This window comes from Gracilinanus agilis, chromosome 3 (genome assembly GCF_016433145.1).
Source record: "Gracilinanus agilis isolate LMUSP501 chromosome 3, AgileGrace, whole genome shotgun sequence".
NCBI lineage: Eukaryota > Metazoa > Chordata > Mammalia > Didelphimorphia > Didelphidae > Gracilinanus > Gracilinanus agilis.
This window is the reverse complement of record NC_058132.1, coordinates 8,926,627-8,992,591: the sequence shown is the minus strand read 5'-3', so window position 1 is coordinate 8,992,591 and position 65,965 is coordinate 8,926,627. Positions and strand designations below refer to the sequence as shown.

General features: G+C 43.1%; 2 protein-coding genes across 2 annotated transcripts in view; both read right to left on the bottom strand.

Moving 5' to 3' along the window:
• Positions 1-14,806: 14,806 nt before the first annotated feature.
• Positions 14,807-37,887, bottom strand: LOC123242898 (cytosolic phospholipase A2 gamma-like). Its single transcript, XM_044671015.1, has 15 exons — positions 37,802-37,887; positions 37,349-37,406; positions 37,006-37,064; positions 36,616-36,727; positions 31,401-31,537; positions 30,177-30,378; positions 24,205-24,325; positions 23,273-23,413; positions 22,758-22,811; positions 22,518-22,655; positions 17,638-17,778; positions 17,111-17,203; positions 16,350-16,513; positions 15,892-16,069; positions 14,807-15,331 (listed from the first exon to the last, which is right to left on the bottom strand). Exons 2-15 carry the CDS (start codon positions 37,361-37,363, stop codon positions 15,159-15,161), a joined length of 1,728 nt encoding a protein of 575 aa, XP_044526950.1. The 5' UTR covers positions 37,364-37,406; positions 37,802-37,887; the 3' UTR covers positions 14,807-15,158.
• Positions 37,888-52,885: 14,998 nt separating this feature from the next.
• The window catches only part of LOC123240716 (cytosolic phospholipase A2 gamma-like), a 14,252-nt gene continuing 1,172 nt past the window's right edge, over positions 52,886-65,965 (bottom strand). Inside the window, exons 4-12 of the mRNA XM_044668435.1 lie at positions 64,013-64,168; positions 63,747-63,800; positions 63,528-63,626; positions 59,997-60,104; positions 58,820-58,957; positions 56,923-57,018; positions 55,551-55,705; positions 55,104-55,281; positions 52,886-53,293 (exon numbers count right to left, since the gene is read on the bottom strand). Coding sequence (XP_044524370.1) covers positions 53,133-53,293; positions 55,104-55,281; positions 55,551-55,705; positions 56,923-57,018; positions 58,820-58,957; positions 59,997-60,104; positions 63,528-63,626; positions 63,747-63,800; positions 64,013-64,168 — 1,145 coding nt within the window. The 3' untranslated portion in view covers positions 52,886-53,132. The remainder of the gene's footprint in view (positions 53,294-55,103; positions 55,282-55,550; positions 55,706-56,922; positions 57,019-58,819; positions 58,958-59,996; positions 60,105-63,527; positions 63,627-63,746; positions 63,801-64,012; positions 64,169-65,965) is intronic.

Sequence of the window (65,965 nt, the reverse complement as noted above, 5' to 3'; positions counted from 1 at the left end):
TGTGTGTGTGTGTGTGTGTGTGTGTGTGTGTGTATGTGTCTCCTCTCTATAAGCAATGGCTGGATTTTTCCCGTCCACATTTCATTTTATATCCTCTTTTCCTTATCTCTCTCTGAATCTTGCTGTCTTCTCTAGTTTTCTGCAGCTGTCTCTCTCCTGGGACTCTGAGTTTGGTAGGCATCAACTTGAAGTTGGGATGGTGCTTGAAGGCCAGGTGTGGAGGTGTGTATGACCTTATGGCTGAACTGCTCCCAAGCATATTTGAAGTGTTTGCTGCAGGATCCACTTTGGAATCTCTTGTCCTCTAGGAGGCCCTCTTGGGAGCCAGGCAGTGCTGCTGCTGCCCCTTCCTCCCCTTCCAACAGGGCCACCTCCTTCTCCTCTGCCCTGGCCTCCTCAGAAGCCTCAGCCACAACCATAGGAACAGATGCCACCATTTTGTCTCCCAGTAGAGGAGCTATTGAGTGGATGGCCTCGTCATTAGCAAGATGCATGAGGCCTTTGAGGGAACCTTGCATGGGCTGCTTGTGGTCAGCCTCCTCTTCCAGCTCCTTCTCTTCCTCTGTGAACACTTTAGGTTTCTGGAAAAGAAAGAAATTGGGGGTTAAAGAAAGGGTCGGGGGGCATCTGGGTAGCTCAGTGGATTGAGAGTCAGGCCTAAAGACAAGAGGGTCCTAGGTTCAAATCCAGCCTCAGACACTTCCCAGCTGTGTGACCCTGGGCAAGTCATTTGACCCCCATTGCCCACTCTTACCACTCTTCCACCTAGGAGCCAATGCACAGAAGTTAAGGGTTTAAAAAAAAGAAAGAAAAAAAAAAGAAAGGGTCAGTCAGGAAAGCCAAGGACAGACCTAAAAGTTATTATGTCTAGTAGGGGCACTCCAGGATCCCAGGGTCTCATCTTGGGCCTCACCTTTGGGATGTGGCCATGGCCACTGAGTTCATCTCTCAAATCCAACACCTTCCCTCCCTGGCACTGCTGCCACCAGCCTCAGGGAAGCCCTCAACCTTCCCACCCACACTGAAATGACTACAGGAGGGTCTGCCTGCCTCAGCCTCCCCTCCTGCCAGGCCTTCCTCCATTCTATGATTTTCCTAAAGTACAAGTCCCGTCACATCACCCCCTACCTAATCAACTCCCCATCCCCTCCAGGATCTAGAACTAAATGCTTATCTGGCATTCAAAGCCCTTCACAAGCTCACCTGCTCCTACTTATCCAGGCTTCTTACATCTTACTCCCCCACATGTACTCTTCCATCCAGTGACATTGGTCTCCTGGCTGCCCCCAAAACAAGACCCTCCATCTCTCCCCAACACTACAGAGATCATTCTCCTTGGATGAGAGAACAGACACCAAACCAGAACTGAGCAGCTCTGCCTTTCTTCTGTTACTGGTTAATATTCTCCTATCCAGTCTGGAGCTATTGTCCCCCCTTCACGCCGATTCTTCTTTTCCCCAACAGACCCAAAACCAAATGTACAACACTGTGCCCATTTCTAAGCCCATACCATAAAATCTCCTGCTCCTTTGTCCTATCAACAATCATTTCACCAATGAACAGAGCAGGAAAAAATCATGGTGGGAGAATCTGAGGGCTCCTTCTTTCTCAATGTTGCTGCTAGACTCACTGTGGACCACCATCACCCAACAACATCTCTTCCTCTGAAGTTCATTCCATGCTTCTGTTCACAGACTCAAGATTCAGTGGACTTCCTTCATTCTGGATGAGTTGTATGTGGGTCAGTCTCTCTCCTCCCCAGCTCCTCTTCTCACACTAGGAGAGTTCAACACATTGATAACCTCCCTGGTCCTCAGTTTACTCCTTGCCCCTCACCACCTCCACCTCACCTCATTCACACAGGGGACGGGTCTTGCCTACAAGGTTCCATTTCCATGCTCATGAGCTCTGAAATACCTTTGACTTGACCAGAATATTTTACAAGTCCATCTTTTGCTTTGCCTTATAACTGCTCATCCGATTCTTTGTTTTACCTTGACCTCCAGTTCCTGGGCCCCTTAATTCTATCCCAGGTCATCAGCCTCTGCACTGGCCACACTCCTCTGGTCTTGAGTCCCTTGTTCCCTTTTCCTGTTGCTGATCTTCCCCTGCTAAGCCTCAGACTCCTCTCTTCAGGTGTTGCCTTCAAAGCTTCTTCAGATGCAGCTGCACAAAGCTGGAGAAAATCGTGCAAATATCCTGCCAGGGTCCCCCTAAGCATATGCCATAATCCCATCAGCATCCTCACTGCCACAAGTTTCCAATTTTCCAAATTCTCATTTCACACGGCTCAGATGCTTTCCTGCACTTTTTCCTTTTCTTCTAGTCTCCCCCACTGGTGTGGCCTATTCTTGCCTAAGTGGTCCCACTACAGGCCATCTCCTTGGGCAGACTGCCCCACCAACCCATGGCCCCCATTTTCTCACCTATCTTCAATCTTCCTGCCTCAGAAAACCCTCCCACAGGCCAGACATCCTCAGACATCCTCACCACTTCTCTGCTAAACTCCAAGACAGCTGCCAGGGGTCAGTGCCTCCACTGCCACTCCTCTCTCCTAAACGCTCCACAGTCTGCCTTCTGACCTCAGCATTCAGTGAAGCTCTTCTCTTCATCTCCATCCTTGGTGCCCCCTTTGACACAACAGATTGTCGTCGTCATCTTCTCTTGAGGTTTCATGGTCCTTTTTTCTCCTATCTGAGCTCTCCTTCTCAGCCTTCTTGGCTGGACAGAGTGCTCCAGGTCAAGGCCACAAGCCATGAGTGCCCCCAAGGCTCTGCCTTTGTGCTCCTTTGTGTCTGTATCTGCTCCCCTGGGTACAATCGTCATCCCCAGCTCCTGCTCCAGCCCTCATGTCTGCACCTGCCCACTGGACATCTTGAAATGGATCTCCTACCAGGGTTTTAACCAAACTCATTCTCTTTCCCCCCAATCCCTCCCCTGTGCCTGTCACTGGTACCATGGTCTCCCAGGCGCTCAGGTCACCATCAGCTCTTCATTCCCCCTCACCTCTGGCCATTACATCTTTGGTACCTACCCCCTTCTCTCCTCTGACTGCAATTGCCCCAGTGCCACCTCCAGCCCAGCCTCCCCGTCCCTCCCATCCTCCCTTGGCCTCCTGGAGGGTCCCAAGTGCTCCAGTCCCATCATGCTGCTCGAGCATCCTCCAGGGCTCCCTCTCTGATGCTTCTAGGATCAAATACAAACCCCTCCGAGTCCCATTCAGGGCCCTTCACCGCCTGGCCCCTTCCTGCCTCTCCAGCCTCACACTTGGCTGACCTTCAGAAATTCTGTTCCAGACCACTGGTCTTCCACTAACTGGGGAATCCATTTGTCTCGCTCTGTCTCCCATGCCTAAAATGCTCTCCCGGATCCCTGTCGCTTCCTAGAATTCCCAGGCTCACCCTCCACCCCCTCCAGGAAGCTGCTGCTCCTGCTTTCTCCCCTCTGCTAGGCCTGGTGGGTGCCAGCGCCCCAAATCTTCACAGCTTGACCTCACTGCTTCATCCACTAGAGGGCAGCACAGCCCTCAACCAGAAACATTGGAGTTCTAATTCTACCTCACTTAGCTAGCCCTCATTTGCCTCAGTTTCCTCACCTGTAAAATGGGGACGATAGAACCCCTCCCCCTCTCCTTGTGCCTGGGGACATTCCTCCCATCCCCCACTCCTCTGCCCAACAGCCCCATGCAATCGCTTCCTCCTTCCCCTGGGGTGAAGTGAGGGTGCAGGTCAAGTCCTGGTCTCTAAAGGGTTCGCCATCACCGTTCTAGTGCCCGGTACCTAGTAGGCATCCAGAAATGTTGGCCAGTGTTTGTTACTGTAGCAGAAGCCCCACCTGTCTGTGCCCTATGTCACTCCCTACTTCCTATTCCCAGCAGGTGCTTCATTCCAAGGGGCCTGGGTGCTGAATTCTAATCCTGACAGAGCCTCCTTTTCCCATCTCGGGGCTCCAGGCACTTGTGAGCCCCATCCAGGCTGCTCCACAGCAGGAATGGAGGACTCCAAGGATGGAGCTGGGACAGGACTGAAGGTGGAGTCTCCAGCACCTCTCCGGAGAGTCTTTCTTCAGCTCGGGAATGGGGGGTGCTGAGTCCTCAGGCCCTCCCCACCCCCCTCGCCTCCCTGTGCTATCAGGCGAGGCCTCTGAGGAGCTGAGCGGCAGGGCCAGGGGCCTCACATCTTCCCTGAGTGACTGAGCCCTAGAATCACGCTCCATATCTTCTAGAGAAGAGAGGCTCATGGAAGCAGGCAGTGCCAGGCAGAATAAAGCCCAGGAGGCTGCCTGGAGGAAGGGGCCCAAGGAAAGCAGGGTTTGGCAGGAAAGGGCCTGATGCCCTCACAGGGGCTGGCTGGGGGTCCTGAAGGCAGGAATGAGGAGTATGGGGAGGTGGGAGAGGAAGGAAGCGCCTTTGGGGGGGGGGGCTTTGGCATGGGGCTTCCCCGGTGGGAGCCTCTGACCAGAGGCTGAATGGTGCATCTCAACTCTAGGCTGATCCAGTGGGCCAGCACCACAGCAGCGTTCTAGCTCTGAAGGGGACTCTCTGGGGCTGTGCAGAACCTTCGGCAGGGAGGCTCTTCAACTACAGCCGCCAAGTTCCCCTCGGACGCCAGCGGGAGGCAGGACCTCTGCAGGGGGAGGGGGCCGGCCCAGGCCACGTGGGGGCCTCCACTTTCACAGGCCTGGGGCTTCTCAAAGGGTCTTCTTGGGGTTCAGGACGCAGGAGCAGCATCCGCCCAGAGGACGGGCAAGGCCAGCTTTATGGGCATCGTGCTCCCAGGCCCCTCCGCTCAAGCCTAAAGGGAGGCCAGAGAGGCCCCTGGAGGTTCTGTCTGTGAGCCTGGGCCTGCTCAGGGCTCGGCCCGCACCCCGGCCTACAGGGGCGCTCCCTCAGGCCCACAGAAGGACAGAGGATCATCCCTTGGCTGATTCTTCAGGTCCTGCCCTCCTCCTCCAGAGCCCACCGCCTCTCCAGGATTGGGCTGGGCCATCTCGGACCCTGACCGCACATCCAGCTCCTTCTCCCCTCCCACCTGGCCCAGACCTGACACAAAAGCCCAACCTCCCAGCAGGCCAGCCGTTCCTGGAACAAGGGTCAGCGGGCCACCAGTCGGGCAGCCCTCAGTCCGCCCCATCTACACCTCCTGTTCCCAATGCTGCCGGCGCTGTTCTCTGGGTCAAACAGAACCAATCCCGGGTGACCCCCAACTCTGCCACCTGGGACCTGCCCCTGCTACCCTTGTTCCGGGGAGTTGGGAGTGATTCCATCCCTTCATTGTTGGCAGCAGCCCCACCGGCCGACATGAGCCCACTCGGCAGAGGAGGAGACTGAGGCCAGAGCGTTCAAGGATCTATCTACACGGCAGCTAAGCGGCAGGACAGGCAGAGGTCTGACTGGGGCCTCTGTGAGCCCAGGGTCCTGCCGCTGCCTCAGCGCTGCCGGGGAGCTCAGCCCCTGCCGAGCCATGGCCACTGGGCACCGGGCTCTGCCCCCTCACCCTCTCCTAGTCCGGCCTCTCCAGCTGGGTGATGCGGATCAAGCCACGGAGCCTCAGTTTCTCCATCCATAAAATGGGGGTGACGATAGAGGCCTGCAGACCCGGCAGTTAACATGGGATTAGATCTAGGTAAGGACGTTCTGGTCTGGCTCCTCCCTACCCCCTACTAGACACAGGGAGGGCTGCTCGGGCCTCCTTCCCTCCAAGGGAAGGTGGACCTGGGAGTCTGGGGTCCTGGGTTCAAATTCCTCCCTGCTATTTGCCGCCATTAGATGATCCACTCCCCAAGGGCAGGTTCAGTCTTCTGCCTCTCTGTGTATCGCCTGCGCCAAGCACACAGTGGGCGCTTAATCAATGCGCGCTACTCCCTGCTTGATCTGTAGCCAATCAAGGTCTCTTAATAAAAACTGAGGGAGGCTGGACTCAACCTTTAAAGTATCCACAGACTGTACCGCTAGGATCCCAAGAGATCTAGATTCGAATCCTGCCACTGCGGCCTAAGAGAGCTGAGAGCTCACCCCCCTCCAGCCTACAGCCATCAGTGGTCTCTCAAACCCTTCTGATGCAGCTGTGACCCCGCCCACCGACTTCTATATTTGGGCATGCCCTGCCTGGCGCTCCTCCCACCTCAGGACCTGCTCCTCCACTACCACGCATGTGCACTTAGGCTGGGGTTAACGATGTGTGTGGGGGGGACCTTCCACCTGCACAAATGTTTTTTTTTATTTTATTTTTTTTTAAACCCTTAACTTCTGTGTATTGGTTCCAAGGCAGGAGAGTGGTAACGGTGGACAATGGGGGTCAAATGACTTGCCCAGGGTCACACAGCTGGGAAGCGTCTGAGGCCGGATTTGAACCCAGGACCTCCCCTCTCTGGCTCTCCATCCACTGAGCAACCCAGTTGCCCCCCTGCGCAAATGTTTCGCCTTCACTCCCCCATTCATTTACACAATGGTTTCTTCCTTATTATCCACTCAACCAAGAAGCGCCTGCCCCTTCTGATCACTCATTGGTTCAGCCCTAGGCTCGGCGCCGCATCGAAGTTTTCCTCGAGAGCAGCGCACGCACCCCGTCCCCCGCGGAAAAGATGGTCCCGCCCACCGCTAGGGGGACCTCGACTCTGGAGAAACCGTCCCGTCCGTGAGGGGTGGCGCGCACGGAGAAAGGCCAAGGCTCCGAGCGGGGGAATTCGCCGGGGCCGCGGCCGCCAGCTCGCTCCTCACCCCCTTTTTCTGCCCTCCACATCTGTCTGACGGCCCCCTCAAAACCCTTCCAAGCCAATACGGCGCACTTCCGCTTTTCCTGAATTCGCCCCAGCCACATCACGTGAGTAGGGCTGCGGTTCAGCGGCAGGATAGCAATGCGCGTGCGCGCAATATCTTGGGCGGGTGGGAGACTGAGGCCCCTGAGCTGGACCTAAAGCGCAAGCGCGTCCGCTGACTTCCCAGACTCCACTGCCTATGGTTTTGGGATCTTTAAGCCAGTGGAACTTCGACATCCTTGAGAACAGCCCAACAGCCTTATAGACGGGGAAACCGAGGCCTAGGCGGGGAAGGGATTTCAGAGTTGTGGAATGCAGAACCAGAAGGCGCTTAGAGATCATCGAAGGCCGCTCCGTCCCATTTCAGATGGGAAAACTGAGGCACAGAGATGCCAGTGTGCCTAGGATAGAGCTGAAAGACACGTCGAGTGCTTTAAACAAGCCTCTGCTTGGTTTTCTATGTAATTTGAGGTCCGAAAGTGCCATTTCCCTTTCATTCCTTTTTTTTTTTTTAAACTTTCTCTTCTTTGAGAGTCCAGATGCTTATTCCTGCAATTCTGTTTCTAAAAAGTAGCCCCGTAGCCGCTTCTCTGGAGTAACGCCCTGTCTACAAATGATGAGTGACTCCACTCTCCTTCCTCATCTCCACCTTCTGGCTTCCCTGACTGACTTCATATCCCCACTAAAACCCCATCCTCTGCATGAACGCTCACTGTCACTGCCTCCTCTTTATTCTGTTTCTAGCTTGTCTGTGCACAGGTGCCGGCTTGCTGTCTCCCCCATTCCATGTCTCTTTTTGCATCCCCAGCCCTTAGCACAGTGCCTGGTACACGATAGGAACTTAATACGTGCTTATTGCCTGACAGGTTATTCTTTAAAAAATCAGTAAACAACCCAACACACAAATAAGTAGCCAAAAGAAGGAATAAATGAAAGGAATGAGCTTTCGTAGCTATTATTACAGAGGGAGTCCTATGCGAAACAAGCACAAAAATAAAATGGAAATCTCATTCAAGTTGGAAAGCTTTTGCATGAAAAAAATCAAATTCACCTGGGGGCAGCTGGGTAGCTCAGTGGATGGAGAGCCAGGCCTAGAGATGGGAGGTCCTGGGTTCAAATGTGGCCTCAGACACTTCCCAGCTGGGTGACCCTGGGCAAGTCACTTGACTCCCATTGCCTACCCTTACCACTCTTCCACCTAGGAGCCAATACACAGTATTGACTCCAAGTCGGAAGGTAAAGGTTTAAAAAAAAAAAATCAAATTCACCTGTTATTCCTACACGAAACAACCTAACCCACCACTAGCAACCAAACTCAATCCCCCATGAACAGGAGAACACAAACCCAGAAATTAATAGCAAAGAAATAAAAAAAATTATTATTTTTATTATTATTTTAGCATGGACTCTAACCATAACCGATGATGTGAAAAAACCATGGTGTTTCAACTACAAAAATATAATGAGTAACCTATGAAAAACGCACCCACTTAAAAAAGTAATTAGCCACTCTTTTACTGCTCTACCAGCACCATTCAATATTTCAGCTCCATGAGACTTTGGCTCTCTACTAGGGAGGTCATGCTTCATCATTCAGATCCCAACAGGACTTTTCCTAGCTATTCATTATACATTAGATACATTTACTGCCTTCTCACCAGGAGCACGTATCTGCCGAGACCAAGACTACGGATGACTTATTCGAAACCTCCACGCTAATGGAGCATCTATAGTCTTTATATGCTTATTCCTTCACATAGGCCGAGGCATTTATTACGCATCCTATCTATTTAAAGGAACTTGAAACATTGGAATAATCCTTTTACTTACCCTGATAGCAACCGCATTCTTTGGATACGTACTCCCATGAGGACAAATGTCATTTCGAGGGGCTACAGTAATTACCCATCTTTTATCAGCTATCCCATACGTTGGTACTACGTTAGTCTAATGAATTCGAGGCGGTTCCTCAGTAGACAAAGCTACACTAACACGATTCTTCGTCTTCCACTTCATCTTACCATTCATTATCTTGGCCCTTGTCATTATTCACCTATTATCAACAAAAATAAAATAGGATAATAAAGGAAATCATCAACTGGGGAAAAAAAGCCACTTTTAAATCAAGTATCTCTGATACAGAGATATAATTTTTATATAATTATGTATACACATACCTATGTATGTATGAATATACACACACATATATGGAATTAGCCCATATATATGACAAAGAACCATTCCTTGAAGAATAATTGCTCAAAGGATATGAGCAAAAGGATATCTCAAAAGATCAATTGTAGCCTATTGGCAGCCTTGTGAAAAATTATTCCAAATCTCTAGTAACAAAAGAGAAATTAAAACTTCATACCTAGCAAAGATGACAAAAGATAGGAAAAGTGTTGAAGGGGCTGCAAAAAGACAGATACTAATATACTGTTAGTAGAGCTATGAGTTGGTCTAACTTCTGGATAGCAATTTAGAACTATGTTTGGGTTATTTTTTAATCCTTCCCCTCTGACTTAGAATCAATACTGTGTGTTGGTTCCAAGGCAGAAGCGCAGTAAGGTCTAAGCAACGAGGGTTAAGTGACTTGCCCAGGGTCACAGAGCTAAGAAGTGTCTGAGACCAAATCTGAACCCAGGAATACCCACCATCAGGCTTGGTGCTCTATCCACTGAGTCACCTAACTGCCCCCCGGAATTCTTTTTTTTTTTTAAGTGACTAAAAGTTCATATCTTTGACCCAAAAATATCAATACTTGTCATATGCCCCAGGGAGATGAAAGACCATGAGGTCCCATATTCACCATAATACAAATAACAGTGCTTTCGTGGTTGCAAAAAACTCAGGGAAGGCAGGGAAGTAGGTGCCAATCAGTTGAGAGATCCTAAATGAGTTGGGATATGTGAATGTAATATAATACTGTTGTGCTAGAATAAATGATCCCTGGAAGGATTAAGAGAATCATTGGAAAACATGAACTGAGAAGAAGTAAAGTAAGCAGTGAGAAAAAGAAAATAAAAATAAAATAAAATTGATCTGTCGTGAAGGTAAAAATTTAATGGGAACACATGAAGAAAATGTGAGATGCTGGCAACTATTTTTTAATGATGAACAGAAAAGTCTCAAGAGCTTTTCATTCATTTGTTTTATTTTTTCTTGACCCAGCTTATTTTTATATCACATTCATCTCTGAATGTATATTTGTCCTAACTATCAGTGAGCCATTCCTTGCAACAAAGATTAAAAAAGAAGAAGAAAAACGCCAACAAAACTGAACAGGCCTGCCTACCTTTTTAAACAACTAAGTAAACAATACACAAAAAAGCAAATGAACAAATAAATGAAAACGAAGGGAGTAACCTTTCATAACCCAACAACTAATTGACGGTCCGACAGCATATTCAATACTTCCGCACCAGGACCACCTTAGTCCTCCCTTCTGCCAAGAATGAAAAGCTCTTGAGACTTTTCTGTTCATCATTAAAAAATAGTTGCCAGCATCTCACCTTTTCTTCATGTGTTCCCATTAAATTTTTACCTTCACGACAGATCAATTTTATTTTATTTTTATTTTCTTTTTCTCATTGCTGACTGTTGTCTGTCTCTACTGGACCTCTAGTCATCCTTCACTTCTCTGGTTATTCTCCAGCTGTCTCCAAAGCAACTCCTACCCCACCTGACCCCAGTTCTGCAGTCATGTATCAAGACTGGTCACTGTTCCTTAATGGAGGGGATGGCTCTACTCCCCGATGGCCTCGTTCACTGTCTCCTGGACTTAGCTGACCAAAGGAAGCTTCGGCTCCCTAGCCACCGCTGCCAGTGGATGAGGAGATCCAGCTAAAGTGGGAGTCCGAAGTCTCCTTCCTCCGCTGGTAGACCACTCCATCAAAGACAGGCTCAGCCCTTGGGTCTGCCTTTGGAGAAGTCACATCTTCTGGAAAAGTACTGCCAAGGGGAGAGGGGACTGACAAATGGCTCAAGAATGAAAGACATTCTCCCCTCTAACACGTGAGCATGCAGGTATGCCAGCACATGTGCAGGCACACACACAATCCATATCTCCTCTATCATGCCATCTCTGCTAAGCAGTAGGAGACATGTCGTAGCATTAGTCTTTTGAAGTCACTGTGGTTCACTTTATTTTTTGAATCAGAGAGAGCTGGGCGAGGAGCCAGACTTGGATTGGAGTCCAGATCTGCCATAGGTTCATCATGTGACTTTGGGCAAGTCTTTTCCCCTCCGCTCTGGGATCCTTAGTTTTCCTCCTCAGTGCAATGAGAGGGAAGATGGACTCAAATATATCTATTTATGCATCCCTTCCACCATGCCTGCACTGACCATCCAGGATACATCCTGTGAGAAACTAGGAAGAGTCCAGAACACCACTTCCTACTTGTCTATCTGACTCCAGACAAAAGAGGGACAGACAGGAAAAAAAAAGACTACTTCTCGTGACCTAGAGATAAAAGAGCCAAGTAAGCCCCATCACTTAAAACCTCTCAGCTCACAAGCATATAGAAAGCCAGGCCTAGAAACAGAAGGTCCTGGGCTCAAATCTGGCCTCCACTGCTTTCTAGCTGTGTGACCCTGGGCAAGTCACTTAACTCCAACTGCCTAGCCCTTACACCTCTTCTACCTTGGAACCAATACTTAGCATTGATTCAAAGATAGAGGGTAAAGATTAAAGAATATATATATATATCTCAGCTCTCTTTGCATTGGCCCTGGGTGCTGCTTTGGGCAGGTCTCCAAACCATTCTGGGAAGGTTTGTTGACATATTTCTAACAGACAACTAACTTGCCAAACAATTGTAAGACGGCTGCTTTTTTGTACCCTTTTAGCTTTGAAGCCTAGGAATGGAATCCTCTACATTCCCCCAGCCCTAAACTGTGAGTACATGGCTGCTATTTCTTTGGGGTTTATTCTTTCCTGATTTAGGCGAATGGGAATCCTTAGATAGAGTTGTTCAGGTGGCGATCCTTTCATCTGTGACATATCAGAGGGAGCCAGCAAGACAGCCACTAAGGCACTGGACAAATGCTTGTTTATTGCCTGATTTATTGCTGATGTCACCACTAAGCAACAGGCTTAGACTCATGATCTAATGGTCCCAAATTGGTTACCGCTCTGCCCTTGGAATGGTGGTCATGAAACATCAATGGCTTGTGATGATGGCCCTAGGGAGAGAGTAATAACTCTCTAACAACAGCCAAAAAAAGTCTCTAACAAGACCAACCCCCCTCCTTATACTAGTGATTCCATTCCATCCCATCTTCTCTAGGAGATTGCCCCCTCTACCATCCTCACTCCTTCACTGATCTTCAATAGCTCCCTGTCTACTGGATCATTTCCTATAATCTATAAACATACCATGTCTCTCCCATCCTCAAAAAACCCCTCACTTGGCCCATCCATCTTTCCTGGCTATCATCTTGTTATCTCATCTCCCATTTGTGGGTAAACTTCTAAGGAAAGCTGTCTATAATTGATGCCTCTGTGTCCTGAGCTATCATTCATTCCCTTCTTAATTATCTGCATTCTGGCTTCTGACTTCATCACTCAGCTAAAGCTGCTCTCTCCAAAGCTACAAATGACTGCTTGTTTGCTAGATCTGACGCCTTTTTCTCAATTCTCATCCTTCTTGACCTTCCTGCCATTCACGATCTCCTCTTTGCTACTCACTTCTTTCTAGAGTTTTGCAACATTGCTCTGTCTTCCTATCTATCTGACCATTCCTTCTCGGTTTCCTCTGCTGGACTTTCATCCAGGACATTCCTGTTTCCATCAGGTGTCCCCAAGGACCTACTTGTACAAAAATATTTCTAACTACTCTTTTTGTAGTGGCAAAGAAGTGGAAATTGAGAGGATGTCTGTCAATAGGGAATGTCTAAACAAATTGTGGTACATGCTAGTGATAGAATACTATTGTGCTATAAGAAATGATAAGCAAGATAATTTCAGAAGAAGCTAGAAAGATCTTCTTGAACTGATGCAGAGCAAATCAAACAGAACCAGGAGAACATTATATATAGTAACTGAAACACTGGGATGATCAAATATAGTAGACTCTGCTACTAATAGTAATGCAATGATCAAGAACAATCCCATGGAATTTAGGAAAAAAGAATGCTATCTACATCAAGAGAAAGAGCTGTGGGAGTAGAAATGCAGAAAAAAACATGATTTATCACTTGTTTATATGGGCATATGATTTGGGGTTGTGGTTTTTAAAAGATTGCTCTATTATAAATCTGCACAATGTGGGAGTAGTTATTGCATGATAACATATGTATAACCCAGTGGAATTGCTTGTCAGCTCTGGGAGGGGGGAGGGAAGAGGAAAAAGAGAGAACATGAATCATGTAACCATAATTCTTAAAAAAAAATTAATTAAATAATGTGAAAAAATGACCAATATGGAAGTGGGTTTTGCATGATAATTAAATTTAAAAATAGTGGGTGTCCCTCAAGACGCTCTACTCTTCCCTTCACCCTCTGTATTATTTCAGTTGCTGATCTGATCCATTCCTATTGTTTCAAGTATCATCACTATGCAGATGATTCTCAGATTTGTCCAAATCTGACCTCTCTCTTGACTTCCAGGCTCCCATCTCCAACTTCCTACTGAACATTTCAAATTGAATGTCTTAGTGTAGGGAATGACTCTATTTCTAATCGATATTATTCAGTTTAGTGTTATTTCCTAGGGGAAGTGATTATTTCTTTTATACTTACCATCAGCGTTTAGTTAGACAGTTAGTCAGGTAGACTAATATTCATTCCATCTAGAATTATGAATTATATTAAAGGCCTTCTTTTTTATATTAGACTTTTAGGCTACTTAGAGCAGATTATCATCTTACACACACACACACACACAAACTGTCTAGAAGACCTCTACCCCTATGGCTGTATGAGTAAGATCTCAGGACCTCCACCCTGGACTGGAGCTAAAGGTCTCCACCTGAGGCCTAACCATCTAAGTCTTATATGATAGCAATGTCATAATCCCCTGAGCAAAGTCCTGGTTATGTTAGGAGTACCTAGGCCCTTTGCCATTTACCTCTGTTGCCCAATACTGCATGGTGATCTGGCTGCCCAAATACCCCATTTTGGGTGACATTTGCCTGCCTTCCAGCCCCTTACTCAAAACTGGGAGTTCTGTCAACCATTACACTGCAGCCATGGACAAGTGGGATACAATTCTCCAGCCTGTGACCCCTGGGGAGACCATGGAACCACCAATGAGATTTTATATCTTGTTCTGTATCTTCCAGATCATCTGTGAAATATGGGCGTCACCCTGGGGAAGGATTGGCTGGGAGGGTGGTGATGGAGTGGCCCTGGACCCTGAGGGGATTTCAGGAATGCTTTTTCTCTTGCTTGGTTGTCAGGGAAGGAGTTTATTGATTGGGCAGTTATGGCAAGGAACCAAAGTCACTTTACCCATGGTTCGCCATGTTTGGGGAAGGTTTTCCTCAGTGTTGAGCAAGTTGTGATAAAACACAGTCAGACTGAACTTTACTGCTTGTCCCTCTTGGCTTTCTCTTCTCATGTTCATCCTTGGAGACCTAAGCTTTAAGGAAGGGAACCACAAGTGTTGGTGCTAAGGAAGCTCCATGGGCTGGGGAAAAGCCCCGCCATCTCTCTCCTAATGTTCTCCCTCTTCTCAAGAGATCCTTCAAACTCCCATTGTGTGAGGAAACCTCCTTCCTGAAGGCCTCATCTCACATTAGCTTCTCTCTTACCATGAGGGAAGAACCAGAACTCCTGTAGTCTTTTGCCTCTTTCGAGGCAGCCAATGCAAAATTTACCTAAAAGTCCCTTATCTAGTGCAGTCAATGAAAAATCACTCGATTCATTCTCTCTCTTTGTCTCTGTCTCTCTGTCTCTCTCTTCTCAATCCAGACTACGGTTCCTTAGCCATCATTCTCCTATGGGGGTCATTTCCCCTCTTAGAAATGAGAATTCCTTGAGGGCACGGACTGTCTCTTTTGGTGTTTCTGTCTCCAGAGCTTTGCGCAGTGACTGGCACACAGTAAGTATGTAACAAATGCTTTTTAATTCCTTTCTTCTAAGAATTCTTGCAATAGAGCTGAGTGAAGCAGGAGGATGAAAGAATACCATTCTGGGGAACAAAATGCATATTTTCTTGGGGCTGGAGCTGGGGCCAGTGCAGGTAAAATAGGTGGCCCAGAGCCTGTACTGCTGAGCAGAAGAAGAGTATAATTAGGACACAGATATGGTTCCTGAGCCTGAGAAGACAACAACTAAGAATTGCACACCTTGAAGAGTCAAATGAGTGACAGATCAAAAAGGCAGAGAAACTAGCATTTGCCCTGGAGATATACTCCATGGGTGTGACTCTTAACTTGGCAGAAGCCACCAGACAAGCCTATTTGTCTGACTGCAGGGCTTCCTTGGCCAGGGCATAGATCTTTTCCATGATCTTCTCCTTGTTGTTCTTGACATTTGCCTTCGAGAGCTCCAATAGCTGATGAACATCTTCTTGGGAATATTGTCCAAGTTGGAATGTCCGATAGGTATTGGCCATTTTACTGATGTCTTCTAAAATGAAAAGAGTCAGGTAGAGGAACTGTGATGTTTCCAAGCATCAGGTTCTAGACTGTGCCCTTTTGGTGAAGGGAGAAATACTCAGAAAAGAGTCCCAAGACCTGGCTCTGGGATTCTGTCTTCGTGGTAGCCCAAAGAATTAAGAGTCCCAGGATATTGGACCAAAGCTATACTCCTCCTTCTAGAAAGGAAGCTCTCCTTTAACTTCTCTTAGCCATGACCATTCCATTTTAATTTAAAGACTTAATTAATGGGGAATACCCTGCATTCCAGGATAGCCCATCACACCTGAGCACAGTCCTCATTATTGGCAAGAACTTCCTTCTATCTTAAATCCTTCCTCTATGACTTCAACTCATTGTTCCTTACTCTCCCCTCTGTGATCAAGCAGAATAAGTATATTCTCTCTTCCCTATTAAGCCCCCATTTCTTCTAAACAGTCCTCCCAGAGGGTGGTCTCCTTTGTTTTCTACATCCCGGTTGCCTCTCCTCTGGCCCCACCTCCACCATCCCAATGGAAGGCATTTCAGTGGCCTTGTAGCCAAACCCCATACCTCTGCTGCCACAGTTCACTTTGTTGAAAAGTGGGAAGTGCATGACCACAGGACCCTTCTTTCCTTCAAAGATGTAGAAGTCAGAGGGAGCCTCAGCTTCTCGATTGAGCTTAGCCACATCCACCTCAGGGAAGGGGATGTCGTGAGCATTGCAGTATTCTGCTGTGGCCTTAATGGTCTGCAAAGAGGGGCCACAGACCCATTTTAGTTCCCACTTTAAGGCTTCAGAGTCTTAAGGGTCCCTAGAAACCCTCAAGCCTTCTTCCACCCCTTAATTTTCCAGAGAGGGAAACTGAAATCAATCAGAGAGGAGAAAGAATTGGCCCAAAGACACACATCATGCTTTAGGGACTAGAACATGGGTCTCTTGTATCCCAAGATAGGCCTATTTCTTGGATAGCTTGCTTGCTTTTAATTGAGGTCTTTGGGAGATGGGGATAGAATGCCTGTTCCATTACCTCAAATGGATCCCCTTCACTGAAGTCAAAGGACAGGATTAGCTGGGTGTCCCTCACTGGGGGGAGAACCAAGGGATAGGGAGAGTTGATGGCCAAGCCAGCATCCATCAAATGGAGTTTTTCCTTGCTTTCCATACCTTCTAGAGGCTTATCCTTGAGATCTTCTGGGGGAAAAAAAAACAACAAAAAACAAACCAGAGATCCTCTCATGAGTTCTTCCCCATAGAGCCCAGAGACTTTGAGGCATAGGTCAGTTAGTCTCTAAGGTCTTCCCTAGTTCTATCCACAATCACTCAGAGATATTCTCTCTTTTATCGACTCATAAGAAACTATTGGATGGCTGTTCCCAATGTCCCCTCAGAAAGCCCATCAATTATACTTTCTGGCCTTCCACAACCTTAAGGAAGACTTGGAAGAGGATAGGAGAATATGGCCATTATTCTTGAATACATAAAAAGATATCATGAGAAAAGGCAATTCGACTTTTTGTTCTTGGACCCAAAAGGCAGAACCAGGAACAGGGGATGATAATAGAAGAGGATGGGAAATGGAAAGAGGCAGATTTTGATTGAATGTAAAGAAAAATTCCTGACAAGGAGATCCATCCAACAGTAAACTTTCTACATTGGGCATAGGGAGTACCTCCTCAATGGAGGTCTTTGAGCAAAAGCTCAATAATTTGTTCTGATAGGGTTTAGATGAGGAGATCTCTCAGGTCCCTTCTAGCTCTAAGATTCAAAGTTTCAAAGGAGATCCATTACCATGCTGGTACAGAAAGTTGTTGGTACTTCCCCAAGTCCATGTCCAAAAAGGCTTTAAGATTGTCCACGTTTTAAATGGAAAGAATAAGCTTCCTAAGAGGAAGGAAAGTTGAGGTCAGATTTGAAATGAGTGTCAAGGAACAAGGGAGAACAAGTCAAGGTGCTATGTTGGAAAGGGCATATGAATTGGACTCAAGGTCCATGTTCAAATCCCATGTGTGCTCATGACTATCTGTTTGAGCAAGTCATAGTTTCTCATCTTTAATATGAGAGGATCGAACTAGATGGTCAAGGCCCCCCGAACCTCCAAACTGATGATCCTAGGACATTTTAGACCATCTGTGATTTCATTTGGGTCAATTCCTAGCCTTCTCTGGGTCTTAGCCTCCCCCATCTCCATGGCCCTTCCAGCTCTCTGTCTGGGGAAGGATATCTTCACCTGCCCCAAATGCCTAACTTTCAGGGGATACTTTAACCTGTTAACATTGGATAAAGGGTAGTATTGATGCTGCCACCCCTCTCCTCACCTACAGAATAGAGCTGATCCCCCATTGAGATTTGGGTGAAGGTGTTCTCACTGTCACTGGTGAGAATGGTGGACTTTTCTCCAGGTGGAAAACTCTGGTCCAAGTGATCCTCATGCAAGACTTCCAAGATGTTGAGTTTCTCTGTGGAATAATAATGATGAATCAACCCATAGGCCCTTTAAGAACTCCAAACCTATTGGTCAGAGTGAATGGGACCAGACCAAGGGAAATCCTATTCCTCAGGATTCAACTGCCTCTCAGTATGGCAGGGGAGTGAGCTCAAGTACCCATGTAGCAGCCTTCAAACATTCCCTCATAGATCCTGGCCCAGTTCATAGAGAGGAATGCTGAGAGCAAAGAATCAGGACCTGCCCTCTGGAGAACTCTCTAAATGTTTAGAAATGAAAGATCTGAAGTCATTTGGGCTGATCTTACATAAAAACTCTGCTATCCTCCCTCTACCACGCCATCCATGCTATCAGAATTTCGTTTCCGTGGACCTAAATTTTCCTGTTTCTATTTAATCTCTTTTCATACCCTCTCTTTTTCCTATGCCAGGCTGAGATGATGTCAGAGTTCACAAGAGCAGAGGCTTTCTCCTCCAAACTAGGGGCTGCTTGAAGACAGAGTATGCACCCCTTAGATCAAGAGATCCCCAAAATACAGATCTGTACTTCTGCCTCTCCTATCCAAGTCTCTCTGAGGAGAGCAGCAGATGACCAGAAAAAGAACCGAGTCAGAGAAATGCCCCAAGCCCTGGTGAGACTTTGCAATGTACTGGGAAGAACCCTGGATTTAAAGTCAGCAAACCGTAGAGTTATAATCCAAATTCTGTCCTTGACTCCATACTTGGGTAAATGTAAATTACCCAGTGCTTTCCAGGGCACAGTTACCCACTTTATAAAATGAGAATTTCAGGTCCTTCCAGTAGAGATCTAAAAGAATGTGCCCAGGAGCAGTGTCTCTCTCTGAATGTCCACCACAGCACTAAGCCACTGACTTCACTCCTGATCTTGAATCTGTTTCCCTACTAATCACTTTATGTCTGTCAAGATGTCCAGGACTTCCATTTCACTGATCAAGAAGGCATGGGCCTAAAATCCAGTGGAATTGCATGTTGGCTATGGGAGGGAGGTGGGAGGAGGGGAGGGAAAGGACATGAATCATGGGACCATGGAAAATTTTTCTTGATTAATCAATTAAAAAAAAAGAAGGCATAGGCCAAGCTTATCAGATCCTACAAAATCTATTTCAAAATGCTTCCTGCTCAGAGAAGACAACCTTGCTGCCTGTAAGCCCCTGGAACCAACTGATTCTTTGGGTGAGGAGCTTCTAAGAAGTTCAGATGCAAAGAACTCTGCCCATCATCTGCATCCCTTTGTATGAGTGGACCCTAAGACTCAGTCCTGGGCCCTCCTCTTCCCTCCCTATCGTCTCTGTGACTCTATCACATACTCTGCATGCACATACACATACTCTTGTATGTGTTTAACATTTCCTATCCATCCTCTTCTCTCCCCTCATATAGCCAGCACTGCTGTTCAGCCTCATCACCTCTCTCTTGGACTAGTGTGATAGCCTTCTGATCAGTAGAGCTGACTCCTCCTGCCCCCTCTCGAATCCATTCTCCACACATCTATCAAAGCAATAATCCTAACGTACAAGTATGCTCATATCACTCCCCTGCTTTGGCAGCTTCAGTGGGTCTATTAATTCCGATGTGGTCTTCTCTGGCATTTATAGCCCTTCAAAACCTGACTCCTACCTACATTTCCAGATTGATTTCCAGTTACCCTCCTTCATGCTTTCTGGGTCCCAATTAGTAGTTCAACTGGTTTGAATCACTCAAGTAGTTGGGAAGTTTTTTCACACATCAGATTTAAGTTGGTCTCTATCCAGCTCTCCCACCTATTGCTCCTAGGACCAAACAAAACAAGTCTCTTCCTTCTTCCACATCACAGGCTTTCAAAAGCTTGAAAATAGAATCCTCTCACCCTCTTACGTCTCCTTCAGACTTGGCATGCCCATTTCCTTCAATCAGTTCTCCTATGATATGATGGCATAAACCGAGGCCCTTCCCCATCTTGGTTGCCCTTCTCTGGACGCTCCAGCTTCTCAATATCCTTCTTAAGCCATGATGCCCATCTTCCCAAAAGGAGCTGACTTCAGCGACATAAGTATCAGCAGCTGATTCCAGAAAGTCATGCATCTCTTGATAGTGCCCAAAATGAAATTAGATTTCTTGGATGCAATACCACATTGTTGACTTATATTCAATTATATTCACTTTTTAATTTTATATTTATTTAATTAAAATTAATTTCATAATTAATGATAATTAGTTTCACTTTTTAATCCCCTGGAACTGCCAGATCTTTTCCAGATAAACTGATAGGCAGACTTAGCACCCTCCATTTGTTCTTACACAGTTGACTTTTTTATCTTTAATGGAAGGTTTCCCATTTAGCCCTTGTCCATGTCTTAGATTCAGCTCTACCCTAATGATAACCTTTTCAGGCACGAGTTTGTCATCCAATATGTTCGCCCTATTCTCTGCTCTCTCCAGAGAAGGAGACCCCTCGGCTCCCTTTGGTACTCTGAATCACTTATCTTGTGAGGAAGTTCTTCCCTGTGGCTAGCCTCAATCTTGCTGACTAGGATAGCAGAAAAAACCCTGACCTAAGAGTTATTGCCTCACTTGTTAGTTTTGTGGTCTTGGCCAAGTCTGTTCCTTTCTATAAGCCTCGATTCATCCAATGAGGCATTGAACTCAATACGCCCTAAGATCCCTTTGCTTTCCATTCCCAGCTCTGACATCCACTCCTGTTTTGATCTCAAAAAAGTCACATCCTAGAAGCAGCTAGATGGCACAATGAATAGAACATTTGAACTGGTGTTAAGAAAACCTGAATCAAATCTAGCCTCACACTCTGCGTGTGACCCTGAACAAGTCACTTAATCTTTTTGGCTTTGGTTATTTCATCTGTAAAATAGAGATGATAATAATAATAATAAGGGTTGTTGTAAGGATAAAAACGAGATGATATTATAAAGCACTTTGCAAACCTTTTTTTGACTTTCAAAAAAGCGAAGGGATGTAATACTCCAATATGTTGCCATAAATTTAATTCTATAGATATTTGTTAAGTGCCTTCTATGGGGTTGGCACTGTGCTAGCCACAGGGCATACAAAGTAGAAAAAGTTTGAATAGCTTACATCCTTCTGAAGGATACAGGACATGCACAAGTAAATGAATACAAGGTGATTTAGGGAGGGAGGGATGCTCACATAGAACTGGGGGGTGGAAAAGGTTCAAAGAGAAAGATGCACTTGAGCTTCAGAGATACTTAAGGAAGAGAAATTTTCTGTAAGACATACAAGGGGAAGGCTGGGGACTGGAGATTGCATGTCTTCAGAATCTGAGCAAAGGCAGAAATACAAAAAGGAATACTAACTTCCGAGTACACGCTGTGGGTCACTTTGGCTGGAACAGACAGTGTGCAAAGTGAGTCACAGAAAACAAGGGGGCGAAAGGAGATCGAAGCCTGACTAGGGAGGCTGAGAAGTTTGTGTCTTATCCTAAAGCCAATATGGAGTCCCTAAAGATTTTGATCAGCTCTTGCATCACATGAAGTAGAGCATCCTACCAATTGGGATGGGTAGAAATTGGGAGGAATTTTTTCCTGAACTTGCCTCTCTCTAACTTTCCCCACTAGGTCAGCTTTCTACAGCTGATCAGAACAAACTTCATTCTCTTTCTATGTAACCGCCCTGTGAATTCTTGAAACTGCCCTCATGTGTCCATTAAATCTTCTCTTCACCACACAAAACAGCTCTGGTTCCTGCAATCAGCCTTCATGTGGCATAACCTCAAGCCATCCTAGTTGAAGTTAATAATTGCCCAAGTATTTTATATATCATATTCATGGTTCTCTCACCCCATTCCCATTTTTAACAATATGTACACCCTATAGAGTAGAGATACAATGCTTAGCCCATAGTGAGGGTTTAATAGATGATAGATGCTTTTTTCATGCTTTTTCACAGTTAGATAAAGCAGCATGGCATAGTGGTTGGAAGGATAGCCTGAGAGCCAGGAAAAATTGGATTCAATTCCTTTCTCTGACATACTGGTTGTGCAGCAATCCACTTAATGGCTCAATGGCCTAGGCAACTATCTAAGATTATAAGTTACAGGCACGTTACTGCAGTTGAGGAAAGTTTCCATCCCAGGAGTTCCTCACACAGACAATATTACTGATTCAAATGGGGGGATTGTGTGTGTAGATGGATGGATAGATAGATAGATAGATAGATAGATAGATAGATAGATAGATAGATAGATAGATAGATAGATAAGAGTATGGCCCAGTTATGCCAAGGTGTTGAAGAAAAAAGAAAATTTGGGTCATCAGAAAAAGGAAAAATAAAGAGCTCTTAAAGGTTGGAGAGCTGACTATGAAGAGACAACAGATGGTGGACAGGAGCAGAAGGAAGCTTGGGAAGAGCTGTACTGAAGCAAGAAGGCTGGTGGCATGAATGGATCGATTGGCATCTAAGAGAGAAGATAAAGCAGGATAGATTCAGACAAAGCCTTGGCTAGAGTCCCAAGTCCAAACTCAGAACCCAGATGTCCCAAACTGTGTACTACCTTTAAAATCATAGTAGCTTTTAAGAGAAGAGTAGTTTCTGCAACATTTATTATTATGCATGATGCGCCAAGAACTAGGGAGGATAGAGAAATGGAGAAGATGTGGCCCTGAACCATACCTTCTCTAACAAATAATAACCTAGTCAAAGAATGTAATCAGAATGTTAAAAAGAGATCATAGTTGCAATAGCAAAAAAGAAGAAACACAAAAAGTTAGGTCTAGCTAACCTTTCTCATCCAGGGATAACATTGTCAGGAACTTGTCACTTTCTGGATCAGGTTCGTCTCTGCTTTCGTATTGAGCAAACAAAATCCTGGTCAGATAATTCCTGATGCCATACTTTTCAAATATTGTCAAGAAGAAGTCTGTAAAGAGAAGGACACTTCTCTCAAATCACAACCCAGAGGAAGCCCCAATCCTTCCTGCAAGCCACCATCCCTGATGTAGTCCCTCTATCTTCCACTTACGTAGAATGGTTTTTTGAGTAGTCTCTTTATCAGCCAATGCACTACCCCATAATGCTGTAAACAGATGAAAAAGGAGAATGCCATAAGAGAGAACAGGCTGGTTTCCCATAATTTACACTGGAGATCTCCAAGCCCCAAAGGGATAGTCATGGCATTCATTTATACCACTTCTTACCCATAGTAGAGGTATAGAGACTGGAGTCCCATATCTTTGGTAGAAACCCATACCACAATATATGTGAAAATGGAGGCAAACCTTGAGTCTTATACTAAAATTTACAGCAGGAATTCTCTCTAAGATAGGGGTTTTTGTGAGTAAAGTTAACAACAAACAGAGTTTGAACTCAATTCTACAGAGCCCCTTTCAGGTAACCCTATGTTGGATATTCTCCATTGAGCAGTATTCTCGATTCTCTACCTCCAACTAGAAGCTAGGGTTGGCAAGCAGCAGTGACCACCTACAGGATGTACTCCATCATCAGGTCACCCTTTGGGCAGAGGTCTTCATGACTTACCTCTGAGGTAGGCAAAATCTTTCTCTTTTTCCTTTTTGATGAGCTTCCCTCCATTGAATTTGCTCCCAAAATGGGTTGTTCTGACATAGGCACCAGGAAGTGGGTAGCCAGCCACATGGGGAGTGAATTCAAACCAAGTCTCTGGAGTGGTCATTAAGATATAGACATAATGATCAGGCATTCAGACGAGGATGGGGCTCACACTCATAATTCAAAGTGGGAGGAGGGGGAACCAAAGCTGACAGTCATCACACTAGGCAGTTTTCTCACCAGGAAAAGGTCATAATAAGAAGGAGTTCAAAGCAGAATATACATGGTGGCAGGAGGAGTTCACATTTTGGCCTTTGGACTTTGTCTATGGCCACCCAGAGCTGGGCTAAAACCTAGTTCTGCGGGTTCCCCATTTAGGGCGTTCTCTCCAACACAGGACAGCACAATAGGATGGCATGGAACCTCATGGGGAGAGGTTGCCGCCAGGGATGAAAACGGGGATTCTTCTAACCTAGGGGCTATCAATAAGGATAGAGAAAAGATTCTCTGACCGCCAAGACTGGGGTTCTAACTGGAGGTAGTCATACCAAGGTGAGGTTCACAAACATGAATGAGATTCATCACCAAAGTGATTTAGCACTCAGTGGGGCCCACCCTGTAGCCCTCAACTATTTCCTAGATGATGATGCTTCACCACAGATGTCCTTTTTCCCTTCTACCTGAACTTCCTACCAGCATCCCTCTAAACTCTCATCTCCAAGGATTATGGCAAACTCTCCAAGAATGGGATTCAAACACCACCTACTGTTCCATAACAGAGACCCTGCTTGAGACTTTACCACCCATTATGAGGCTAGCTCCCATTCCTTTGGATGATTTTTTAAAAACATACACACCCCACCTTTGGTCCTTTTCCAGAAGTACATCTGAGCCCCACTCACCCAAAGACTTCTTCTCCTTCCACTCAGACAAAAGACTATTATCAATCGCAGCAAATATGGGGTACGGCACCACTCCTTTCTCTGACTGGGCTCTCACCTGAGATAGACTGGAACCAAGTAGCTAACAAGGTAAAAAGGATTGGGATTCAGAAGCGCAAGACTGAGCTTGGATATCTCATAGGATATAGAACTAGAAAGGTTCACTCCACCCTGTTGGCCTCAGTTTCCTCATCTATGAAATGAGCTAGAGAAGAAAATGGCAAGCCACTCCAGGATCTTTGCCAAGAAAACCTCAAATGGGGTCATGAAGAATCAGACATAACTATAAATGACTGATCAGCAATAAACTAAGTCCATGATTTCATTGACATAGGGAAGTCTGGATGAAGAAAACTCCTTTTACCAATGCAGAGCAATACCTTCTCTGGAGCTTCTAGTTTTAAAGATTTGTCTAAAGGCTCAGAGTCATGTCACCAGTGTGTGTCACAGGCAGAACTTTGACACAGGTCTTCTTAGCTTCAAGGCCAACTTTCTACCTACTATCCCACACAACTTCAATGGCGTATGTGTGTAACAATTCTTTGGATAAAGTGTGGATTAGATGCCTTGTGGGAAAAACAGTCTTTATTTCTTCCTACTCCAGAGGAAATGGTGCAATCCTCTCTTCCACGGACATGTTATTGGAGAGACAAGATCAGTAGAAGATAACACAAATAACCACTAGACTGACCAATATACACAAATACTAACAAAAACATAAAGAAATATAGTCACCCAAGAGGGGAGACGATTTCAGGGAATGCAATTCCCTCTCCCCCTTACACCAGGGAAGAATTATATCACTGAACCCATGATAAGTGTTCATATGACCAAGAAGTTGTGAGCTTAAGCCCTGACCACATGTACTTCCTACTCATTTTCCTCAATATCATTATATCTTCAATTCAAGCCTATTGTCTTCTTATAGAGTCTGCATATACTAGTGGAAGAGTGTGCTGCAGATTTGGGGCAGGGGAAGTTTTCATCCAACTATTCTTATACCTTAGTAAATACCTTTGCTAGGCAGAACCAAGATGGCAGGGGAAGGGAAGCCTTGGAGTTTACTTTACCTACCACACCTCTTCATGACAAAGATCTAGAGAGTAGAGGAAACTTAGTGACTCAGTGGATAGAGAGCCAGGCCTGGAGACAGGAGAACCTCGGTTCAAATCTAGACTCTGTGACCATGGACAAGTGACTTAACCCCAACTGCCTTGCCCTTACTGCTCTTCTGCCTTGGAAATGGTACTTAGAATCAATTCTAAGACAGAATCTAAAGGTTTTTTTAGAGATTTAGAGAGTGTATCAGACTAAATCCTAATAGTTTATGCCATGGTGGTGGGAGGGAGCATTCTAGCACCCAGGAATGGAAAGAGGGATAAGACAAGACATCAGGGTAGAGAGCAACAGGTAAAAAGAAATCTCAGGCAATCTCTGAGCAAGCACAGAGTACAGGAATAGGTCCCATCTGGCAGCTCTGTTACTCAATACTCAGGATTGAAAACAACAAATGTGATTATTGGCTCAAGCTGTGTGCTGAGTAAGGAACAATTTCTGGGAAGTAAATGGTAGCTATGTGGCTCTGGTCCCAGAGCTGAGAACAGTGTCTCAAATCAAAAGGGAGTCAGTAGTTTAGTTCCTGTGAACCTGCCAAGTTTCCCAACTGGCCGAAAGTGGCTGGCAAGCAATAGCCTACTGCAGTAGTTCCCAAACTTTTTTGGCCTAACACCCCCTTTCCAGAAAAAATTTTACTTAGCCCCCTGGAAATTAATTTTTTAAATTTTAATAGCAATTAATTGGAAAGATAAATGCACCTGTGGCCATCACCGCTCTCCTGGATTGCTGCAGCACCCACCAGGGGCGGTAGTGCCTGCTTTGGGAATCCCTGGTGTACTGAAACCACTAATCATAAACAAGCAGAATTCACAGGAATTTCAAAGTTCCCACCAGTACGGCAGTGAATAGACCTCTTTTAGGATCATACCATTTGGAGAGCAATGAAACCCTTTAGAACTGTAGCCAGAGCTGTGAAAGCAGCAGCAAGACACATATTAGAGGACAGAAGCTCATGCCAGATAGCTCTTCCAGAACTGTGCTAAATATAACACTAACATAAAGCCAAGAAGTAGGCTAAAAGAATGAGCAAACAAAAAAATCCCACTTAAATAAAGACTATTATGGCAACAGAGGAGTTCAAGACATAAAAACAGAAAAGTAGAATGACTTCAAAACCTCTGCACACAAAGCTCCAAAGGGAAAAAAACACTTGATACACAAGTCTGAAAAATAGAATTAAATGAATAAATTGAGAAAAGATCTTTAAAATTATTTTTAAAACCAACTGAGACTAGTAGAGGAAAGAGTAGAATAGGAAGTAAGAGGTAAGAAAGATATGAAAAGAAAATTGAGAGTTTGGGGAAGTAGATACAAAGTCTTGCTGAAAAAAATAATTCCTTGAAAGTTAGAATTGATCAAATAGAAGCAAATGACTCGATAAGACATCAAGAAATAATATAAGGTCAAAAGAAAAAAATTTAGAAGAAAATGTGAAGGATTCAATGGAAAAATAACTGATCTAGGAAGCATATTGAAAAGACATTATTTAAAAATACCTGGACTACCTGAAAGTCATGAACAACAACAAAAAAAAGAGCCTAGACATCTTATTTCAAGAAATTACAAAATAAAACTGTCCAAATATCTTAGAAAAAGCCAAAAGAATCCACCAGTCACTTCCAGAAAGAAACCACCAAAATAAAAACTCCTAGGTACATTATAGTGAAAATCCAGAGATCCCATATCAAGGGGGGAAATACCCCAAGCAGCCAGAAAGAATTCAAGCACTAAGGAAACAGAATCAGGATCGTGCAAGATTTAGCAGCCATCCTTTTAAAGAATTAGAGATTACAATAGAACATTCCAGAAGGTAAAGGATAAACCTGGATCCTATGGGGGAGGGGGGAATGGACTTTAATGAAATAAAGGATTTCCAAATATTCCTGATGAGAAGACCAGAGCTGAGTAATCTGACAGTTTAGTTAAGAGAAGCATAAAAAGGTGAGAAATCATAAGGAAACTACAAGATTAAACTGTTTTCTTTCTTGGATCTCCTCATAGTTTATCATCCACTCTCAGAACTTAATCATCACAGGGAGTCCTGGAAGGAATATAATTTGACAGGGGGCCTGGGTGTGCTTCTGTTGTGTTTCGATGATCTCAAAAGAAGAATGGAATACATAGTGATGGGGAATCCATTGGGAGAAGAAAGAAGGAAGAATAGAAATAGGGACAATTCTCATATAAATTGGATGGACAAAAAGGAGTTTATACAACAAGGAGGGGAAGTGAGAAGAGAGGGAAAACATTACTTCTCTGAAATGGCTAAAGGAGGGAAGACTATACATACACACATAGTTGGGCAAAGAAATATATCCCACCCAACAGATAAATGAGAAGGATAGGTGTTAAGGGGAAAGGGAAAAATAAGGCCAGGGGAAGGGAGGTGGGGAAGGAGTATAAGGGAGATTAGTCAAAAGCAAAAGGCACATTAAAGAGAATTTTAAAAAAAACCCTTACCTTCTGTCTTGTAATCAATACTCTGTATTGGTTCCAAGGCAGAAGAGTGGTAAGGGCTAGGCAATGGGGGTCAAGTGACTTGCCCAGGGTTACACAGCTAGGAAGTGTCTTGAGACCAGATTTGAACCTAGGACCTCCCATCTCTAGGCTGGGTTCTCAATCCACTGAGCCACCCAGCTGCCCCCTTAAAGAGAGTTTTAAAAAGAGTGGTATAGAGGGATAGCTAAGTGGCTCAATGGATTGATAACTAGGCCTAGAGACAGGAAGACCTGGATTCAAATCTGGCCTCAGATATTTCTTAGCTATGTGACCCTGGGCAAGTCACTTAACTCCTGTTGCCTAACCCTTACCTCTGTTCTGACTTGGAACCAATATACAGCATTGATTCTAAGATAGAAGGTAAGAGTTTTTTTAAAAGAAAGAAAGTAGGAGCGGGTAGGGAAAGAGAAGGCTAAGAATAAGAAATATATGGTTAATAGTCATGAGATGAGCAGTTATAAAACAGAAGGGGAAAGCAGAATGGATTAGGAAATAGTATACAATGCATTGTTTATAATAAACACACATGAAACAAATACACACATACAGTTAAAATAAGAAACTGTAGCGGAATCAATTATGCTTCAGCGAAAGCGCAAAAAGCAAAAAGAGATAAGGAGGAAAACTACATTTTGTTAAAAAGAAACAGAGAAAATTAATGGCAATTACTAAATATAGATGCACAAAAGGGCGTAGCATCTGGTGCTAGGTGAAATGAGCAGAACGAGGAGAACAATTTACACGGCAATAGCAAAATTGTAAAAATTAACCAACTGTCTAAGACTTAATAACTCTGATCACCACAATGACCCACCACAATTCCAAAAGTTTTATGATGAAACCTGCTATCCACCTCCAGAAAGAAAACTAGTGGGTTCAAGAGAGCAGATTGAAGCAGATTTTTTCTCTTTTACTTGATTTTGGGGGAGGGATATGATTAATGCAGAAATTTATTTTCCATAACCTCTGAGTAAGAGAGAAAGTTAGGAACTGAAAATAAAGTTAGATCAATTTTTTTGCAGATGTAGTTAAAGCAGGATTTGTTTTATATGACTATATATATTTGTAATAGTGTTTTTTGACTTGTTTTCTCAGTGGGTAGGGGAAGAGAGGATTCCAAACTGAAAATTGAATTTAAAAAAAAAGTAAATACTTTTTCTAAAATCTAATTGGCACTACTGGCTACTTGTGGAGGACATGCCAGTGAGGCTCACAAGCAACAGTACTAAAAACACAGCCTCCTCCCGGTTACCTCTAGAACTCACAAAAGAATTGTAGCTAGCCACCCTCTAGAGATGCCCGTGAGAGTCAGTGAAAAAGGCCTAGAAGCCGTCTGCCAGAGTGCTCGCTATCCCTCTCCCTCTCCCTCTCTCTCTCTCTCTGTCTCTGTCTCTGTCTCTGTCTCTGTCTCTCTCTCTCTCTCTCTCTCTCTCTCTCTCTCTCTCTCTGTCTCTCTCAAAAGGAGGCTAACTGGTGACTTCTGAATGGAGATAACATCAGTATTAGTAGAGATGATGACTGAATCTATAGACACCAATGAGAGAGAAGCAGGTCCACGTGGCCTTTGGGAACATCCCACTTAGAGGCTGAGACATGGATGCAGATCTAGTGAGCCTGAGAACAAACCATCAGAGAGGTAGAAGAACAGCGGGGAGAGAACAATATCCCCCCCAAATCTAAAACATTAGGTTGGACAGTGAGAAAATCACCTGGAACTTTGAAGAGGAGGATTTCAGTTAAATGATAAGGTTAGAAGCCAGACTGCAGGGAATTCTAAGTGAAAAGAGAGGAAGCAGAGAAATGTAGATGACTTCCTCAATGAGCTTTGGATAAAGTATTTCACAATGTCCTTATGGGAAAAGGTGTGGACTAATTCAGCTGTTCAGTCATTTTTAAGTCATAATTTATTCTTCATGACTCTGGAGTTTTCTTGGCAAAGATACTGGAGTAGTTTGGGGTTTCCTTCTCTATCTCATTTAACAGATGAGGAAACTGAGGCCAACAGGGTTAAGTTACTTGCCCGGGGTCACACAGCTAGTAAAATGTCTCAGGCCAGATTTGAACCCAGGTTCTAATAATGGAGATTCCTTTGAGGGGTATGGGTTTGACTAGATGGCCATTGAGATCCCTTCTTACCCTCAAAGTTGGTGTTTTGCTGATGCTACAAAACTGAGGCTCCAAGAGAAGGGATTTGTGACTGTTAGCTGGGGCCCAGGACAGGGTTGGCTGCTCATGACCTCAGCATCAGAAATAGGTAAGGGGATAGGAGAAAGTGATTCACCCTGTGGGGTCACCCTCCCCCTCATAGCCCCTCTCACTTCTTTGGTCATGTAGTAGACAAGGGAATATTGCCAGACATCCGTCAAGGAGTAATCTTCCAACTGATCAGCTGCTTCCCAGATACCTTTCAGGGCAGTGTCTAAGTTCCAGGAAGTCTCCTGGAGTCTCACTTTCAACTCCTCCTCAGCTTCCACCAGGTGGCTCTGCCAGTTATCCCGGGCATAGAGAGAAGACATGCACCTGGGAGTCAAAAGAAAATATGGAGCCAGGCCTGCTTTACCCAGAACACCCACCCTCGACCTGGGGATTGAGGCACTGTTCAGGACACTTCTGTTGGTAGCCCTTCCCATGGCCTACAGAGCACTTTGCGCTTGGTGGCTCAGTAGATTGAAAGCCAGGCCCAGAGACAGGAGGCCCTGGGTTCACATCTGGCCTCAGTCACTTCCTAGCTGTGTGACCCTGGGCAAGTCACTTAACCCTCATTTCCTAGCCCTTACCACTTTTCCACCTTGGAATCAACACACAATCTTGATTCTAAAATGGAAGGTAACAATTTACAAAAAATTTAAATTGAAAAGCCCTTGAGAGTTTGCAGTGCAATTTCCATCTACAAAGCACACATCCCCTTAGAATTTTCAAAGCTCCCAAGAACAAAATGAAGCCAACCTTTGCCACTTTCTTTGTTTTTCTTGTTTGTTTTTCTCTTTTCCCCCAAATGGCTAATATGGAAATGTTTCACATGTATGATGAACATATTACTCACTTTCTCAGTGGGTGGGGAGGAGGATCAGGAGGAAGGGGAGAATTTGAAATTCAACATTTTAAAATGGATATTAAAATTTTTAAAAGGAAAGAAAAAAAGAATTTCCAAAGCTCTTTCCCAAGTCATTGTGTGATCACCAGAATAACCCCCCAACAGGGTAAAGATTATCTCCCCATTTTATTTTTTTAAACCCTTATCATGTGTCTTAATATCAATTCTAAGGCAGAAGAGTGGCAAGGGCTAGATAATTGGGGTTAAATGTCTTGTCAGGGTCACACAACTAAAAAGTTTCCAAGGCCAGACTTGAACCCAGTTCCTTCTAATCTCTGCTCTATTCATTAAGCCATCTAGTTGCCTCTATTAGCTCCATTTTATGAAGCCAGGAGTAGAGAATGGATTTAGGGAATTATGGGATTGATTCTTCAATCCAGGTCCACTGACTCCCAGCCTAGCTGTGGGCCCCTCCCCACAGATAATATGTACAATAAAAAGTTCTTACCAGGTGGAGCCAGAGACCCCAGCAAGATATGTGGTCAAATCCAAGATCCCTGCACAGTTCAGTTCTCCCAGAACCCCTTGGCAGGCTATGGCAGCTCTTAGGCCTCCTCCAGAACCGAGGACAGCAACCACCGGGGCCTAGGCACACAGTGGAGAGAAGACAAAGGTTCCCCATTGGGAGCCAGCTGGGATGCAAACTGATTCTGGGATTTGTGAGAGGCTTTTACAAAATGGAAGAGAGGAAAATGGGCAATGAAATAAAGAGAAGAGGAGAGAAACTGAGGATCCATCTGGCTGCGAGGGAGAATCGGAAGGGTGATGAAGTTCTTTGCACTTGGGGAAGGAAAAGAACCAGAGCTCAGGGAACTGGGAGAGTACCACTGATATGTGGGAAACATGGCCACCCCAGACTGTCTCTCTCCTAGCTGGGAGCCAGGGTGGACCTCTCCATGGAGAGCACAGGCCCCAGCCCAGGTCCCTCTCGGAGCCTGGGTTCAGAACAGAGGTTGTCAATCTGGGGGTTGATCTCAATGGGTCCTCAAACTTCTACGGAAATTAAGCTTTATTTTCACTAACCTCTAACAGAAATGTTACCGTTTCCTTTCATTATTTGAAAGCACTATTCTGAGAATAGGTACATGACATAAAAGAGGATAATAGCCACTGATTCAGAGACTTCTTATCCTCTTAGGAACTAGAGAGGGCCTAGTTTATCTGCCTTTAGTCAAATCCATGGCCCTGAAGCCCTTCCTTGCCAGCCAATGCCTTGGAATGGGAATTTAAAACCCCAGATACATGAAAAGGCACCATCTTTTTCTTCTGTGCTTCAAAAAATAAAAAAGGAGAGGAGCCCCAAAATATCTCAACTCTCCATATCCATTGGCACAGAAGTTTAGATTCCAGGACACCAGAAGCCATCACAGAACCAAACTCTCAGACCCAGACTTCTCAACCCCAGTGCCCTGCCCAAGGAGAGCATCAGAATCCCAGATTCCTAACTTGAGGACCCTCCCAGTAGCCAGTGCCTTAAACCCCAGAATGATGGAGAAGCAAACGTTTGTAATTCTAGAACCTCAGACCTCAAACCTCTTCCCTAAGAGCCTACTTAGAACCAGAGCCTCAGAACCCAGTTTTCTTTCCTAGGACCCTCTCCAAATCTAGTGCCTCAGATCTCAGAATTGACCAGGAATCTCAACAATAAGTATCCATGGAGTAGCTGGGTGACTTGGTGGATTGAGAGTCAGGCCTAGAGATAGGAGGTCCTAGGTTCAAATCTGGCCTCAGACACTTCCTAGCTATGTGACCCTGGGCAAGTCATTTCACCACCATCGCCTAGCCCTTACCACTCTACTGACTTAGAACCAATACACAGCACTGATGAAAACCAGTAAGTATCCATCTCATGTTTAATCTCTGTCTATCCTGTGATGAGACAGAGGAAAAATCCCTGAATATATGTGCACTCAAGATATGAAGATCGGGATTTTACTGACCCGAAAACTCAGGGTGATCTCTTCTTTTCTCAGGTTCTGAAGAGGGAATGGCCTTCCATCATCACCGGTTCTTTAAATGAAGAATCCATGGTCAAAAGAGACTTCCTCCTCTCTTTGGTACCATCACCACATGGGTACGACCTATCTTGACCTGCCCTCCCTTTCCATTTTATTCTCTGATACTATATTTTGTCATTAACAAATTTCCCATCATCTTAGTACTCTCATACATATATATTCCTTCCATTTTCTACTAATGGAAACCTTCCCATGAAATGAAATGAAATGAAAATTCCTCCCCAAAGAATTCCGGATCAATCCAAAATTCACCTTTTCTCCTTCCCCACAACAAAATGGACCAGAAGAAAAGATGGTCACACGCCCCGTTTGACCTCACTGCCTCTTCTAGACCTCCTTTAGCCACCATCATTCTACATACTTTCTTCCTGTGAGATCCGCTCCATTCACTAATATCATCCAATTCACTTCCATGCCACAGAACCCTAACGTCCCTCTCTGAAAACTCTCGTATCCGTTCTCTCATGGATCCGCTCCTTCTAAACATATTCTGCATCCTCACCATAACCTCCGATCATTCCAGCCTTCTCAGCCCTCCCAGGCCAGCATCTCCGATCTGGCCTTGTTTTCTCCCTTTACAGCCTTGACCCTATGATGACCAGTTCAATTTTACACCATCCCCACTCTTCCATCCCTCAAGCCTTGCCAAATTGCAATCCTGGGTCACTGCCATCCTTTACTTTCTCGGCTCCTTCCCAGCCCAGTAATGTCACTGGAGGAAGCCACACAACTACTGACCTTGCCACCTACAGTTTGTCATCTAATCTCACAAGAACCCTTCCTCAGTGCCGACGGAGCACTTTTTATTTTTTCTTGATTGACTTTTGATTGACTTTCTCTCTTCTCTCCTTAAGCCTCCAATGCCAATTCTTTCCCTGTCCAAACAAATATAAACTTTGGTATTAAAGTCACAGACGACCTACCTTTCTGGTCTCATTTCACTACCCCTCTCCCTACACACTTTAATTCAAACAAACTAGATTTCTTAATGTTCTTCTAAGATGATTCTCTATCCTCTTAGGTACCAGCTCTCCCCCACGCCAGGAATGCACCTCCTCTTCAACTTCCTTTTTTTTTTTTTTTTAACCCCTGACCTTCCATCTTAGAACCAATACTATATTGGTTCTAAAGCAGAAGAGCTAGGCATTGGGAGTCAAGTGACTCGCCCAGGGTCACACAGCCAGGAAGTGCCTGAGGCACTTTGAACCCAGGATTTGAACCCAGGATATTCTACCCAGGCCTGAGCCACCCAGTTTCCCCAAGACCCATTGTCTTCTTCAGGGCTCAGGTCAAGCACTATCTCCAAAAGAAGCCTTTTCTAATCCCCTCTCCCAACAACTGCTAGTGGCCTCCTGTCAGCATCCCTTTGTATCTATTATTTAACTATTTAGCTATTCATATCCATATGAATGTTGAAGGTAGAAACTTTTCATCTTTGTATTTCTACCCCCACAGCCTAGCCCAAAGCCTGACACACAGTTAGGAAGGTAAGAAGGTAGAATGTCTTCTTACCTTCCCTACCTCAAAATCCCACTTCATCATCCCTAAATTCTTTCCTCCTTGGGAAGAAGAGAGATGGCTCCCAAGACCAAACCCTTTTTAGGCCCTTGTCCTGTGTCCTCCCATCTCCTCTAGCAGCTTGCCTCTTTGGTTGTTCTACAGCTTTCACTCAGCTTTGGCCTCTCCTTATTTACTACAGCTTTCTTTGAGGCCTAAAAATTACTCATGTCTCTTTATCCCTGGAAAAATTTTACATGACCCTCCATCACCTCAAACTCTTGTCCAATCTTTCCTTCTTTTCACAGTCAAAGTCTTAGGAAAAAGCATCTGCACTCCTTGCCTTCCTTCTTTCCCATCTACTCACATCTCAACTCCTAGGAACCCGGTTTCTATCCTTATCTCTTGGGTGAAAATCCTCCAAGGTCACCAGTGATCACCAATCTCTTCACTGATGTTTCCAAAGGCCTTTTTTCAAAGTCCTCAATCTTCTTGTCATCTCTACAGAATTTAACAGTATGGACCACCCTCTCCTCCTGCTTACTCTCTCCTCCCTTAACATGCATGACATTGACTTCTTGTTCTCCTCCTACCTCTTGACATTCAAATCTCTACATGCTCTTTTCTGGGTCCTCTTCTTCTCTCGATACCCTCTCACTTTGTGATCTTATTTTCTTTGTGTTTAATTAATTTCTTTGATAGTGATGGCTTCCAAATACATATATCCAGCCTTCTCTTGAGCTCCAGGCCCACATTCCAACTAACAGTGGGACAGCTCTGCCTGGAGGATCCATATTCAACAAAACAAAAATGGAAAGAATTCTTTTTCCTCCCATTGAACCTATCCCTCCTCCAAACATCTCCATTTCTCTTGAGTGTGTAGACATCAGAAAAGGCAATGTGGTGCAATGGAAAGAGAATTCCCTCCAGAGTCAGCAATCCTTATATAAATCCCTCTCTAATCCTTACTAGTGTAGTGACCTTTGTCAAGTCACTTAACATCTAGATGTCTCAGCTTCTTCATCTGTAAAATGAAGGAGAATGGTCTCAATGGCCTCCGAAGCCCTTTTCAGCTTTAAAAACATGACTAAATCTGATAACCATCCTCCCAGTCACAGACTTCAACACTGGACATTCTGAATTCTTTATTCTCCCATAGCCCCTCTAGCATGGACTATTATAATCACTTTCTAATTCACATCTCTGCCTCTAGTCTTTTCTCTCTCTTTCATCCAAAATTTATGCAATCCCAAAATTTAAAAAAATTTTTAATCCTATTCAAAGGCCAGCACACAACCACCTGAACCCACTTTTAGTCAGTCCACACCACTTACACAGCCCATGGCTAGGCTTGTTCTTTGTTCTCATGTACAAGTAGAGGTACAGTAGAGAAGCTATCTAATGGTGTATTCTCTTTACTGTATTATTTAATATAAAGACTGAATATCATATCCCCCCAAATCTCATCTCTAACATGTAATCTATGTGACCCTTTCCAGGAGGAAGGATGTGACCACTAATTTCAGGGCCCTCTCTCCCCTGAAAGTATTAGCTATGTATCTATCTATCATTTATCTGACATTTTAAAGTGCCTACTGTGTGCTGGGCACTGGACTAAGCACTAGAGATACAGAGAAAAGGTAAAGGATATTCCCTATCCTTTATCCCTATCCTCTACCTTTTTCATTCTTGCAGAAGAACATAAGTAGATCATGGTCGGGAATTACCCTAACCCACTTACTTGCACAGAATAGCTGCTCCCTAACTGTTTATTGAATTAATTGAATTTTTCCCAGCCAACAAGGAAGAAAAGAGAGGGAGGGATCAGTCAGAACAAAGAAAGCAAGAGGGAGGAAGCCCTCCAAATCCTGATATATTATGTCAGAGGAAGCTCTTTTGAATGGTTGTCAACTCAGTGACCATTGGAAAGAGTTGCCTCAGGAGCCAAGGACATTTCCTCCACTGAGGCTGACCCTGGTCAGGCAGGACAGAGAGGTCACTGTCATTCAGAGAAGAGTAGGATGAGATCTTCTCTGAGATCCCTTCCAACTCTGAAAAGGTGCAATTCATTTGTTCCCTGGAAAACTGGGTTCTTCCTCTACTCCTGTGTTACAGCAGAGTGGATCCCAGGCACTATTCCCCCTCTACCTTGCCGGTTTTGATGCCCGATGTCTGCAGCACCTCCAAGATTCGTTTCTGCCGGTTGTCCACAGATTCCTTCTCTTTATCAGAGATCCCAGGATGGATGATGATCTTGGGGCTGTCCAGGGAATGGAGAGGGCAAGGAGAGTAATGAGTAGTTCTCCTGCATAGCCTCACGCCTCACTCCTCATTCCCACCCTTGGCCTGGATGATCTCTGTTGAGTGCTTCCTACCACCAGGCCCTTTGCTATCCATTTCCAGACCTGAATTACCAATATATCAACCCAGAAAGTTGGTTATTATGGTCCTAACCAGTCATCAGTCTTCTGTGATAATCACCAAATCACTGCCCCACCAGTCCTGGCTTGGCCCCTTTCTTACTCATTTCATGCTTACCTATCATCATCATCATCATCACCAGCAGCAGTAGAATTTGTAGCTCCGTAGGCATCTTCCTATCAAAGACAGAAAAACTCCTGGGATCCCAAAAGCTAGGGCTGTCTCCCTCCAAAATGGCCATCTATCCTAAAGCCTGAGTCACCCCTTACACTGAAAGATACTTGTAATCCTATATGGCATTTAAAGCCCTTCTTAATCTCTCCAACCACTGCCTACAAAACCCTCAGCTTTCTGCCCTCTAAAATGAACTCACAAGGTGAGAGCTTTGGGTGGGGAGCAGGGAGGAATGTCCTGAGGACTCTCAAGTAGAATCAAATGGACTATAGATGTCAATAGTCACCTGAAGTGGATCCATGATGTCCAGATCTCCGTGTCCTCTGACTTTTCAAAGACAGAATCTGGGAAAAAGAAGAACGGGGAAATTGTAAGGGGTAAAAAGGGGTTTTGGTTGGATATTAATATTTAAAGGTGTGGTTGCCAAGAATTGAATAAATATCAATTCTAAAATGATTTTAGTAATTTATTTACAAAATATAAGAGAGAGAGCAGAAGTAGAGAGATGAGAAGAGGGTAGAGTAAGAGATCTGGTTTAAAGAACTAGACTATGTACTCAATCCCTGGCTTTACCCTGGCAGGGCTCCAGAGGTCCCAGCCTGAGAACCTAAAGTCAGTTAACAAGGGGTTTAGCCATGAAGGCTTCTCCCAATCAAGGGAGCCTCTGGGAGGCTAGGGTAGTCAGCCTTCTTCACTTGCCAGGTGTAGTTCTAAGGGAAAGATTTAAGAACAGTCTCACCAAGTCCAAGGTCCTAGCCAAAATTTCTCCAGGTCCAGTTCCAGGCTGAAGAGCAAGTCCAAGGTCCCAACCAGAGCTCGTTCAGGTCCTGAAGAGAGCTGAACTGACTCAACTCCAACTTGTCACTCTCTTTTAAAGGGGCTTCTTTTGCATCACTTCCTGCGCCTTCCTCTTAGTTTACATGTCCAATCACAACAGACACTTTGCTTAGGACTGCCTAGGAGGCAGTCAGTCAATTTTGATTCGTCACTCACTCTAGCACACGTGATTCACAGACCTTCCAACTTGTGAATTAAGTAAGTGGGGATGTTCTCACCTTTGGGGATTAGATTAAGGATGGGCAGGGCAGATTCAATTTCATTATCACAGAATCCAGCAGCTACCTTCAAAGGGCCTTCTCTCCCTCTCCCAAAACCATGACCAAAGGTCTTCTCTGGGAAGTATACCCTTGAAGGAATCCTTTTACCCTTTTCATGGACTGTTTCCTGAAGAAGGGAAAACACCCAAGTACCACTAGAACTTCTTTTCCTCAAATTCAGTGCTGCATACCTTCCTCTGTCACTTCCCCGTGTCCATTTGATACAAGAGGAAAGTTGACAATACTTCTGGCACTTTCTTTGTACTGTCAGTTGCCAGCTCCTAAGTCTCCTGGCCCTGCTTCCCTTCAACTGTCCTCTCCATTTGCAATTTTCATGGTTCTCCATCATTCATCCTTACACAAGCCCACAAGCTCAGGTCTTGCCTCCCTTTATACTTCCTGGCTCTCCTTGAATAATTCCATATCTGCCTCTGTTCATAGAATTGCTGACTTGCCAAAGGATGCAGAAGTTCTCCAATACAACTGACAATGCTTTGAATTAAAGAGAACTGGGCTAGGAGCCAGATCTCAGTTGGAGTCCAAAAATGCCAGAGATTCAGTTGGTGACATTTGCCAAGTTATTTCCTCTCCCAGGTCCTTAGTTTCCTCCTCAGTATGATGAGAGGAGCTGGACTCAAGGATCTCTTTATACCTTCTTCATAGCATAAAAGTCCTCTGCCCATATGGCCATCCAGGACACAGCCCTTGAGGCCAAAGGGGAACCCAGAATACATCTCTTACTCACCTGAGTCCTGACTCCCTCCAATTGAAGAACATTGAAGTAAGGACAGAGAAAAAAGGGTGGCTGGCTGGTGTGACATGGAGATTAGGGAGCTCTGGAGTGACTAAGATAATCCCCCTTATTTGTTATCTCAAAGCTCACCCTGCAGTGGCCCTAGGTCTTCTTTTGGGCAGAGCCTGAGCATGTGCAGGCTGTACCCAGACACCTGTAGAAGGAAATTTCCCACCAAGGCTCACTGTGAGGTGCCTTTCCCCTCTTAATTTCTGGTCCCCAAACTGTCTAATAAGGGTGGTCTCACTGAAAGATTGAGAACAAAGGGCATCTGCTGTAAGAAAAAGAGCCCAGGATGATCCAATCTTTATCACTTCACAGAACCACCTCTCTTCAGAGTGACTAGTGATCTTTTAGTTGCCCAATCTAATGGCCTTTTCTCAATCTTCTTTCTCCTCAAACTCTGCAGCTTTTGTCACTGTGGTTCTCCCTCCTCCTCCACACTCTAGGTTTTTGAGATAATTCTCTCCTGGATCTCCTTGCACCTATCTGACCACTCCTTCTCTGTCCCGATCTTCTAACTATAGGTGCCCCACATGACTCTGTCCTGGGCCCTCTTCTCACTTGATGAGATCACCTCTCTTGAATTAAATGACCATCTCTACGCTAATGATTCTCACGTTTACCTTCCCTGCCCCAATTTCTCTTGTGAACTCCAGTCTCGCATCACCAACTGCCTTCTGAACATCTAAATTAAATGTCCAGTAGATATGTTAAGCTCATCATGTCCAGAATAGAATTTATGATGTTTCCCTCTTCTCCTACCTTCTCTATTACTACAGAAAGCAACACCAGGCTCCCAATCCCTCAGGCTCATAACCCAAGAGTCATTCTGGATTCATCATTCTCTCATCTCCTCATATCCAAGTTGTTTCCAAAGCCTGTGATTTCATCTCTGTAGCATCTCTCATGTATTCCCTTCTTTCCTCTAAAACAGTCATAACTCTAACGTAGGGCCTCATCATCTCATGCCTGGACTATGGCAATAACTGCTGGTGGGTCTGCCTGCCTCAAGTCTCTCCCTACTCTAATCCATCCTCCATTAAGCCAAAAAAGTGATTTTCCAAACAGAGGTCCAATCCTGTCACCCTCCTCCTTGGTAAACTCCAGCAACTTCCTGTTGCTTCCAGGATCAAATACAAAATTCTCTGCTTGGCATTCAAAGTCTTTCATAACTTCTACCCCTCCTCCCTTTCCAGTCTTCTTACACTTTATTCCCCAATACGAACTCTTCAATCCAGAGGCACTAGCCTCCCAACTGTTCCACAAACAAGACATTTCATCTCTTGACTCCAGACATCTTCTCCAACTCTCCTCCACGCCTCTTTCCTCCACTGAGAATACTGCGCTCTCAGGTTTCCTTTAAGTCTCAAATAAAGTCCCACTTTCTATAGTCCTTCCCCAAGCCTTATTCATTCTAGTGCCTGCTCCCTGTTCATTATTTCCTTTTTATTCTGAATATAGCTTGTTGTGTGCTTAGTGCTTGGTCAGATATTGAAGATGCCAAGGTCATCCATGCATCCCAAGCCACCACCAGTTATCCTGACTTTGGTATTGCCAATGGTCTTCAGTGACTCTGGAATAGAAGGTGAGGTGGATGGCTATACAACTGTAAGCTTTAAAATTAATATAAAATATCTCCAATGTTTCATTTAATAAGATTTATTAATAATAACTGAAGTAAAGAAAAATGAAAAGCTGGGAGAAAAAGTGATTAAACACAGCCATGGTTGCAAGATAAGAGAGAGCCCAGGCAGGGTTACACACAACTCCATACAAACAACGTAAGCTTGCAACTTGGGGACGAAAAGGGAAAAGGGATCCTGGGAGATGTAGTTCAAAGGTACAAAATTTCTATTTAAACACAACTCTGCCTCACTTAAATCCAATTCATATATGAGTCAAGATACCATGGTGTCATTGCTACTCTCCAAAATGAAGGACAGACAAGCTTGCTTTGTATATACTTGTTTATATGTTGTCTCCTCCATTAGATTTTAAATTCCTTGAGGGCAGGGGCTGTCTTTTGCCTCTTTTTATATCTCCAGCATTAGCATGGTGTCTGGCACATTCTAGGTCTTAAATGTTGATTGATTGATTGACCAAATAGCCTGGGGTCCTGGGTTTAGTTTACATCTCTGGCTCTTATCTGTCCTTGAAAATCACTCCTCATTGAGCCTCAGTTCCCTCAGCTATAAAATTAGCAAGTTAGTTATTTTCTTATTCTCAGTCTCAGTTATAGGAGTTTAACAAATGTTGGATATCTAAACCCTACAGAAAATTCCTATAAATCTAGAAGACCAGGAGCCATGATAGATAAGTGATTCAGGGCTAGAAATAAACATGATCACCAACCATAAGACAGAAAGCTCCAAACCCATCTCCAAGCCTTTCTTTCCTAAGCACACATTATTCGCCAGATGATTGGTTAGGGGTTTAGGAGGCAAAAACAGAAATTAAACAACCACTACCCTCAAGGAACTTATATTCTCTAGAAGGAAGGTGATGTACGTGCATGTGTATACAAAATTCACAGACACAAAGTAAATACAAAATAATGGAGTAGCCAAAGAGAATTAGGAAAGGTTCCATGGAGGAAGTGGTGCTCAAATTGATCTTACATAGAAACTCAGGATTCTTAGAAGTGAAAGTGAGGAGGGATGTTTTCTTGGTATGGTGGCTATCCTGTGCAAAGGCATGGTGATAAGAGATGAAATGTCATCACATATGAGAAACAGCAAGGAGGCCTGACTGGTTGGCTGGACTGGAGAGTACATGAAGATGAGTAAGGTTGAATAATAAGGGAGGAGGGGTGGGTTGGAGTCAGGTTGTTACCAAACAAATGAGCTTATATTTGCTCTCTGAGGCATTAGGAAACTCCAGGACCTTTCCAAAAAAAAGGGAAAGGCACTTTCCTTGGACATATAGTGAACGAGTCTTAGAGTGTTTGACAGCTGCCCATATAGAGATGTTCTCTGGGAAATCAGCCACTTATTTCTGGAAGGCAGCTTGGCACAATGGAAAGACTTTATTGACTAGGAAGTCACTGTGACCTTCAAAAAGTCATTTACCTCCTGGAATTTCATTTTTCCCATCTGTCAGATGAAAGGGATAGACTCAGTGGCCCTCAGTAGGCCCTTTCTGCTCTAGAGCAAGGATTTTGTCCTATGTGTATGAGTTCATCATGCCAGTGATAGAGGACCTTTCTCCATCCCTAATGGGTAGCACAGCTTGCTTCCTAAAGTAGCCATGCTGAGAAGGAAGACATCCAAAAACTGTCTCCTCTTTAAAATGTCTCCTGAGTCCTCAGCAGCCAATCCAACTCTCAACAATATTCATGTCCAAAAGCTGGTGCTCAAAGTTCTCTCCCTAGAATGGTGAGTACCTAGTGACTTGGAGGTAGGAAGGGAAGTGAGAAGGGACCCTTTTTAAACAAAAAAAGAATAATAAAGGATAGACATCGAACCTGTGGTTTCATCAATATAAAAAATTCCTGTCATCCACCTAAAACCATAAATGAGTATTATTTGTAATGGGGATAATAAGCTAGAAGCCTTCCCAATAACATCAGGAATGGGAGTGCTTGTGCACTGTTGGTAGAACGGTGAACTGACCCAAACATTTTGAACAGCAATTTGGAATTATGCCCAGACAGCCATAAAACCCTTAAACCCAGCAATTCCACTGTTCAGTCTGTTTCCCAGGGAGGTCAAGGGAAAAGGGAAAGAAACGATCTGTTCTAAAAATTTGTAGCAATTCTCTTCTCTTTGTGGTGCCAAAGAACTGGAAATCAAGGGGATGGCCATCAGTTGGGAAATGGCTAAACAAGCTGTGCTACCTGTTTGTGATGGACTACTACTGCACCATAAGAAATGATGATCAGGTGAATTTGTTCAAAACTTGGGAAGATGTATCTATAATTATGAACAAAATGAGTAAGAACCAAGGGAACATTCATGCAGCTTCAAAATTAATATTTGAAGAATAACTTGTGAAGTCCACCTTCAGAGAAAGAACTGGTGAATGGAAACATGCAAGACATCAATTTATATGTACATATTTTTTCGTGTGCAGAGGTGAGACACCTGGGAATTTTAGAGTAAATAACAATAAATTAAAATGTTAACAAAGAAATTCTTCAGTGAGGAAACTACCTCTCCAGGGCAGCTCAGCATCTTCTCTACAATTTATCATTTTAGGGTGTTGCCTAGAGCATTGCGAAGTTAAGCACCTCATCCAGGTTCATTAAACTCAGATTTTCCTGATTTGGAGGTGAGCTCTCTCACCCACTACACCACATTGCCTCTAGGACAAAATCCCTAAAATATGTGGGTATACAGAATAAATACAGATGATTTGTGGGGAAGGCACTAGCAGCTAAGATGAGCAACAGAGGTTTCACATAGAAGTGCTTGAACTGAGCTTTGAAGGAACCAGGAATCCTGAGAGATGGAGATGAGGGAGAATGCATTTCGGGTCTGGAGGGAAGAGTCATTTAATGCAAAGGTTGGGAGGCAGGAAATTAGAGTGTCAGGTATGAAGAGTAATAAGAAGGCCAATTTAGCTGGTCAATAGAGTATGTGAAGAGAAGTAATCTGTAATAAGGAAAGAAATAGTGGTCCAACAGATGCTGCTCTAGGTGGCACAGGGTATAGAGAGCTAGCCCTGGTCTCAGGAAGACCCAAGTTCAAATCTGGCCTCAGACACTTATTAGATGTGTGGCCCTTAACCCTGTTTGCCTCAGTTTTCTCATTTATAAAATGATCAAGAGGAGGAAATGGCAAACTAGTCTAATATCATTACCAAGAAAACCCCAAACGACATCACAAAGAGTCAGAACATGACTGAAACAAGTGAACAACAAGGTTACAAATGGTTTTAAATGCCAAGAGGAGGAGTTTCTATTTGATTCTTTAGGAGCCACTAGACTTTACTACATAAAGGAGTGGCATGATCCCCTTTGTGACTTCAGAAAATTACCTCAGCTCCTCACTGGCAGCTAGGCTGGCATGTAGAAACTTGAGGAGGAAGGGAGACCAATTAGAAAATTATTGCAATAATCCAGGCTGAGGTCATGGAAGTTCGGGTGGTGCTTATGTGAATGGAGAGAGATTTTGTCATTAAGAGATTCTTGTTGGCTTTGGGAGAAAGCAGTTTCAAGTGTGTGATGAGCTTGAAAACCAGATTGCAAGTGCCAAAGAGTAGGAGGGAAAGAAGCAGCCGCACCATGTGCAGAAAGCTTTCTCAAGGAGTTTGGCCAAGAAAAGGAGAATCCCAGGGTGACGACTTGAGGACAGAAGAGAGCATTGTTTGCTTTCTTTTTTTAAGGATAGAAAGTGTTCTCATGTTTGTAAGCAGTAGAGGAGATGGATGTGGAGAAACTGCATGGGAGGGAGACTAAGAGAGAAATGATTGATGAGACCTCAAGAAGATTAGAGAGGATGGGCTCAAGCACATGTGGGAAAAGACTGACCTTGACAGAGAGAGAGGAACACCTCCTCCTCAGAACAGAGTAAGGGAAGAGAAAGTGGCGGTGCTATCAAGGAACTGTGAGGTGAAGATAAATCAAGAGGGAGTTCATAGCAAATGGCTTCATTTTCTCAGAAAAGTATGAGCAAGGTCTTCATCTGTGAGAGTAAGATGAGGAAGTATTATGGGAGGATCAGTCAACACTTAATATGTGTATTAGGCGATTACAGAAAGCAGTCTTCAAAGGGATCAGTGGAAAAACAGGTAGAAACTCGTGATCTGAGGTTCTACAGGGGAAGTCAGTCCAGGAAGGCTGGGAAACGGTTCAAGAATTAAAGTCTGAAAGCACAAAGAGAAACAATTCCAAGATGGAAGAAAGATGAGAGTTGGCCAAAAAGACCAACGTGGATGAATAAAAAATTCAGCAACTTTCTAGACTGGGTCTGACTCAGACCAGTTCCTTGGTAGTTTCTGTCCAATACTGAATTGAAATGAGTCCCTCATAGGTCATTCAACAGTTTAGAAGGAGATTTCCAGAGCAATGGCTAGGAAATGATATTTGATGAAGATAGGCTTTGCAAATGATAAAGATCGCCATTGCAAATATGTTTTTACTTATTTTCATTTTTCCACATCTTTTTTTTAGTGCCATGCCAATTTGTAAAGATTTTTGGTGTAGAGGCTGTCTCAAAACTATTCAGCAGGGAAACTGGGCATTGGATAATCAGAGCAGATGGAATTTGGAGTTTCTAGGAAATAAGATTTATTTTTCATAAGCATGCCATGGTTTGTGGAGTGACTTCATTTTATTTGTGTGAAGACTGGACTCCAAGTACTCTGCTTGTTCAGTACTAATGCAATTTACATGTTGTTTTGGTTTTTTCCCCCTGTGAAATACTCATATATACTGTAATCTGTATTTGTGCACCTTTTTTTTACTTTAACGTCTTTAAATAAAATGGTTCATGATCGTTGGGTTTTTTAGTGCTTGTTTTCATTATTTGCTGGAGCAGTTGAAACAAACTTAAAAAATTTTTTTCCCTAAACATGAATCATTCAAGTAAAACCAACTGAACTACAGAAATTTAGCAAAGCAAGGGAACAAAAAGCATTGAAGCAAAGGAACTGAGCTCCCCTGCCTCTGAGTTATCCCTTGTGAAATGCTCACCATAATATATGTGGCAAAGTTTTTCTTATAGTTTTTTCCAGATTAGATTTTTATTAATTGTTTTCTGACATTTTGTGATCCATGTTCACTTTCCTCCCTCCTACCCCTCTCTCCTCCCCAAGATGGCCAGTAATATGATATAGTTTATACATGCATTATCATACAATACATATTTCCAAGTTCGTTATATTGTGAAAGAAGACACACATTGCTTACACTAGGGAAAAATTCATGGAAGAAATAAAGTAAGGAATTCTTCAATTCGCATTCAGACTCCATCAATTCCTTCTATGGCAACTAACAGCCTTTTTTATCCTGAGTCCCTTGGAGTTGTTCTGGATCCTTGGCACTGGTGAAAATTGTTGTCATTCACAGTTGATCATCATGCATAATTGCTGTTATCGTGTACAACATTGTCCTGGTTCTACTCCCTTCACTTTGCATCACTTCATATATCCTTCCAGGTATTTTGGTGATCATCTTGTTTGTCATTTCTTAAGAGATCCCTTTGGCTTCCAGTTCTTTGCCACCACAGAAAGAACTGTGATAAATATTTTTGTACAAGTAAGATCTTTTCTCCTGTCTTTGATCTCTGTGATACAAACCTAGCAGTAGGATTGTTGGGTCAAAAGGTATATACAGTTTTAAGGGACCTTTGGCATGATTCTAAATTGCTCTACAGAATGGTTGTATCAGTTTACAATTCCACCAACAATGTATACCAACTTTTAGACATCTTTTCCAACATTTATCATTTTCCTTTTTTTGTCATATTAGCCCACGTATGGATGCAAGGTGGTATCTTAGGGTTAACAATTAACTGTACAACCTCTATTGGAAGACTTCCTATGAAGGAAAGCTCTTCACACCCTGAGGCGGCTATTCTTTATCAGATAGCTTGGTTAGGAAATATTTCCAGTTATCAAGCCTGAGTTGACTTCTTTGCTACACCTTATCCCCACCCATTGCCTCTGGGGCACTCTTTCGAACCAAAAAACAAGTCTATGTAATAGATGTACATATGTAATAGATGTAATAGGGCACAGAAACATGGCAAACAAATGCAAAAAAGCAGAAATAATAAATGTAACCTCAGATCATAATGCAATAAAAATAGTTATGAGTAAGAATACATGGAGAGGCAAACCAAAAACTAACTGGAAATTAAATAATATGATTCTCCAAAATAATTTAGTGAAAGAACAAATCACAAAAACAATTAATAATTTCATTGAAGGCAATGACAATGATGAGACCTCTTACCCAAACTATGAGATGCAGTCAAAGCAGTTCTAAGGGGAAAATTTATATCACTGAGTGCAAATATTAACAAATTAGGGAGAGTTAGATTTTAACAAATAAATATTCTCAGGAAAAATTTAAAAAAAATTAAAAAAAAATAAAAAACTAGAAAATGAACAAATTAAAAATCCTCAGATGAAATCTAAATTAGAAACACTAAAAATCAAAGGAGAAATTAATAAAATCAAAAGTAAAAGAACTATTGAATTAATAAATAAGACTAGAAGCTGGTATTTTGAAAAAACATAAAATAGACAAAGTACTGGTTAATCTAATTTAAAAAAAGGAAAGAAGAGGGGGCAGCTGGGTAGCTCAGTGGAGTGAGAGTCAGGCCTAGAGACAGGAGGTCCTAGGTTCAAACCCGGCCTCAGCCACTTCCCAGCTGTGTGACCCTGGGCAAGTCACTTGACCCCCATTGCCCACCCTTACCAATCTTCCACCTATGAGATAATACACCAAAGTACAAGGGTTTAAAAAAAAACAAAAAAAGGAAAGAAGAAAACCAAATTAATAGTATCAAAGATGAAAAGGGAGACCTCACCTCTAATGAAGAGGAAATTAAGGCAATCATTAAAAATTATTTTGCCCAATTATATGGCAATAAATTTAGCAATCTAGGTAATATAGATGAATATTTGCAAAAATATAAATTGCCTAGATTAACAGCAGAAGAAATAGAATACTTAAATAATCCAATATCAGAAAAAGAAATTGAACAGGCCATTAAAGAACTCCCTAAGAAAAAATCGCCAGGGCCTGATGGATTCACAAGTGAATTCTATCAAACATTCAAAGAACAATTAATCCCAATACTATACAAGTTATTTGATATAATAATCAAAGAAGGAGTCTTACCAAACTCCTTTTATAGCACAAATATGGTACTGATTCCAAAGCCAGGTAGATCAAAAACAGAGAAAGAAAATTACAGACCAAGCTCCTTAATGAACATAGATGCAAAAATCTTAAATAGAATACTAGCAAAAAGACTCCAGCAAGTGATCAAGAGGGTTATTCATCATGATCAGGTGGGATTTATACCAGGAATGCAAGGATGGTTCAACATCAGGAAAACAATCCACATAATTGACCTTATCAACAAGCAAACCAACAAAAACCACATGATTTTGACAAAATATAACACCCATTCCTACTGAAAACACTAGAAAGTATAGGAATAGAAGGTCCTTTCCTAAAAATAATAAACGGTATATACCTAAAACCATCAACAAGCATAATATGCAATGGGGATAAATTAGAAGCCTTTCCAATAAGATCAGGTGTGAAACAAGGATTCCCATTATCACCTCTATTATTTAACATTGTACTAGAAACACTAGCAGTAGCAATTAGAGAAGAAAAAGAAATTGAAGGTATCAAAATAGGCAGTGAGGAGACTAAGCTATCACTCTTTGCAGATGATATCATGGTCTACTTAAAAAATCCTAGAGAATCAACTAAGAAGCTTGTAGAAATAATCAACAACTTTAGCAAAGTGGCAGGATACAAAATAAATGCACATAAGTCATCAGCATTTCTATATATTTCCAACACATCACAGCAGCAAGAGGTAGAAAGAGAAACACTATTTAAAATCACCCTATACAATATAAAATACTTAGGAATCTATCTACCAAAACAAACATAGGAATTATACGAACATAACTACAAAACACTTTCCAAACAATTAAAACTAGATATAAACAATTGGAAAAAACATTGAGTGCTCATGGGTAGGATTAGCTAACATAATAAAAATGACCATTCTACTCAAATTAATTTACTTATTTAGTGCCATACCTATCAAACTACCAAAAGCCTTTTTTACTGCATAAGAAAAAAATATATAACAAAGTTTATTTGGAAGAACAAAAGATCAAGAATATCAAGGGAAATAATGAAAAAAAAGCGAAGGAAGGTGGCTTAGCAGTACCAGATATTAAGGTATACTATAGAGCAACAGTCATCAAAACAATATGGTACTGGCTAAGAGATAGAAGGGAGGATCAGTGGAATAGACTTGGGGTAAGTGACGTCAGCAAAACAGTATATGATAAACCCAAAGAGCTCAACTTTTGGGACAAAAATCCACTATTTGACAAAAACTGCTGGGAAAATTGGGAAACAATATGGGGGAGATTAGGTTTAGATCAACATCTCACACCCTACACCAAGATAAATTCAGAATGGGTTAATGACTTGAATATAAAGAGGGAAACTATAAATAAGTTAAATGAACACAGAATAGTATACTTGTTAGATCTCTGGGAAAGGAAAGATTTTAAAACCAAGCAAGAGTTAGAAAAAATTACAAAATGTAAAATAAATAATTTTGATTATATAAAACTAAAAAGCTTTTGTACAAACCAAAACAATGCAGCCAAGATCAGAAGGGAAACAACAAATTGGGAAAAAATCTTTATAACAAAAAACTCTTACAGAGGTCTAATTACTCAAATATACAAGGAGTTAAATCAATTGTATAAAAAATCAAGCCATTCCCCAATCGATAAGTGGGCAAGGGACATGAATAGGCAATCTTCAGATAAAGAAATCAAAAGTATCAATAAGCACATGAGAAAGTGTTCTAAATCTCTAATGATTAGAGAAATGCAAATGAAAACAACTCTGAGGTACCACCTCACACCTAGCAGATTGTCTAAAATGATAGCAGGGGAGAGTAATGAATGTTGGAGGGGATGTGGCAAAATTGGGACATTAATGCACTGCTGGTGGAGTTGTGAAATGATCCAACCATTCTGGATGGCAATTTGGAACTATGCCCAAAGAGCGATAAAAGAATGCCTGCCCTTTGATCCAGCCATACCATTGTTGGGTTTGTACCCCAAAGAGATCATAGATAAACAGACTTGCACAAAAATATTTATAGCTGTGCTTTTTGTGGTGGCAAAAAACTGGAAAATGAGGGTATGTCCTTCAATTGGGGAATGGCTGAACAAATTTTGGTATATGCTGGTGATGGAATACTATTGTGCTAAAAGGAATAATAAACTGGAGGAATTCCATGTGAACTGGAAAGACCTCCAGGAACTGATGTAGAGTGAAAGGAGCAGAACCAGAAGAACATTGTACACAGAGCCTGATACACTGTGGTAAAATCGAATGTAATGGACTTCTGTACTAGCAGCAATGCAAAGACCCAAGACAATTCTGAGGGATTTATGGTAAAGAATGCTATCCACATTCAGAGGAAGAACTACAGGAGTGGAAACAAAAGAAAAACAACTGCTTGAACACTTGGGTTGATGAGGACATGATTGGGGATGTAGACCCGAAAAGACCACACCAATGTAACTCAATAATATGTAAATAAACCTTGACTGACCACACATGTTAAAACCAGTGGAAATGCGAGTTAGCTACGGGGGGTGGGGGGCGGGGGAAGAGTAAAGTAAAAACATGAATTATGCAACCATGGAAAATTTTTCTAAAAATTAAAAATTAAAAAAAAAAACAACAAACAAGTCTAATCCTTATGCCTAGTAATCAAGACTCCTTCAAGTCTTTTTTCCTCAAACTAATCATCCTAATTCAGTCAATCAGTCCCCATTATAAATGCCAAGGACTCAAAGCCCTTCACTATCATGGTCGCCCTTGTCTAGACAGCTTCTCAATGTCATCCTTAAACCATGGTCTCCAGAACTAAAAACTAGTGACAGTTACAGAGTCCAAAGGGATTATCACAACCCTATTTCCAGAAATTCTGTCTCTCTCTCTTTTTTTAATCCTTAGTTTCTGTCTTAAAATCAATACTAAGTACCAGTTCCAAGATATAAGTGTGGTAAGGGCAAGGCAATGAGGGTTAAGTGACTTGCCCAGGGTCATCACAGAGCTACAAAATATCTAAGGTCAGTTTTGAACCTAGGACTTCCAGGCTCCAGGTCTGACTCTCTATCCATTGAGTCACCTACCTGCCCCATCTCTGTGTCTCTTTATGCTGCCCAAGATCATATTAACTTTTTTAGATGTCCCCATCACACTGCTGATTCACGTCCTTGTATCTGTATTCTAAAGCATCCAGACACTTTTTGGAATAACTGGTATCTATTCATGCCTCTCCCATCTTGTGGAATTGTCTTTACTCATTCCTGAGCTTGTTTTATGGGACTTTGCCACACCTAAATTCGTGGTCAGCTACCTGGTCTTGCTTTACAACTTCTCTTCACGTCTTTTTAAAACTAAATTGGTTGGTGAGCTCCCTGTGCATGCACATTGATCTCTTCAGACAAATCCCTCTTTTTCTCCTCCTCAGAATTGGTTCTCTTTGGAGCTTGAGAATTTCTTAAGCAACTCACATCTCTCTCGGCCTGACATCTCCTGAGGCACATTATGTCATGGAATCATAATTACTTTTCTTCCAAAGCTCTTGAAATAAGCTTTCATAAAATTCAGGGTTTTGTCAGGGCATAGCCAGTTTTCCTCCCATCAAACAAAAACACTGATGGAATGTTTACTTCTGCCTCAAAACTAAAGCTTCTCTAATAATGAAAATCAGATCCAAAAGAATTTCCTCTATGCTGTCTTTTGAAGGATGGAATTATCACTAAATTAAGAAATTATTAGCTGCTCTACTTTTGTGGGTGAGAGACAGAGAGCACTAGGTAAACATCTGGATAATTGAAGTACCCCAATTATATCATTATATATACAATACCTCTTCACCCCACCTATCCTATTTCTTTTTAATATTATGGCCATTGAGAGCCATGGTCCTAGAATGGGTGTCTTCCTATTCCAATTCTGTTATATCTTTGAAGTCAAATTTGTCCTCTTTGAATTAATCCTACAAGGTTTGTTGCCTATATGGCATTTCTATGTAAAATCTCTTAAGGTTTTAGATTTAATCTCCTGGGAATTTCTGATATAAATCCTATCTGGTCATTGTGTCAAATTCTTATGATATATGGTCATATCTCCTTTTCTAAAATTTTATTCAATAATTTCGCATCAACATTTATCAGAGATGATGGTCTATAGCAGTGATAGTGAACTTTTAGAGACTGAGTGCCCAAACTGCAACCCTCATGCTGCATGTGAGCCCCCCACCTTACTCCAGACAGAGGAGGAAGTGTTCTCATTGCGCTGCTGGGCAGAAGGGTGAGTGATGTGAAAAAATGTCCTCAGAGGGCGAAGGGAACAACCCCCTCTGGCATGCTCTGGCACATGTGCCATAGGTTGACCAACACAGGTCTATAGTTTCCTTTCTCTATTTTATCTCTTCCTAGTTTCAGAATCGAGGCTGTGTTGTGCTATTGAAAGTTTGGTAAGAGCTCCTCTTTCTCGATTTTCACAAATAATTTATATAATATGTAATATCATTTATATGATATATAATAATCAACAATTGTTGAGCGTTTGACAGAATTCTCTTATAAATCCATCTGGCCCTAGGATTTGTTTTTGATGTCCAACTTTATCTCCCCCTACCAACTGCACCCACCTTGGTTCTCCTCCTGCCCTGTCCCCTCCCTATACTATCTCCATTATTGGAATGATCTTTCCCCAACCTTAGTCTCTTTAAACAACTCCATTCCTTAAAGGTCCATCCTGAAGGACCACGTGTCTTCCATAGCAACCTCCAGATAAGAATGGTACTTCCCTATATTTTCCCTAGCCCCTTTTCTAGACCTTTCCTCTTCCCCAATTACATGATTCTACCCCATGCCAAAGTAATTTCTATTGTGCCCAACACTGTATTAGTGCCTTGTCTAATACCTGGCTTATAGTAAACACTTAAGTCCTTTTTCCTCACCTCACTTAACAAATCTGAGCTGGACATTGCATATTTATCACTGTTTTATACATGAAGAAACAGAAGCTCAGAGAAACTGTGTGAGTGAGCCAGGGTCACATATCCAGTGTCTGAACCATGATTCAAATTCCTGCGTCCTCACCCTGGGACTAGGCCTCTTTCTGGTAACTCTAAGCTTCTGTAAATAGAAGAGTAACAAGAAGGATGAAACTCTAGATTGCTGTGAGCCAAGACAACATTTTATTGGACCTGAGAATAGGTAAGTAGAATGCAGACATGTTGCATAAGAGTACAAGGCATCATGGTGGGGCCTTCTAAAAAAAAAGTTGGCTGCTGAAAGCAGTTATTGAGCAAGCAAATGTGAGATTCTCCCCAAAGGGCAGAAGGAACAGCAGCTGCTCCCAAGTAATAGAAGCCATCCCAGTATGTGTGCACCCTGTGAGGGCAGAAGCTTTGGAGGCTGCCTTCCTATGAGGCTGTCTGTGCCAGTTTACAGATCTTTTCCAAGATTCTTTCCTTGTTGTTCCTCACATTGGCCTTCGCATCTTCCAGGAGTTGACACACCTCATCATCAGAATAGTCTTTGAGGCGGAATGTCTTAAACGTCTCACATCTCTTCTCGATGACCTCTAAGACACAGGGAGACAGAGAAACCATGATGTTACCAAGCAGTCCATTTTAGACTATTCCTTCCTCATAAAGGGGCAAATGCACACTGGAAGAGTTAGAAGGACATCTGGTGGGGCAGCTGGGTAGCTCAGTGGATTGAGAGCCAGGACTAGAGATGGGAGGTCCTGGATTCAAATCTACCCTTAGCCACTTTCTAGCTGTATGACCCTGGGCAAGTCACTTACCCCCATTGCCTAGCTCTTGTCCTTCTGTCTAGAAGTTGTTACTAAGATAAGAAGTAAGGGTTAAAAAAAGAAATTAAGCTACTTCTAGCAGTAGCACCCAATTAATCATTGAAATTAGTCATTTCATTACAGAATAACCCAGAAAGGATATATTTTCTTCGTTAAGTTCGAAATCATGAGTTCCCATTTCTCTTCCCAGTAATTCTTACTCCCCTTTTCTGAGAAGGTCACTGTTTTCCTGCTCAACCACAAACCCTAAGGCTCCCCGGCTGTTCCACACTAAGACACTGTTCACAACTGGTACTTGCAAAGTGGAAGAAACAAGCCTGTAAATCCCCAGCTTGCAGGTTTCTTGCATGGCGCCCTCTCCATGGAATACCGTAAACCTTCCTGTTGCTAGTCCTGTCCTACGTCCTCTTCTCTCCATATAAGTTCCACTTCTGCACCATAAAAACCAGCCACGTCAAGCATTCGTTTGTCTTTCTTACAACCATGTGTCAGAGGCCCTTGTTTTATGGTAATCGGCAGGCCACACGAGAGAACAAATTATCCAGGAAGTAGGTAAAGAATTCTCATGTTTAGCTCCCCGCATCACCCTATAGTCTTCCAGTCCTCGAAGAGGGTGGCCAACCGCTCTAGGATGAGCATTCATGCAACCCTCACTGGCAATGGCAGAAAAGTTTGGAGAGCCTGGCTAAATTGGGGAAGGGAGGGAAGAATCCTAAATGCTTCCAAGACCTACTTGCCCCTGAGAACTCCAAGTGTGGAGAGAGGGACCCACCACAACCCTTTGCCTTGCACAGACTTGGGCTGGTGCCATCCTGTTGCCGTCCTGTGGCTTGATTCTCTACTTCTGGATGCTCTGCCTGTTTCTCTATGCATAGAGTCCTTCTCATCCTCCAACATCCACTGCATTGGAATATCCTAGTCCCGGATTGCCAACACATCAAGCACTACTGTCTGCTTGCCAGGCCACAAGGTTGGCACATGGCTGACAAAAGCTTTTGGCAGCTCTCAGGAAACTGCTTTATGCACAATTCTAGAGATTCCGGGGTCCTCTCCAGCAATTGGGACTAGGCCGTTGTGGGATCGGGTACAAGCCAAGAGCCAAAGTAGTTCCCCACAGTAATCCTGGGAATATGCCTGCTACTTGACACATTTATGGAAGAGCTAATCCCGGGATGATTACTCCTAGGCCGGACTGAGCTCAATCCAAGTACCTTCACTTAAACTGCTTTGCTAGAGAATCTATTTAAGTCTCGAATCCTTCCACCACCACCTGCCACCACCCAGATGGCTGGTACTTAAGCCCTTACAAGACTCTGGCTGCTGCGCCGTCCCATTTCAGGTGGGACTAGAGTAGAAGGGACTATAAAGAAGAAGGGAACACGGCTTAGGGCTCTCTGGAAACTAGTAACATCTCTCCCTTGCCTAGAAAGAAGCCTTCGCCAAAGTCCATGCTTGCAAACCTCAGTGAGCATCATTCCAGGCCACAGGGAACCCTTTGAACCCAGAACCACAATGCTCTTTAGACCCATCTCCACCATCCCAGTGCAAGGCACTCAGTGGCTAACCAAATCCATACCTGCGCTGCCGCAATTCACTTTATTGAAAAGAGGGAAGTGCATGACCACAGGGCCCTTCTCCCTTTCAAAGATGTAGAAGTCAGAAGGAGCCTGGGCATCTTGGTTGAGCTTATCTTCATCCACTGGAGGGAAGGGGATATTGCAGGTTTTGCAATACTTTGCTGTATCCTTGATGGTCTGGAGAGAGGGGACACAGACCCACTCCTGTTACCAACTGAGAGTTCTAGAGCCTGAAGGACCTCTAGACACTCTCAACCCTCCCCCTGCCCCAATTACATTTTCTAGATGGGGAAATGGAGGCCAATCTGAAGGAGAAAAGGACTGAATGAAAGTCACACCATGATTTGGAGACTAGAACCCAGGCCTCACATTCTAAGCAGGGGCTCTTTCTTGCTTGATTGGTCCCGACAAGGGTCTTTGGAAGGGTTGAATGCCTTTCCCATTACCAGAAATGGATCCCCTTCACTGAAGTCAAAGGAGAGGATGATGTCAGTGTTGCGCACTGGGGGCAGGACCAGGGGATAGGCACAGTTGATATCCAAGCCAGCATCCATCAAATACAGATTTTCCCGGTCTGTGAGATCCTTGTCCTTGATGTCTCCTAAGAAAAAAGGACCATAGATCCTCTCACAAAAGCACAGGATCTTGGAGGTAGCCCAATCCATTCCTGAATCAGGACTCCATGAGCAAAACCTCAGACATGTAAGTCAGTTCATTCCTATGGCCAGTTATAGCCTTACCCACCATCCGTGCAGAGACACATTATCTTCCATTCACTAAGAAGAAGTCTTTCTACTGGGGACAGTAGATTGAGTGGATTGAGATAGCGGGTCCTGGTTTCAAATGTGGTCTCGGACACTTCCTAGTTGTGTAACCCTGGGCAAGTCACTTAACTCCCATTGCCTAGACCTTACTACTTTTCTCCCTTGGAACCAATACACAGTATGGATTCAAAGATGGAAGACAAGGGTTTTTAAAAATTTAATTTATTGATGCCCCCCAAATTCTCTACATATTTCCCACTCATGTTTCCTGTCCGCCTTCTTTTTCTAGTCTCCCATGCCACAAGGATGACCCTTGGTGTGATGGGGAAGAGGGGAGTGGGCAGAGAAGGATATTCTGTGTTCTAACATTGGAAGGGTAGATGTGGGAAAGAGGGTTTGATCTGCTCATCCTAGAAAGCAGAATAAGGAGCAATGAGGAGGGCATAATATAAGATAGCAAATCTCCATTAGATATGAGGGGAAACTTCCTAATTATGTCACTCTATCTCCTAACTGTAGCCATTTGTCTTGTCCCCAGTGCCTATAACACTCTTCCTCCCCATCTCCACCCCCCTGATTTCCCTGTTTTTCTTCAAGTCTAAGCTAAAATCATGCTTTCCTGGTTCCCCTTAGTATTTAGTGACTACCTTCTCTTGATTTTCCCCAATTTCTCCTGAATCTATCTTGTTTGTACATAACTATTTATAGGTTATCTCCATTGTTAAACTGAAAACTTCTGAAAGGCAAGGACTGGGTTTTTGTTTTTCAGGAAAGGACCTATCTTTGTAGCTACATTGCTTAGCACAGTGCCTGGCATATGGCAAGTATTTAATAAATGCACATGGGACATGGCATAACAAAGATAGCTGACCCAACAACTAGAATATCCTAGAAACGGCTATCTTGAGATGTTATCCCATCATTAAAGGTCTTGAAGCAGAAAGTCAACAACCACTTGCAAAGGATGGTATACATCTGCCCAGGTCTAAATTGTATAAGGGTGGCCACTCTAGTCCCTTCCAACTCAGATACTGTGATCCTAAGAAGCCCTTACCGTACTTATACAGAAAGTTATTTGTTGTTCCCCATGTCCAAAATAAGAGACACTTGGAAGTCTTCCATATGAATTGGAGGAAAGATGGGATATTGCCTAGAGAGTGAGAAAATTTGAGTCAGACTCAAAGATATCCATGAAAGCAGTCCCTTGTTGGAAGAAGCAAGGATCAAAAAAGCCAGATCATGTGGGAAAGGAAGAAATTTAAGACCAAGCAAGAGATAGAGAACATTGCAAAATGTAAAATGAATGACTTTGATTATATCAAATTAAAAAGGGTTTGCACAAACAAAACCAATGCAACCAGAATTAGAAGGAAAGCAACAAACTGGGAGAATGTTTTTATAACAAAACTCTCTGACAAGGGCTTAATTTCACAAATATATAAAGAATTAAGTCAAATTTACAAAAAAATCAAGCCATTCCCCATTCGACAAATGGTCAAGGGACGAGAATAGGTAGTTTTCAGATGATGAAATCAAAACTATCAATAAGCACATGAAAAAATGTTCTAAATCCTCCTGATTAGAGAAATGCAAATTAAAACAACTCTGAAGTAACACTTTATACCTAGCGGACTGGTCAATATGGCAGCAAAGGAAAGTGATAAATGTTGAAGGGAATGTGGCAAAATTGGGGCACTCTTTTCACAATTCCCAACAACTACTGGTGGAGTTGTGAATTGGTCCAACAATTATGGAGGGTAATTTGGAATTATGCACAAAGGGCTTTAAAAGATCACCTGCCCTTTGACCCAGTCATACCACTGTTGGATTTGTACCCCAAAGAGATAATAAGGAAAAAGACTTGTACAAAAATATTGATAACCACACTCTTTGTGGTGGCAAAAAGATTGGGACATGAGGGGGTGTCCATCGATTGGAGAATGGCTGAATAAATTATGGTATCTGATGGTGATATCATATTATTGTGCTGAAAGGAAAGATGAACTGGAGGAATTCCATGTGAACTAAATGACCTCCAGAAATTGATAGAGTGAAAGGAGCAGAACCAGGAGAACATTGTACACAGAGACTGATACATTATGGCACAATCAAATGTAATGGACTTCTCTACTAGCAGCAATGCAATGATCCAGGACAGTTCAGAGTAACTTATTAGAAAGAACACCATCCACATCCAGAGAAAGAACTAGGGGAACAAAAATGCAGAAGAAAAACATATGATCGATCACATAGTTCAATAGGGATATGCTTAGGGTTTTGATGTTAAAAAAGATCACTCCACTGCAAATATGAATAACATGGAAATAGATTTTGAACAATGATACATGTATAAACCAGTGGAACTGCTTGTCAGCTTCAGGAGTGGGGAGGAAAGAGTGGGAGAGGGGGTAGGGAATCATGAATCATGAAACCAAGGAAAAATATTCTAAATTAAAAAATAATTTAAATTTTTTTAATTAAAAAAGCCAGATCAGTGCTGTAGAGAAGGCAGAAAAAGTAGAACCACACAATCTGATTTTGAAATCTGGTTCTGATGCTTGCTAGATAGGTGACCTTGCCCAAGCTATACATTCCCTTTGTACCTCAGTTTCTCTCTCCATAAAACTGGGGGGGAGGGGGAAGGAAGGAAGGCTACAACAACTCGATAATTTCTCATAGCTCTAGATCCTCTGATCCTAGAATATTCTGGTCTAATCGTTGGACCTTGAGCCAACCCTCACCCCCTTATGAACCTCAGATTCACCACCATGAAGAATAAGCATTCTTTGATGGTCCTTGAACTATTATGATACTCTAGAATTTTAGATGAGTTAATCACATGCCCCACTTCCCTCATATACCTCCAAGGTACATGTTGTCCTAACATTGGATAGAGGACAGATATCCCCTCAGATGGTGACATTGCAGCTGCAGGGAAAAATTTCACTTACGCTCTTCCTTTGCATCATGCTTCAAGACCTTTGTGAGTAAGTCCAGAATGTATTGTCTCTGTTGATCTGGAGAGTTATGGCGCAAATGCTTAATCATCTTGTTGGTCATTGTCTGAGCCTCAGAAAAACCTTTGTACCCTGTGGCCAGAAAGAGGATACATCAGCCTCTATTCCCTCAGAGAGCTCCATATCTGCTGCCTGAGTGGGTCTTGGTCATTGCTTTTTGCCCAAGAGTTCAACTAATTTGGAGGAAAGTAGTACAAGAAGTATGGAAAACAACCAACACATTCTTCGGGACTTCAGATGCATCCTGTGCCCTGACTGAATATGTCAGTACCTTGGCCAGCTCACTGTAGACCACACAAAGTCTTCACCCAAAAGAATTTGCCAAAGGTTGTTGAGGAACATAGTACCTGAAGCTCTTTGGTTCTTAGGACTGTTGAGGAATACCCAAACTGAAAAATTATTCCCTACCTCTGCTTCTGTGCCCATACTATCAGCTTTTCTTCAACCTGTAGTAATCCTTCCTCCCGCCTCCATGCTCTCTTTTGTCTCCCCCCACCACATACTGATGTAAGGCTAGGTATCCCTACAGAGCATGACTCTGGAATGCAATCAGAGCTGAGTTTTCCATCTCAGCCAGGAGCCAAATGTCTTCCCTCAGACTAGGGTCCCTCTGAAGTAAGGCCTACATTGTCAGGTCAGGACTGTATCAGTGGCAGGGCTATGCTGCTTCCTTCAGTCTAAGGGAATTCCCAATGACGGGACTATATCTAAACCTCACATCAGAAGCTCTTAGAGAAGAAAATAATCTTTCTTTTTCAACTAGGACCTGCCCAAAAGTTGATGCATTGTCTTATTCACTATATCAAGGGCTCCCTGAGTTAATTAGAAGACAGGAGAGCTAAGTACAGGACACCCTGTCACCTACTCCATTCCAGGATTAAGCCTGGATGTGGAATCAGAAGACCTTGTTCACATCCCAACTCTTCCTCTAATTCCTTCTTTGGTCTAAGACCCTCATATTCATCATACGCCTTTTCTGCAAAATAAGCATAAGGGTCATTCCAGTTTTGACATCCTATGCCTCTATGAGATTTTGCTTAAGGGAGAGGGATTCTCTTCTTGGTAATGAACACATTACTGAAACTACCACCATCCCTCTTGGTATTCATACCTGCCATTTTAGAATGGAGACTTTCCAGGACTGGCAGACAGTCTCCACCTGATGTAAAGGTGTAAACCAAGATGACTAGTTCTTCCATGATGATTTGCAAGATATCTCCTGAAAAGAAAAGTCACAGCATAAACAATATCCCTTCTTTCTGACTCCCCCAGGCACAAGCAATCTTGGCTGAAAGGTGAGGAAGGAGATCTAAGAATATGAGAAAGTTATCTGTTCACAGGTAAAAGCCTACTGGTCTAAACTCAAAGGTCCTGGAAGAAATCGGTAAAACTATCCCTTAATCCATCCTCAGAAGGTGAACCAACACCAAGATCCTCAAAAAAGGAGACCACCTTTGGTCACATAAATTGTTCATCCTAGAAGCAAGTTCTTCTTTAGAGACATTTTTAAAAAACTCTTACCTTCCATCTTAGAAACAATACTGTTTATTGGTTCCAAGGAAGAAGAGTGGTAAGAACTAGGCAATGGGAGTTAAGTGATTTGCCCAGGGTCACACAGCTAGGAAATATCTGAGGCCAGATTTGAACCAAGGACCTCCCGTCTCTACTCTTTAAAGTCATCTTAAGTCTCTTGCTGAATAGCAGCAAATTTAGTAGAAAGAGCATCTTGAACTTCATTTGAATCCTCGTTCTGACATTTCCTATTTGTGTAACCTTACTCGAGGCATTTTCCTTTTTGAACTGCTTCAATTTCTTCTTCTTTAAAATAAAGGTGATGGTATTTGCATGATTTATTTCTCCAAGTTCTGTTTGGGAGAGCGATTTGTAGGCCTTAAAGAACTATGAATATAGAAGTGACAGTTGTTATTACTATTCTTAAAATCATGAAGATCATTGAGTGAAATGTATGTCATAGCCCACTTCTCTTTCATTTTCTCAAAATAGCAAGAAATACATCAGAAGAGAAGGATGGTTATGATGATAGTCTTTAAGTATTTGAAATCAATCATTCAAGCAAGTAAGCATGTATTAAGGGTCTACTCTGTGCTAGGTCCTGGAGTTACAAATACAAAGAAAGGAACCCTTACTGTCAAGGAGTTTGCATTCAACTAGTGGAGACCACCAATACGTATGCAAATATGTACAGAATAAGTAATTTTGCTGATATAGGAAATTTCCAGGAGATTTCCGGGAGAGGAAGACTCACTCTACCAATTCAGGATGTCACTTTCTCAGACATTTAAAATCCTAGAGAGTTGCCTAAAATACCAAGACTAGGTGAATTGCCCAGGGTCATGATCAGTATGTTTTTCAGAGAGTGCAGAACCAAAGGCAAGAGGGTCAGCCTGTCGAGTAACTCTAAAGGATGTTTGCTTTGACATATCTTGTCTCTGTATCAAAGGGTGCTGCCTGGGTTGTCCTAGGACCGAGTCACAAGTTGACATGCTGAATCCAAAAGAGATGGAACAAGGAGCATAGTTAAGAAGGATGGCTCCCATTGAGTACAAGAGTAAGACTGTCAGGCATGATTCAAGATCCACTGAATCCTGTCCACATAGTGCAGTTTATGAAAGTTTCAGGCAAGATGGGTATCTAAACAACAGGCTAACTATGAGTCTGAAGGCAATTACGTAAGGCTCATATAGTCTAATGAATCTCTATCTCTCCAATAGGATGATGCTCCCACAGCCACCCCAAGTTCATTGCCTTCGAGGTGAACAACACTAAGTGTTGCATGTGTAAAGACCTATGCCTTTGGTATGTGACCTTTTTGGTTGCTTAAGGGAGCAGAAAAGAGTAGTTACTTAAAAGGCAACAACAAAATGAACTTAAAAGAAAGAACACAAACAAAACTGCTTGAAGAAATATGCAGATGGCCTGTGGATCTGAGAGAATATTGCCTCTCAGTTAAATTTTCCAACAGGTCCTGATGGAAGACAGATCAATTAAGGTAAGGAAGGCTAAATGCATTGCACTTATTTACATTTAATTTTGTAAATAACTTGAAGATTGATATAGAAATTATCAAATACCTTTTTAGAAAGAGTGGGATGATTATATAAGAATTATTGAGGTCATTCTTGCCAGAAATGTGCAATACTTTAGTTTAACATCATAATATAGAAATGTGTTGCCGCTTATATGGAAGCTCTGATTTAAAGCATATTCAATTATATAGAGAAAACCAGAACATATGGAAAATAGGATATGAGAAGTTGAGCAAAGGAGGAACCAGAAGCTGAGAAGAGAAGGAAGGCATAGAGAGAAACAACTTGCAAAACACAGACTATAGAAATTAATAGGGACCTGAGCAAGGCTGACAGCTAGACTTAGAAGAGAGCTCTGAGGTTGGAGGACAGAATCCTCTCTCTATGGAAAGGGTTGCTTGGCTCACTGCCAGCTAGTGCCACTAGAAAGACAGAAGACTTCTTGGTGGTGTCTGTATTGCCCTTAACTGCCCTTTATGGCTTAAGAAGGAAGAATTTCTTATAGCTCACAGAGAAGACTTAACTTGCTGATTCTAGGCTTAATGCAACTGTTTTAACAAAAGAGCATAATATTGTATTTTGTAAAAAGAGCCCAACACTTTATCAATATGTTGCCATTGGTGGCTATGTGCTAAAAGAACTTGACATAACCTCAGCAGCCCAAGAGTTGCAGAGAAGTGGCTTTGCTCAATAGGAGAATAACCAGCTGAAAAATAGTCTTGCCCACCAACTGATACATACCTCTTCGCTAAAGAGATAAAAAATTCTGAAGCCTGCCTTCCAGAGTCATTTGTTGTCCCAGACCCCAGTTTCTCTACTCATTTGCTTTATTGCTAGACTTCAGTGTGCGTCCACTCTACTCTTTCTCCTCCCTTGGGGACACTGTTTGCATTGGTGGGACAGTGTGACCTAGGCTTATAAATAGACTGTGACTTTTCCATTATTCCAATGTTTTGCTACTATTGCATAAATGTCGCGATTATTCTTGCGTTTGCCTTATTGTTTAGTAAATGCTTCATTCATGTTTAAGAATCAATGGTCCCATTTTTTATTCTGGTCCCCAAATTTCTGATCTCTAAGCCTGCAACCTAAGAAACTGCAACCTAAAGTAGGGGCAGCTGGGCTAGCTCAGTGGATTGAGAGCCAGGCCTAGAGACGAAAAGGTCCTAGGTTCAAATCCGGGCTCAGACACTTCCCAGCTGGGTGACCCTGAGCGACTGTGTGACCCATTGCCTACTGGTTGTGGCCCTATGCTCCTAGAATGGAGTCCCAGGATTAAAAAAAAAAAAAGCCTAGAGAAATTTGACTGGGTTTCCCTAAGACCATTTCACCAATTGACATGTTGAATCGAAAAGTGATAAAACAATTAACATAGTTAGGGAACACGGTTCTCTCTGAGTACAAGCATAGGGCTGTCAGGCATAATTTGAAAGGCATTGATTCCAGTCCATATAACCAAGCTTATATAAGTCTCAAACAACATGAGTACATTTCTCTGGCCACAATCACCAAATATAACCTTTTAAAAACAGATCTTTGATACTCAGGGCCAAGCCCATGCCAAGGCATGAGAGGATCCAGGTTCAGGTCATTACCTTCAGGCACAAGTCCTTTTCCTTCTATCTCTTTGGAAAGGAGACGTAGGAGGCTTTTTTCCTGGGTGCTATCCTGACGGATGAATTTCAATAGGAAATCTACAAGAAGAATGGAATTTCTTTCAATGGGGGTCAAAAGAAAGGCTTATCCTGGCTCCAACCCCCCTTTATTCCCCTTTTCTTCTCTGAACCTTGAAGAAACCTGTTTCTCACACCTACCTTTTACAGATGTGAGAATAGAGTTTCTGTCTGCCAGAGCACTGCCAAACAATCCTGCAAAGAGGAGGAGGAAGAAGAGGAGAGGAATATCACAGAACGGAATTAAAGTCTAGGTTCTCATTTGGCACTTTGCACCTCTAAGAACCAAAAGAATCTCTGGGAACTAGGATGCTAACTGGAGACCAGAGAATGTGAGAGTCACACGGGAAGGAGTCACAGTGCTTCTGTCCCCCTGCCTCTTGTTGGAGGATAGATTCAGTTCTTACCTCTCAGATAGGATAAATCCCTTTCAGCTTCCTGTTGGATGAGCTTCCCTGCCTTGAACTTGCTCCCATAATAGGTGGTAGAAACATAAGCACCAGGTGTTGAGAGGCCAGGCGTTGGGTAGCCAGCTGTGTGAGGAGTGAATTCAAACCAGGACTCTAGGAAGTCAACAAAACCATGGCTTTAGTGAGCAGGTTTTACCCCAGGGTAGGAGTCACAACAGGATAAGATTCACACCCAGAAAAATTTACCCCATGCTTCTGGGCTTCCCACCAGAATAGACTCACACCGTCCTGGGCTTTATATCTAGCTACATTCACACTAAGACATGTTCCCACTCCATGTGGGAACCCCATCACCTACTTTGCCTAGAGAGACTCACTGCAGGTCTCTTCCTTGTCACCAACTAGTTGAACCTAATCAGGAAAGGAGACTGGACAGCCCCAGTGAGAGAAGACCTGTTGTAATTGCTCATTATTCGCTTAATATGGTATTCAGGAGATAGGTTGTAAACACTAAAAGGGGTGTTTTAAAAGAGGCTGGGGATCTCAGCTAGCACAGAACAGGAAACATTTTCGTTGTAATGCTCTACAATGAGTGTGTGATGTTTGTGTTTCTGCCACACCAAATGACCACTTTTTGCATTCAAAATTCAGACTGTTCTCCTTCCAAAGAGGAAAGAACAAGAAAATGATCACATTTAAGAGTCAGAAGGGACCTCATTAGCTCCATAAACCAATACCCACTCACCCTCACCCCAATTCCATTTGTAACCCCAAATCCCTCATACACCCGAGGCTGGATGGCTACTTCCTAGGGACAAGGAATGAACCATCTCAGGAGGCAGGCCATTCCACTTTTGGACAGTTGAAAGTATTGGGGGGGTTTTCCTGACATCAAGGCTGATTAGATTCTTTGCCTATTATCCCCATCTAAAGCTAAACAGAAGAAGCCTAATTTCTCCTCCACGTGATAGACATCGAGATATTTGAAGACAGCTCTCATATACCCCACTCCATCTCTTCTTCAGGCTAACCATTCCCTGTTCCTTCAACTAATCCTTAAATGTCCTGAACTTGACATCCTTCACCAACCTGGTTGCCCTCCTCCGGATACTCTCCCTCTCAACAATGTCCCCCTTAAGCCAAGGTAGTCACTAGTAAACATAATACAATGATAAAAAGGTTCAAATAATTCATCTCCATACTCTGTACTATAAAGGAAAATGAAGTTATTCTTTTTAAAAATCTCTTCAAAGTGGAGGTGAAGCTTCAATGAGAAAATAAACATTTAAGAAGGATGTGAAGATTAGAGAAATGCAAAGCAAAAGAACTCCAAGGGGCCACCTCCCGTCTATCAGATTGGCTAATATGACAGAAGATGAAAATAGCAAAAGTTGAAGGGGATATGGGAAAATTGGGACACTTATGCACTGTTGGTGGAGTTGTGAATTGATCAAGCATTCTGTAGAGCAATTTGAAACTACCCAAAGGGCTATAAAACTGTCTGTACCCTTTTGGCTCAGTAACTCCACTCCTAGGTCTCTATCTCAAAGAGTTCAGAGGAAAAGGGAAAAGACCTATATGTACAAAAGTATGGCTTCCCTAATGGCAGAAATGGCAACACAGATAAAATGTATGCAGAGTAGACGGAAGGCAAGCACAGAGGGGAGGGTACTATCTTTGTTGAGTGCTGGGGAAATATCTTGTAGATTATGGGGTTTGAAATGAATCTTGAAAAAAATGAGAGAAGCTAGGATGTGGAGATGATGAGGGGGACTATTCCAAGCACAAAAGAGCCAGCAGCAAAGAGTAGAGAGATGGAACATTATATTCAAGAAACAGCAAGTAGCCTAGAGTTTGTGAATTGTAGAGCATGTGGAAAGGAGGTAAGGGTGAGAAGACTGGCAAAGAAGGAAGGAAACCAGGTTGTAAAGGGTTTTACATGTGGACCAC

Bases quoted from the DNA above. Each gene is read 5' to 3' on its own strand.
- LOC123242898 (XM_044671015.1), bottom strand. The intron at 24,326-30,176 runs GTGAGAGGGGCT...TTACCTTGTTAG, and splicing joins TCTACTACATGACCAAAGAA to CTACTTGGTTCCAGTCTATC. The intron at 16,514-17,110 runs GTAATGGATCTC...TTTTTCCCCCAG, and splicing joins CAACTTTCTGTACCAGCATG to AAGATCTCAAGGATAAGCCT.